The sequence below is a fragment of the Juglans microcarpa x Juglans regia genome, chromosome 3S, assembly GCF_004785595.1.
Source record: "Juglans microcarpa x Juglans regia isolate MS1-56 chromosome 3S, Jm3101_v1.0, whole genome shotgun sequence".
NCBI classification, from domain to species: domain Eukaryota; kingdom Viridiplantae; phylum Streptophyta; class Magnoliopsida; order Fagales; family Juglandaceae; genus Juglans; species Juglans microcarpa x Juglans regia.
This window is the reverse complement of record NC_054599.1, coordinates 3540870-3612958: the sequence shown is the minus strand read 5'-3', so window position 1 is coordinate 3612958 and position 72089 is coordinate 3540870. Positions and strand designations below refer to the sequence as shown.

General features: G+C 34.2%; 5 protein-coding genes, 1 long non-coding RNA gene and 1 pseudogene across 11 annotated transcripts; 5 read left to right on the top strand and 2 right to left on the bottom strand.

Annotated features, from left to right (window-relative positions):
- Nucleotides 1–14023: 14023 nt before the first annotated feature.
- LOC121257867 lies at nucleotides 14024–17077 on the bottom strand (annotated as a pseudogene).
- An 8386-nt stretch (nucleotides 17078–25463) lies between these two features.
- LOC121256890 lies at nucleotides 25464–54158 on the top strand. The gene is made up of 4 exons (XR_005939124.1): nucleotides 25464–25488; nucleotides 38019–38021; nucleotides 43007–43016; nucleotides 54009–54158. It is a non-coding gene; the product is annotated as an uncharacterized LOC121256890 (long non-coding RNA).
- Nucleotides 26054–28086, top strand: LOC121256888 (ethylene-responsive transcription factor RAP2-4-like). Its single transcript, XM_041157680.1, has one exon. The coding sequence runs from the start codon at nucleotides 26693–26695 to the stop codon at nucleotides 27734–27736; it is 1044 nt and encodes a 347-aa protein (XP_041013614.1). The 5' UTR covers nucleotides 26054–26692; the 3' UTR covers nucleotides 27737–28086.
- On the top strand, nucleotides 48201–53624 carry LOC121256886 (pentatricopeptide repeat-containing protein CRP1, chloroplastic-like). 6 transcript variants are annotated; one of them, XM_041157674.1, is made up of 8 exons: nucleotides 48210–48335; nucleotides 48412–48607; nucleotides 49045–49174; nucleotides 49503–50749; nucleotides 51908–52060; nucleotides 52191–52262; nucleotides 52488–52736; nucleotides 52916–53624. In XM_041157674.1, exons 3-7 carry the CDS (start codon nucleotides 49108–49110, stop codon nucleotides 52599–52601), a joined length of 1653 nt encoding a protein of 550 aa, XP_041013608.1. In that variant the 5' UTR covers nucleotides 48210–48335; nucleotides 48412–48607; nucleotides 49045–49107; the 3' UTR covers nucleotides 52602–52736; nucleotides 52916–53624. The 6 variants fall into 6 exon arrangements, with proteins under 6 accessions (XP_041013611.1, XP_041013610.1, XP_041013607.1 ...); XM_041157677.1 differs by having other exon boundaries at nucleotides 48201–48607; nucleotides 52191–52267; XM_041157676.1 differs by having other exon boundaries at nucleotides 48202–48607; nucleotides 53019–53624.
- Nucleotides 54014–56895, bottom strand: LOC121256889 (late embryogenesis abundant protein At5g17165-like). The gene is made up of 2 exons (XM_041157681.1): nucleotides 56657–56895; nucleotides 54014–54552 (listed from the first exon to the last, which is right to left on the bottom strand). The coding sequence occupies exons 1-2, from the start codon at nucleotides 56785–56787 to the stop codon at nucleotides 54276–54278; spliced, it is 408 nt and encodes a 135-aa protein (XP_041013615.1). The 5' UTR covers nucleotides 56788–56895; the 3' UTR covers nucleotides 54014–54275.
- Nucleotides 56896–62297: 5402 nt separating this feature from the next.
- Nucleotides 62298–65733, top strand: LOC121257965. The gene is made up of 6 exons (XM_041159266.1): nucleotides 62298–62596; nucleotides 62681–62893; nucleotides 63030–63196; nucleotides 64593–64674; nucleotides 64799–64867; nucleotides 65411–65733. The coding sequence occupies exons 1-6, from the start codon at nucleotides 62480–62482 to the stop codon at nucleotides 65579–65581; spliced, it is 819 nt and encodes a 272-aa protein (XP_041015200.1). The 5' UTR covers nucleotides 62298–62479; the 3' UTR covers nucleotides 65582–65733.
- Nucleotides 65734–66531: 798 nt separating this feature from the next.
- Nucleotides 66532–69910, top strand: LOC121257964 (B3 domain-containing transcription factor VRN1-like). Its single transcript, XM_041159265.1, has 3 exons — nucleotides 66532–66853; nucleotides 68802–69362; nucleotides 69491–69910. The coding sequence occupies exons 1-3, from the start codon at nucleotides 66737–66739 to the stop codon at nucleotides 69767–69769; spliced, it is 957 nt and encodes a 318-aa protein (XP_041015199.1). The 5' UTR covers nucleotides 66532–66736; the 3' UTR covers nucleotides 69770–69910.
- Nucleotides 69911–72089: the final 2179 nt, after the last annotated feature.

Sequence of the window (72089 nt, the reverse complement as noted above, 5' to 3'; positions counted from 1 at the left end):
AAGGTAACTAGGACTCAAATTAGCTTTTTGGATGCTGACAGTTTTGCTGACATGAGACTTTTTTTTTATAGGAATATGGTCAAAGGTATCTATATTAATGATAGATTCTATACCCATATTTGCATAGGAAACCTTACCTGCATAGATGTCAATATCCTGATGCTCAGACCCTTCCACTTGTGCATGTATTTCCTTCCCTAAAAAGTTACCATCGTGAATCACTTTATCATTTGGATAATCATTCCCCTTTGTGCTGCTTGTATTAAGGCATGGATTCTAATTGAGAGTTGACCCTGAGTAACTACCAAATATAACTAAATCTTTAGTTTCTTTATTAGACAGAAGGTCCTTTAATTGCACCATAGATTGTTGCATGGATGTGTCCTTTCCTTTTTTTGGTTCCTTGCTTCTCCCTGTACCGTAATTTTTCTATCCCCAGTTCTCCGATTGATCAACTTCTGGCATGTCTCCATATCTTTTGAAGCCATTGGATTGAGTTTTAGTAGGAGGTGCTCTAAGCCAAGGACCATACAGTGTTGGAGCTTCTGTTGACGATTGTCTGTCCTGTTTTAGCAATGAACAACCTTTCCCTTGATGTTTCAACACTCTACAATGGAAGCATAAATTCTGTAATCTCTCGTATTTGAATCCAACCCACTTATGATTCCCTCCTACATTCAGCCATCTCCCACGAGCAGCGGTTTTGTGATATCCAAAGCAATTCTAACTCTGAGAAATTTGCCCCACCCCAGGCATTCTTTGTCTACATCAACCATTACAACCTTGCCAATAGATGAGCAGATTTGATATCCCAACTCTCTTGTCATCCCTGCCAGCATTAAGTTATGGATTTGAACCTAGAAAATTTCTTAAGAGAAAGTAACTTCATTAGGAGAAGTAGAGCCTTCAAAATCATGTATGACGACTAATGATCTGTCAAAGAGCCAGGGTCTGCCTTCAATGATTCTCTCCTTGTCAGTTAACTCCTGGAATTCAATGATGAATTGGTTATCACCCGCCTCTTTATAATTGATCCATCCTTCTGGTTTCCATACTTGAAACATAGTTGATCGAAATGCTTCACGATTCACTCCTCTATCTGCTAGTATCTTAACCAAAATGCAATTCTTTCCTCTTGAGACTACCTCAGAAATGGCTTCCTTCGGGAGCTGTATTCCAAGACTTTCATCCTCTATAAAATTTAGGCCTTCCCAAAGAGTGGGAATGTCATTTTCTGCCATGCTATAAGGAACCTCTACAGACACAAGGTCCGAAAGACTGGAAATCTTTGCATGATGCGGCCCGGTTTGGATGACCAAAGCATCTCATCTGTATCTCATCTGAGTTGTACGGTTCTAAAGTTTTATCTATTCAAACATTGTATTTCATCTATAAGTTTTGAAAACATCCATTTAAATAAATAATGTAAAATTGACAGTGAACAATTCAAAATAGTAAATGAATAGTATAACTGAACAATGTAAAATCTCAAGAATTTGGATATTCTATAAATATTGTGGGACCTACACCTTTTTTAAATTTCAAAACGTTAAAACTATCTCATCTTAACTTACTAGCCAAACAGATAATTTTTTACAAAATATATCATCTCATTTTAACTCAAAAAATCTCACTACTATTTAAAATATATCATCTTATTTCATTCATTTAAACAGTCTAATCAGACCGGGCCGCACACCTCACTTTTCAGGGAAGAGAAGGACCTCGCTTCATAGCGTGTTTCCCATTTTTAAGCCTTGATTTTAACATAAAAGTCCCAAAGGTAATGCCTTCAGAAACGTAAAAAAAGAAAGAAAATATAATAACTATTTAGGAAAATGCTAATTTGTCTCACGATTTTTGCCTCTTATTTTGACTGTATTTTTTTTAAAATTTTTTTATTTAATAATTAAAAAGTAATTATTAATAAATTTGAATATTTGAAAAAAAAATATTTAAAAACAACATTACACTCATATATGCCCAACAGTAAACGTTGGACGGCCTATATGCCCTGTATATCAATTAAGGAGATATATATTTCCCAAAACCTCACATTTAAGTTGTGTTTAGACGTTGAACTGAGTTAAGTTGAGTTGAAATGAAAGTTAAAAGTTGAATAAAATATTGTTAGAATATTATTTTTTAATATTATTATTATTTTAAGATTTGAAATAATTGAATTGTTTATTATATTTTATATTAAAATTTGAAAAAATTATAATAATTAAATAAAATGAGTTAAGATAGATTGTGATGAATTTGAATACAAACTAACCCGAATTAATAATTATAACCTTCAAAACTTTCTTTATCACGAAGTGCCAATGATCTTTGTTTAATTACAAACTCATGCATGGCCCACCTACTGTACGTATTAATAATTTGGAAAATACTTTCAGTCCCAATGGATTTCGGTTTTTTTTTTTTAAATTTAATAATTAAGTAAGTATTTTTTAATAATATTATAATTTTTTAAAAATATTTAAAAAATTAAAAATATATATATAAAAAATAACATTGTCGGTGACTTGTCTCATGCTACACCCACCGGGTGTAGTAGTGTCCTACTAATTATACCTACTCTTTTCTTCTATTACACTCCATGTGGACTGCAGCGCTCTTTGTTCTCGATGCCCTAGCTCTTTGAGCATGAGCTATCAAAAATGGGGACCCATTATCTCGCGCGCACATAAAAGGTCCCTATATATAAAGTGTTTGTAACTTTGATATCACCGTTGTAGTTAACCTATTATTGGAGGGATGGTCGACATTAGATAGTTAGGGATAAAAATGTGTAAGGCTTAGATTAGAGGTATAATCAGTCCGGTTTGATCTAATTTTTGATAAGTTTTGGTACCGAACCGATATACACTTGTTTTACATTTTCAGAACCGATATCGCAATAGCTATCCTCCTAGACCGGTACTTCTAGTTTTACCGGTTCCAGTCTGGTTTTTAGATTTTAATCAAGTACCAATTTGTCATAAAAAAATTTGTTATAAAAAAACTATTATGAAAAAATTTGTTGGAAAAAAAATCTACTGTAAAAAAAATCTATTGTAAAAAAAAAATCTGCTATAAAAATAGAAAATGAAAATTTGTTGTAAGAAAACAAAAAATATGTTTTGACCGGTTTTAAAACAGGAGGAATGGGTCCAAAGTCGGACCGAACGAGCCGGTCCGTTCCTGTTCGGGCCGATTTTCTGGTTAATTTTTATAGCCCTAGCCTAGACTGAAGACCATCATCAATAGCTGAAGAGAAAAAAAGGAAAAGGCAAGACAAGATTGATCAAGCAAAGAAAGTAAAGTCAGACACGTAAAGAAGAAAGGTAAAAGAGACATAAAGTTGACATCTCACCAACTACACTTAGAAGGCTTCAATAAAATGAATTTTCCTACTAAAAATAAAAGGGCTCTAGAAATTCTTTTTCTACTTTCACCATGGACTCTGGAGATGATATCTTTTTCCTCTAGGCAAGAGGGTTATCGACCTTATCTACTGTGAAATATGAGAGATTATGAGGGACTATACAAATCATCTATTACACTAGATTTACCTTCTAAATACTCCATAAATGTAAATTTTATATGGAACTATATAAATTTGTATGTTATCACATATTTATATTTTATTTATTATTTACTGACGAATACCCACTATCGTGGGCCGAAAGATGGCTTCTCCTCCCTTTCCAGTCAGTTTAGAATTTGGCATCAACAAAGCTGTCCTCATGGTCATTGTAAAAGGGTTAGTCTAGCTGCCCAGCTAGCTAGGAAACTTACCAAGTTGGCAAAAAGAAAGCAGGAGGATCCTAATGTTTTACACGATATATACCTCCTTGCTCACAACTCCAAATATTCATCAAGGCACTGAAATTTTAGTATTATGCCATATCAGCTATATATATAGCGTGCATATATCGAAATATCACTCAAATATGTTGATAAATAATCTTACATTATCTGTATACAAATTTTTGGACATATTTATAAAGAATAAACAATCATCTCTTGTTGAACTAATTTTACGAGATGAGTTTGGCCCAACCCATAAATTTTTTCATGATATCAAAGCCTATCATTGGACAAATGGGAGCCCACATTACTTATCCCATGACAAGGATAAAAAAAAAATACTGACCAGCACGTGAGAGAGGGTGTTGAGAAATAATCTCATATTGCCTGAAGGTAAGGTCTTGAGCATGTTTATCAGGAATAAGCACTCATTTTTTGTAGAAACAGTTTTATGAAATGAATTAGACCCATAAATTTCTTCAAAATATAAATGTTTCAATTTATTTTTGGTATAAATGATAATTATTGAAAGAAAAGAAGCTTAGCTCGGTAAGTAGCTTTTTCAAATATAAAAACACTACTTAATTAGGTGCAACTATATATTTTAGAAGCATACTATTACATGTATTAATTTATAAAATCAAGCTGAAACATATATAGCTTGAACACAGTCCTAAGGATACGTACATATATAATGATAGAGAAGGGCTAAGAACAACATTATACGTTAACTATCAGTCTCATGTAGCATTATAGATTTATAAGACCCAAACCCATTCACCAAAGCTTGTAGGATTGATGAATTGTAATTAATACTTCACTTACCAATTTCGTAGTAATAGTATTTAAGAAGTCATGTAAGTTCTACACATATATTTTATACAAGATCAAAGCTTACCTAGTATGTAACATTTGTAATTCTGAGGGGTGTGATCACCAAACAGTGCACCTCTTGAAATGACACCCTTTAACATGGTGATGGTTTCCATAAGGGGTGCTGTTTAAGGAAGTGTTAAGAGACCCAACCTTTTGATTAAGTCAAAAGGTTGTGTGTGACTAGTGAAGTGTCAAGAGACCTAACTTTTTGATTTAGTCAAAATGTTGTATCACTTCTTAAAATTGTGATATTTGGGTTACCATTAAATTACCAATGATTATGCCATTTGCCAAACGGTGCATGATGACTTATAAATAGGGGTCATTGGTGCACAAATGAAAACACTCAATTCCCTTTATTCATCACCAATTTGTGGGATAAATACCCTCGTGAGAGTGTCACCACATTGCCAAAATTTCACTTCTATTTGTTCTTAATTATTTAGCAGTGGTATCAAGAGCACAAGTCATGTCAAAGGAAATTTTATCGCGCATTGTGAAGACGATAAATAGACAAGTGCTTGGTTTGACAACCACACTTGCATTACTCATCTTCATTTGCTTGAAAATTCGAGAGAGAAACTTTTTCAAATCATGATGGGGGGTCTAGAGTACAGTGGGAATCTTCAAAATCTTGTAAGTTGTTATTATTTTGAAGAAAATTATTGGCATTATTTTCTACAAAAGAATAGTGAATTATCTACTACATTTTCACATATTGTTACTATTTCGGCCAGTCGCCAGAGCCCTTCTCCTCTTCCGGACTTCCTAAACCTCGGCAGCACGTCGGAGTTTTTGTCGTTGGTCACCAACTGGTCGGACGGAAATAAAGACACAAGCTTCATAGTTTCTGGAAAGACCTAGTGCAAGGAAGAAGGCGACCCTGGACGAAACGGTACTGTTTCATCCAACGATCATCAAATTCAAACTCGGGAGGGACTAAACGACAGAGTCGTTCAGCCCATAGATCCAAACAACAAGGTTGTTTTGTCCAACGGTCTGGAGTTTCAAATTCCTTCTAGACTAAACTACATTGTCGTTCAGCCCAAGGAGAAAAACGACAGCGTCGTTTTCGGCACTAAAGAGACACAATGGTAACCTCCAAACGATAGTGTTTTGCCACCTTCAAGCCGAGCCGCAAGCCGATCCACGAGCCGAGCCACTGGTTTTTTCTAGAACCCGGTTTACTCGATTTTCTAAACCGGTTCGTGACCGATTTGTTCAATCAGATTGTTCGAGATCATTTTAAGCTTGATTTGGTCCATTCAAAAGTTGTTGTGCTCCAAATTTTGTGTCAAAACATTACAAAGCATCTATTGGTCGAAATTATCACCAGAAATTCTTTGAAAGAGTTGAACTATTGCATTTAAATAGTACACATTTATTATTTATATATTCTTCTTGTTGATTAATTTTTTAAGATTTTTTATTCATAGCACCAAAGAAAAGTGTTGATCCCTCGAGGATAGAAAAACTGAATGGAAGAAATTTTCAAGCCTGAAAAGGCATATAACTTTTCTTCTAACCTATAAAAATACATTATATACATTAATAACACCAAAGTCATGGGAAGAAATTGTAGAAAATGGTGCAAGTGAAAGTGGGAGCAGTGTTTCAAATAAAAATAAATGGGAAGAACACAATGCATGGGTAAAAGTTTTAATTTTGCATTGTATGAATGATCACATTATTCCTTTATTTGAAGACTATGAAACTGCTAACAAAATTATAGATGCAGTTGAAACAAAGTATGGTTTAAGGTCAGATACTTATATACAATTATTATTAGATAAGTATAATCGGACTTGTATGAAAGAAAATGATGATATTGGTGATCATGTACTTCAAATGAAGTTAATTGTAAAAGAATTACATGATATTGGTCATCCTCTCACTGATAAAATGCAAGCTACAACTATACTAAATAGTATTTCTTCATCTTAGGATCACATTCTTACTTCTTTAACACACATTGAAAATGAAGTAACAATGATATCGCTTCTAGTACTTTTAGTACTTAAAGGGGAAAGGATGAAGAGAATGAATAAAGATAGTGAATTATCCAATTTTCTGATAGCTCAGGACAAGCGTTCTACACAGAACAAGAAGAAGCCAAAACAATTTAAGAAAAAGAAATAGTTAAAAATGAAACAGAATAAACCATTTTATGGAAACTGTTTTTAAGTGTGGAAAGAATGGGCATTACAAATCACAATATCCTAATAAGGAAAAAACACAATAAAGCAAGAAAATTGTGATGACAGTCTCAAAAGTAATGCTAGTGAAACCAAAGTCAGATTCATGGTGGGTTGATTCTGTAGCAACAAGACATATATGCAAGAACAAAGATATGTTTGTCAAACTTGAAGATAAACAAACAGGAGAACACAAAGTGTATATGGGCAACAATACATACTGCAATGTCTTGGGACAAAGTACATAAAAATTCAAAGTGAATGGTTCCGTTATTTTACTTAGTAATGTTTTATATGTACCTAGTATTTGTAGGAATTTAGTATCAATGCCTGTACTAGATCAGAAAGGCTACACAATTGAGTTTAAGTCTGGAACCATTGTAAGAAGTAAGCGTAATATCTCAGTGAAAAACGTGAAAGATCACAATATGTATGTACTGAATGTTGATATTAATAAAGTATCTATTTCTGATTATTTAAATGTGTCTACAAATTATGCATATTTATGACATTTAAAATTAGGTCATATAAATAAAAATAAGATGACTAGAATGTGTAAAAGTGGATTAATACCACAAATAAATTTAAATAATTTTGATATATGTGAACTATGTATCAAAGGAAAAATGAGTAATAAATCTTTTTCAAAAAATTAGAAATCCACGGATTTACTAGAAATTATACATTCTGATGTTTGTGAACATTTTAAAACAAAAACCCATAGAGAAATGAAGTACTTTATTCCTTTCACTGATGATTATTTAAGATATGGGCATATCTACTTAGTCAAGCATATATCTGAGAGAATTGAGAAATTTAAAGAATTTAAATTAGAAATAGAAACCCAGTTGGATTGGCTCATTAAAAGTTTAAATAGTGATAGAAGAGCAGAATTTGAAACTTTAGATAATTTCTGCAAATTGAATAATATAAGATACATTTATACTATGTCATATAAACTTCAATAGAATGACATTGCAGAAAGGAGAAATAGAACTCTATTGCATATGGTGCGATTGATGATAGCATATACTGATCTACCAATACATTTTTGGGGTGAAGCATTATCGACTGCTATATATATATATTAAATAGAGTTGAAACTAAAGCAAAATTTCTTACACCTTACGAGTTATGGACAGGACATAAACCAGACTTAAAGCGAGCTCAAAGTGTGGGGTTGTAAGGCACAAGTGCTTATCCTAAGGCCACTAAGGGATAAATTAAAAAGTAAAACCTGAGAATGTAGGTTTATTGGGTATGTAGAAAACGAAAGTGACTACAAATTTTACCATTCTAAAAGTGGATTGATAGAAAGTAGGGATGTCGTTTTCTTGAAAAATACAAATCTTATTACTCTTGTTAATCAGATAAATTTATTAAATGATTTAGAGAATCAACAGATCTCCACAGAGTCTGACAATGAAAATTCTGATATTATTCAAATACAGAATAATAAAAACAAAAGAAAGTCATATGAAAATCAATCTTCAAGTATTGATGTTGAAGACAGTGGGAGTAAAAGATCCAAAAGACCATCAATATTATTTCAAGATCATTATGCACTAAATACTAGTTTGAAAAATTTAGATAATGATATTGAAAATTTTTCTGAGGCAGTCAATAATATTAATTCAAATAAATGGATTGAGACCATGAAAGATTAAATAGAATCAATAAACAAAAATAATATTTTGGAGTTAATAGATCTTCCAAAAGACAAAAAAGGAATTGGTTGTAAATAAGTTCTTAGAAGAAAATTTAAAGTTGATCGTAGTTTGGAAATGTATAAAGCAAAGTTAGTGGCCAAGAGATATACTCAACAACCAAGTGTAGACTTTGTGGATTCGTATTCACCTATGGCGAAGTTCACATCTATAAGGATCATTATATCCATTGTTGTCAAGATGAATTTGAAATTACATTAGTTAAATGTGAAACCAACTTTTTTCAATGGTGAATTAAAAGATGATATCTTTATGATTCAACCAGAAGGATTCCAAACTAAAGGACATGAAGAAAAAGTCTACAGGTTGAGGAAGTCAATGTATGGACTTAAAAATTCTTCAAGACAATGTACTTGAAATTTCACCAAGCTGTTTTGGAAATGGGATATGAAATGAATCCTCTAGATCATTGTGTATGCATATGAAAAAATGATAATATATTAACATTATTATCATTTTATGTTGATGATATATTACTGGCAGTTAATTGTCTAGATATGATGAATAAAACAAAAGAATTTTTGAAATCAAAATTTGAAATGAAAGACATAGGTGAACCCACCTATGTTCTTGGAATAAGAATTTCTAGATATAGAAATTCAAATTTATTGTATTTAGATCAAGAAAAATATTTAGAAAAAATGCTTAAAAGATTTGGTATGGAAAATGGTAAATCTTTAAGTATGAATGTTTGCAAAACTCATACTTTACATAAAAGTATGTGCCCAAAAGATGAGGAGGAAATAAGTGAAATGCTTAAAGTTCCCTATGCTCAAGCTGTGGGAAGTCTCATGTATGCAATGACAAGTACCAGTCCAGATATTTGTCATGCAGTAGGATTGGTAAGCAGATTTCAATCCAATTCAAGTAAAGAACGTTGACAAGCAGTAAAATGTATATTAAGAAATTTACAAGGTACTAAAAATTTGAAATTGTGCTCCGGGAACAGTGATATAGAATTAATCGACTATAGTGATGCAAATTTTGGAAGTGATGTAAATGATAGAAAATATATAACTGGATATATATTTCTATTTGGTTGAGCAACAGTTTCTTGATTAAGTAAGAAACATGGCTGTATTGCTAAGTCTACTATGGAAGCAGAGTATATTGCTTGTAATACTATAGTGAGTAATGCGGTGTGAATAAGTCGTTTTGTTGAAAGTTTGAATTTGGGTACATCCATAGAATCAATCAATGTGTTTTGTGATAATAATTCTGTCATTTCATTCATAAAAAGTGGAACACGGAGTTCTAAGGGAAAATACATTAATTTGCATTATCATTATTTTTAGATATAGTAGAAAGAGGTAAAGTTAAGGTTAATTTTATTTTCTCAACTGAGATAGTAACAGATCCGATAACTAAAAGTTTATCTCTGGAGAAATTTAGAGAACATGTGACTAGAATAGGATTGAGAGAAACCTAAGTGAAGCAATCTCATGGTCGACATGGATAGCTTAGCAAATTCTAGAGACGCCTAGAAAATTGAAGTTATGGTGATATCCAAATGAAAATTTTGGTCATTTGGAAAGTCACTGATAATGTAATCAAGAGAAACCTCAAGAATGGCCTTAAGGTAAGTACTTGACGAAATTTCAGTGCAAGTTGATTAACCAAGTAAAAGGTTGATCATGGTAAAGTCGCTGATAAGATGATTAAGGAAAGACTCAGGTGAGTAAGTATTTAATGAAAATTCAGTGCCATTCACTAAAGTTTTAGTGAAATGTGATTTGATTACCCAACTAATCAGTTAATCATTTGCAAAGTCCTTCATAAGGTGATTACGGAAAACCTCAAGAATAGCCTCTAGAGGAAGTACTTAATGAAAATTCAACTCAGGTCGATACGTGTGTTATATATTCGGCTAAAGTCATCAATTATGACATGGATATGGATAGTTGATTCAATCACGGGATATGCATTATTGATCCAGTCATGGAGAATTGATGTCGTTCACTAAATTTTTTTTAGTGAAATGAAGTCACTCCTAATATGTGATTAGTGGGAGCACATATGGTAAAAGGTACAGTCAAATAAGGTAATGACAAAAATGTGTGCACGTAAAGACTTGTCATGCTCTGACACCAATATGCAAGAGTAACAGATGAGAGTTGAGTAGTGGAAAGCTCATATTGGTATCAAGGTAAAATACTCAACTGAATCATCACCGTTTTGTGTAATCAAGTGAGAGATATAATTCTAAGGGGTGTGATCACCAAACAGTGTACCTCTTGGAATGACACCCTCTAACATGGTGATGGTTCCCATGAGAGGTGATGTTTAAGGAAGTGTCAAGAGATACAACCTTTTGATTAAGTCAAAAGGTTGTGTGTGACTAGTGAAGTGTCAAGAGACAACTTTTGATTAGTCAAAAAGTTGTATCATTTTTTAATGTTGTGACCTTTGGGTTACCATTGGATTACCAATGGTTGTACCCTTTGCCAACCGATGTATGATGGCCTATAAATAGGGGCCATTAGTTCACAAATGAAAACACTCAATTTCCTTAATTCATTACCAACTTGTAGAACAAATACCATCATGAGAGTATCATCTTGCCAAAATTTCGCTTCTATTTGTTCTTCATTATTCAACAACATCAGCTTCATCTCGCTTAATTATGTGGCTTTAGGAATAATCTCAAACTAGTTTGGCGTTGAGAAAGTAATAGAAAGATCATAAAGTGTGTATTTATAAATGGAAGCAGAAGGCGCTACTAATCATGCAATGAATGAGTTTAGGGAAATCAGAGATAGTCCATTATAACTTCGGTTAGAAAGCAAATGCTATTTGATTTGGGTCTGGTCCTCATTTTCTCCTGCTTCACTTTCCTTTACACCGGACAACAGGCCGTGGCAGTTGTAGTGGGGTTGATTCAGCTTTTATGAGAACTCTGAGGTTGTTTGGATGTTGAGATGAGTTGAGATGAGTTAAATTTTTTTACGAATAGTAGTGAGTTGAGATTGTTAAATGAGTTTGGTAGGATTCACTTAAGATGAGTTTAGATATATTTATGGGAAGTTGTAAAAGAAATGAGTCACACCATTATTTTATATTGTTCACCTTACAGTAAAAACGGAAATGATTTCCTCATCTGGCGCCAAATGAAGCAAAGGAAAAAAAAGAAAAGATTTGGCATTGTAGCTAGGCGCGCCAACGAGAACATGCAAAATGGAAATAAGTTTGGATGCCATCGGGTTTTTTTTTTTTTTTTTGAATTTTCATAATAGTATTCACTATTCACAATTCTGTACTTTTTGAAGTTGTTATTTTTTCAGAAATGAGTTTACGGATGAAACTCGGCTGTTTAGGTGAAAGTGGGTTTGTCAGTTGTGAGGCACAACCAATGGGTTCATACTTGAACTGCTCTCATTTGACGACCCACATGTGTTTGGATGAGGAAAGCAACCTAAAAGTGAAGTGAACTCAACTGCTCTATGCATCCAAACGAAGCCTGAAACTTTCACGAGAGAGTTCCATTACGCTGGATGCATGGCAGGCCATGGGTGAAATTCTTTTTTTAACATTGGATTATCGTTTATCAGGGGAGTTAATTGGTGGGAAGAATTTATGGTCGTGTTTATGTAATCAGCATGTTTTTGTAATGAATCTCTTTGGAAAATTTCCCTTCCAGTTAGGTGGTAAGCTTAGAGCCTGATCATGTCCAACGCACTCTCCTATATATGGTTTAGTAACAAGAACTAAGCTATTTCATTGATCATTGTTAGCTCTAAAAAAACTCTCAAGTTCTTGTAGATTAGGATGGTGGGAAGTGATTTTCCATTATAGAAATGAACGTAAACAACCGTACCTATATGAAATGATTTACATTAATTTCATATCATTGCTCATTTTTTCAGAGAAGTAGTGATATTGAGACATGCGTTTGACATTAATTAGTGTCCTTTCACTTGGTTCTGTTAGAAATAAATACATAATATTCATTATTCAAGCATGTAGGTGATATATATATATATATATATAACTTATTCTCTACTTTATTTAGTTTATCTTGTTCTATTTTATTTTTATTTTCTACGTTTCAAGCGCTTATGCAACTAGAAGTTCTCTTTAATTACTTTGTTCTGAATTTTATCTCCAGGGGGCTTGTGGGGATTTGGCATACAAGTTATCGCACACTCTCCCACCAAATGTTACCGAACACATTTTTCAGGCTCTTAATTTTCAGACAAAGGTAACTACAGCTGTTTTAATTTTAAGAAATGATAGTTGTATTTATAAGTGTACAAACGTCACGCAATCACTTAAAATAAATAAATAAATAAATGTGAGATTTACATGAAAAAAATTAATTTTTAATAATAGACTCTATTATTTTTTAAAACGACTATACAATATTTATATACTCTATAATTATATATAGTATTACTCTTTAATCTTATGTTTATGCCCTTAATTCATGAGCCGGGTATTTGCGAACTCCCATTTTTTCTTACATCGGTTTGTTAAAGAAAATGATAAACTTACTAGTCTATAATTATTTTACGATTCTATTTAAAATGAAGGATAAACCTATATTCAGTACCATGCCTACCACTTGCCCCTAACGTGGGGCAATTGTCCATCCATTAACACACGTCTGGAGTTGGTAATTATTATTAGTTGAGTTTTATTATGTACAAATAAATTTACGTATTAATCTATGTATTAATATTGTTACCTTTATATTTTAAATTCAAATTAGCATTGTTTTCAATGAAATCTATTTTTTGACCAATTATATTAAATTTGTGTACGTATTAGTACACAAAATCGCTTACAATCAGATTTTTCCTTATTAGTTCCTTTCGCACTTCCAACTCAGTGTAGATTTGGTTTGATCTCACCAACCTTTTAATCTATTTCGTCTCAAATTCTTAAACTTTCAATTTTTTAATTTAATTATTACAAATTTTTTAAATTTTTAAATAAAGTAAAAAAATAATTTAACTTTTTCAAATATCAAAATAAAAATTATATTAAAAAATTATATTTCAACTCTCTTTTAACTTTAAAATTTTTTTATTCAATTTTTTTTTCTCTTTTTTCAAAATCTCATAAAAATCTTAATTTAAACTATTTTACTATTATTTACAGATGTTTCATCTCGTCTCATTTTATCTGTGTAACCAAACGATGTGTTAGTGTTAATTTAAGCCTTATTTGGTTATACAAATAATATGAGATGAGATAAAAATTAAAAATTAAATAAAATATTATTAGAATATAATTTTTTAATAGTATTTTTATTTTGAAATTTGAAAAAATTAAATTATTTATTATATTTTGTTTAAATATTTGAGAAAGTTATAATAATTATATAAGATGAAATGATTTTGTTTATATAACCAAACCAGTCCTAATAGAAAAACTTGGTCCAATTGGAGTGTAATTGGTTTGGTTAGATATGTTCGCAATCTGTCATTAGGGGTATTTTTGGTCCAGTCCCATAATCAAAACCACATAACTCACCCCCTCGGCTATTTTTACTGCTTCTTCTATTGCAGCTGAAGAACAGTTCACTGCATTGCAACCCGGGTGGTGGATTACGTTTTTGACATATCTCTGCAATCCTTCCAGCCGGGTAACCGATTTGCATGGAGGGCCTGCATAGTTTCCCAGAAGTGTTTTGGAAGAATTGGCATTAGGGCCTTTTACAGCAAGGGACAAGGTTGTTGCTAGTGATAGTGGGAGCAGTCCGTCAGAGTTCTTTAACAGGACAATGCCATTTCGAGCGGCTTGGGCTAGATCCTGGTGCTCTATGCTACAAACTTTATCTGGACCGATGTTGCCAAAAAGCTGCTGAACTGGATTGCCATCAAACAATCCTAGCCTCATTCTGACAGAGAAAAGGTTGTGAAGCGCTCTGTCTATTTCAGATACAGCTAATTTTGTCTGCCCTACAGCTTTCTGAGGGTACTTCTGCAAGTAGGATCCACATCCATACCGGAAAATAATGTTCACGGTACAGATAAGCAAACGTTCAAAACTGACTACTTAACAAAGTCGTGTCAATCCAGAAGTCTGTGGAATAAGTTTTTTGAGAAATACTTAATATATATATATATATATATACACTTACAAATTAGTACCGTGGGTTAACCTGATATTTCAAATCTATTTTAAAATAAAAATATCAAAATTTGTTAATATATCATATTACATTAAGTCACGTAAAAAAAATGTAATCATACTTAAAAAAATTTGTTAAAAATAATTGCAGCAGAAAACGAAAAAAAGAAAAGAAAAAAGTCCATCTAAAATAATAGAATAATAAAGTTTTTTTTTTTTAATTATATGCAAATTATATAAAAATTGTGCCTATCATCACTCAAACTATATAGTCCATCCAAGATGGAGTAAGAGTACTGCATGAGGGCCAAAGCTTGATGATTATTGACTCTAGAATCCAAGGAAACTAAACAGGAAGAACAATATATATAAATGCAGGGGTTCCCACACAGTACCAGCTTTGAGGACATCTGCAACTGCATCTTCTGATGTTTTAGTATATCCTTGTTTTTCATAGATGATAGAGACGGCACCACAATCTGAGGCGATATATCTGATCATTTCCGACAGAAAAAAAGAAGAAGAAGCAATTTTTTAAGTCCGAAAAAAGAAAGCATGTCCTTTTACAAGAAAGTTGTAATGATTTATGCATAATTTTATTTTTTTATTTTTAACCATTGAAACCCCATTGTCCTCTAGCAGTTTTGGTTAAAAGATTATAATCTGCACAGTTTGGGACACCATTGACACGGTTGTAAGCACACTTTATCCCACTGGCTCGACCTTCTTGTATGCAACTCTCAAATGGTGGCTGATATGTGTCTGCTAAGTCTTGCTGTGTCACCTGAAAGGAAATGAAAAGAAAAGTTATATTTCCAAGAAATAAAGCACCTATTCTCTAAGATGCTGGCTGAAATCACAGAATTTATTTTTGTAAAATTACTTTTTTTTACAAATTAAATTCTAATATCGATTTGCAAGTAAAATAACTGGTAGCATATACAAGATTTTTGTACGTAGGATCCACTCTTTAAAGTGTCTTGAACCGTAAGAAAAAGGGGGAGTCGGGGAGTAGTACTGCTTTGTGGGAATATTTAAATTCCTTTCAATAAATATATTTTGAAGACGACAGTCACAAATTATACTTACAAATATTTATAATCCTTATTCTTCATATATTTATACATCTAATATATGACCAGTGGTATGAAAGCTTCAGCTACGTATGCTTAAAAACGATTGGTGTTTTAAGTTTTTAAAAATTATAATGAATTACACTATATATGGGTAGGGTGTTAAGACGCTGACTTGTACGTTAGTAACACTTATATTTATTAGGTCCCAAATAGACCAAAAGAAACCATAAACAAAAACAATATTCGTTCCTGCCAATTAAATTAAGGAAAAGTTTTTTTACAAGTGAGTTTGCACACTAAACCGCACACCGATATTGACATATAAGGTATCTGTTTGATAAAATGATACGAATTGAAGATGAAAATAATTTTTATAAGACAGAAGATTTTCTTTCTTCTCTCAAAATTTTTATTCTTTTATTTTTTTTAATAAAAAAAGTCATGTCAACATGGTACCCACTAAACCACTTGTACCTAGCAAAGCTTTTAAATTAAATATTAGCAAAAGGGACTTTGAAGTTGGAGACTTACATGAGCATCAAAAACAAACCGGTTTACGCCATTCCAATTTTCCAAATCGTAAGCTGTAAAATGCTAGCAGCAAGCCGAAGCTTGAAAATGATGCCCGTCCTCGTGCTTCCCACCTTCGTAGGAATCTCCCCGAACGCCTCTCACATACGCCACTGCATATTTTCCTGTAACTACAGGATCCTCTCCTCGTGTTTCTTGGCCTCTCCCCCATCTAGGGTCCCTGAATATATTTATGTTTGGAGCCCAAAACGTCATGCCCTTTGCTTGACCAGCATTGTACACTGCTCTGGCTTCTGTCCCAATCGCCATAGATTCCAAATATCCACAGATAATGATCAAGAAACATTGTGCATAATTAATTGTATATAAGTGCATGAGAACTCAGACTCACCTGGCCGATGCGATACCAGAGATTGGCATCGAAGGAAGCGACAGTAAGAATGACCTGAGGGAAGCTAGTGGCGGCCGGCATTGTGCCATCGAGAATGATGCCCAGTCCGCCGTTGGAGAGGCCGTGTAAAGCCTCGGACCACCACTGGTAGGCGGGGATGCCGAGCCGGGGGATCGGATCCGCTGAGTTACCGAGCTGAGAGATTTTCTCGTCCAGTGTGAGGCGGGAGACCAGGTCCCCGACTCTTTCTGTGATGGGTAGTGAGGTGTTGCAGAAAGTGTAGGACTTCGTTGATGAGTTGGACGAGTCACAGGAAAACGGAGGCTGAATTGACTCTCCAACGTGAACGAGGAGTAGAAGAAGGAAGAAAGGGGTTATGAAGGGTATCAGGCTTTGAAGGAACCCCATTCTGTACGTGTTGGTTGGTTGTTGAGATGAAGAAACGAATGCAGAAGAGGGACCGAAAGTAATAGCGGCAAAGGTCAGTGAGAAAGTAGATCAGTGAGGCTGATCAGCAAGGTTTAGACCGAGACTCCGAGCGACAAAGTTGTCCTATTGCCTTTTATTGTACATGATGTTATATGCTCTGCGACAAAGCTGTCTGAAATATAGAAAACTTGACCTGAGGAACATTCAGAAGCATGCATGGATTCGTGTTTTGAAACCCTCGGGCCAAGGCACAATATATATATATATATATATATATGTATATATATATTGTTTTTAATGAAAGGAAGACGCCACCTCCAAACTTTATTGAATCAAATCTTCACTTGTGACGAAAAATACTCCATTACAAGAAAATTGTTTATTTGCGATCAGTTAATTCCAGCGAAATGACTATTTACAACTATAATTGGTTGCGAATAATCTTTTATTCGCAATAAATTGGTCACAAAAGTATGTTTTTCTTGTAGTGCTCCCGCAATTAACAATATAGCTAATAAACTATAACATCTAAGCAAAGACATGAATCCAAAAACAAAATTTTATGGCTCGTTTGTTTTTAGAAATAAAATGAAATGAGTTGAAATTAAAGTTAAAAGGTTAAATAAAATATTGTTATAATATATTTTTTAATATTATTTTTGTTTTAGGATTTGAAAAATTTGAATTGTTTATTTTATTTTGTATTAGAAGTTGAGAAAGTTGTAATGATTAGATGAGATGAGATGAGATATTTTCTGAAAATAAACGAGACCTTAATGTCTAAAATTAAGCAAATCAAGATAATCCAATCTAAGCAAACCTCTCAAATGGAAGGACAAATTAATCATCAATACCCACGTATGTACAATCGTGTGTGTATATATTTATATAAACTACTGAATTGCATGTATTTATGCTTTGAAAACAGATTACCCAAGTCCAGACAATATTATCTATAATTAGCTCTTAATTAAAAAATCTAGACAGCCGGCAATAAATCCTCTAAATTAAATTTTATGTATCATTTAAAGAAAATGATAACACAGTTCTTTTTATAACCATTTACGTGACCATGTTTTAAATGAAAGATATTTACTACAAGAAAAATGGGCTTTTGTGATCAGTTAATTCCAGCGAAATGATTATTTGTAACTAAAATTGGTTGCGAATAGTCTTTTGGTTGCAATAAATTGATCACAAAAGTCCGTTTTTCTTGTAGTGAATTTTGGTAAAATAATTTATGAAAATAACACTATTTTATTAAAATATCTTGATAACACACGCGTACGTGTATCATTACTCATGTATTAATGCTCTTTTACTTGAGATTTTTAAATTATTTGATCTTGATCCGTCTGTTAATACTCCCGAGTCATGAATTTTAGAAAATAAGAGAATGCATGTCTAATGTTTTGAAAGCAACAGATAATGCAATTGCTCAACACCAGTTAGAAAAGTCATTATTTCTATATAAAAAATGAAAAAATTTCAAAAGAAAAAACTAACAAATAAATTTTATTCAATTCGAAAGTTGAGTACTTGTATAAAATGCTAAACTATCATTTTATTAAACACTATGCACCTGATCTCTCTTTTGCCATTATCAATATATCATTTGCTTAGAGGAAAACGAAAACAAAACCAAAAACAGCTAGCAGTACTCATGATTTCCTTTATTGTATATATATATATATATATATATATATATCATGTATATATATGTGTGTGTTAATATATAAACACATGCACATGACGAAATTCGAAAATATAATAATTAATCTTCATGATTCGGAAAGATAAACTATTAATTATCCAGTGCACCTGGAAATTAAAAGGAAAATTCAAAGGGTAATACGCACCTTGCCAAATGTTGAGGACTCTTCCAGCCAATCCTTTATTGCTGATCCGGTGGAGAAGAATCGAAAGACAAGTGCAATTAACCTATTATTGGAGGGATGGTCCGACATTAGATCGAGTTCTTGTCCTCATTCAGGTCATTGTAAAAGCGACAGTCTAGCTGAAACGAAAGTAGTAGGATCCTAATGTTTTACACAATACCTTGTTCACGACTCCAAAAATTCATCAAGCTAGCAGTGAAAATTTAGTATTATGCCATTTGAGCTATATAGCCTGCAGAAATAACTTACCCTTTTGAACGTACGTACATGAATATTGCATGTCAAAGACTGCATGCATTCATCTTCATAATGTGTGTATATTATATTATATATATATATATTACATTGGCCGTGACAGTAGAGTTTGGACTAAGACTATTAATTAAGGAACCCATTAATTCATGTCCATGTCGGCAGTAATTTCCAACACGACCAAAAAAAAAAAATTAATTTCCAAGTGTCGGCAGTTTGCTGAATATACAGACCACGAAAATCTTAATTATTAGCCTATGTCGGTTTTTTCATTTCTCTTTAATTTGGTGATCTTTTTGTACGTCTCTTTCAAATTTCAGACAAAAGAAGGGCTATAGAGATACCAAAAAAATTGCATAAAAATAAATTTATAAATTGATATAGTTTTATGTGATCTACTCAATTAAAATAACAGTAATTTTATAATCTGATATACTTATATACCACATCAAATTATATCAACTTGTGAATTTAAATTTGTGTGATCATTTTGTAGTTAAAATATTTCCCTTCAGACAAATGGGCGCAATATTACAATCTTCACGCAATTATTATCACAAATTAATCATAGCATGAAACAATATGTGATCATCCATCCAAGCGTATCTATCCAAATACCAAAGACTCATTCGACCTAGAATAATTAAGGAATAAAAATTATATTATCAAGCCAGTTTATAGAACAAATATAGTCAAGTACATGCTTACATGACATAATTTAATTTGGAATATCATTCTTAAAATTTAAATTTTACAAATCAAATCTTACGTGTGGATGGTACTGTACACCATTCACATGATCATGTATAGAGCACATGTACTTTACACATCTGCTTGAGAATATAATAACTCATTAAGAAATAAGTAACATTAATATTCTCAGCTGGTAGCCTGGTATATAACATCCTTGGAAATAGTACTTTTGGACACATTGAGAATATTTTCTTGGAGGACACGATCACCGGATTCATAATAATAATAATATTTTTTTTTATACATCCAGTAGGTAGTAATAGTGTATGATCGAGTGATCAAAATTTAGATGAAGTTTGAGGTAGAAAAAAAAAAGGGAAAAACAAAAACAAAAACAAAAAAGATAATCAGAAACTTTATCGGATGCTCACATTTACCCAACATTCCAACTTAGGCCCTTATAATATTATTTTTTTTAAAGATTAGAGATTATAGCTGGTAACGGCCATCGCAATTAGAAATTTGAAGTACCCCGCTCCTCCCCGGCAAGAACAACAAAAAGAAACGTCTTAGAGTGGGAAAATATGCTGTATATCGGCCGGGAGTCATGTGAAAATGTCGTCAAAAGGTTAACCAAGAGATCACCCCAAATCACTCCAAAAATCTTCAACAATAATGGATCGACATGATCAGGCAGCAGGAACTTCTCTGAAAATGACAAAACATTATATAGTAATGTTTCTTTGCTTCTTGTCTCAGATTTCCTCGCTCTATCTTTTAAAACTTTAAATTGTGAAATTACTATTAATTTGTCTCAAAAGTTTAAATTGATAAAAAAGATGTAAATTTTATTAGTTATTTTATATCTTAACATTCTTTTTTAAATGTGATAGAATATAGAGTCAGAATTCAAATTCATGATTTTTGTTCTGATACTACATAAAATCACCATTAATTATCTAAAAAACTTAAATCAAATATTAGAAAGAATAGATTTTATTATTTATTTTATATCTTAAAAAAAAAACCACCATCCATCGTGATCGAGCCATCATCATGTCATGCATGCATGCATATATGCCTTTCTAACTTTCCAGCTACTTTCAGGATTAATGAAATTGGGAATTAACAAGAGATGGGCCGATATTTATTCATGTTTGCAGGTTGTAAGAGCATGATGTCCCTGTAATTACGTCGCTACGATTAGGCTTAAGCAGAGATCGATATATTTTTATTACGTAAAGAATTCATGAATATATTGATCATGATCAATTACGTCATGGTCCTATCAATCGATAAATATCGAAATATGTGATTGAATATGACATTCGAAAGAAAATTATACTGATAACTTTGACCCGTTAGGTTTCGGACAAATCAATCATCCTTGGTGCACATGATCTGCTTGATTGTGGGTTCAGGTGGCTGCCGGCCAAAATATTGCACCCTCATATATAATTTCCATGATCAGCTAGCATGCATGCGTGCATGTTTTGATGAATATGGTCAAGAAATTTTGGCCAAACTTTCCCGTCTGAAATTTTCAGGCTGATCTGTGCCCTAGCTCGATTCTTATGAATTCATGAACAATCGACATGAGGTGTGATAACAAAAAATATACGAGAATTATGTAACTTTTCTTTTCAATTTAGTTTTCTTACGGTTTACATGCATGTACGTAGCATTAATGCTAGCATGAATATTTAATATTGGTCGGAGATTTCTTATCTAATAAAAATTATTCTGAAGGTTCTGTTAATTATGAGTTCTTTATATTTTTTGGCTTAGCAAAAAATACATGTAATTGTCAAAAAATTACAAAGAATATTGTGATGAAACGGAAGGGATCAATAATTAATATTTTTCAAACTTGGTTGATAACTTTATGGGTCTTGATCTTTTATCTTCCTTTTGTAGAATGGCATTTTCTTTTTAATAATGCTAGATACAGCTATAAATTGTGCAAACGCCGTACACTGTTTTTTAAAAAGAATAAAATTTATTATTAAAAAATTAATTTTCTCTTATAAATCTCTCATTTATTCATTTTTTTTTTTAAGAATAGTACGCGACACTTATATATTGTATGATTACAAATATCATTTCGTTTTTGCTATTTGAGTGGACCCAATGAACTTGATCACCTTCACCTTGGGACCCTAACTTACCCTTTACCTTTTGTTAAAGTGATCTTGTTACTTTTTTTTTTAATTTCTTTTTTGCATGTTGCGGAATTTCTTGGTGAAAGCATATTTTCATCCATGTTTTTAACTCAATGGTGAAATTCTTTTCTACCTCACTCTTTTTAGTTCAAGCAAGTGTTATTCTACGCATTGAATTTAGCATTTTTAATCACATCGTTATATAATATGCTTTAAATATCTTTTTCTTTAAATAATTGATATTAAAATATGTTGTATCAATCAATATAATTAAGAATAATAAAATGTTTTATTACATAGCTACCGCTTCACTAAAATATATATGTTTCGATAATATAAAATGAATCTTATAATATTTTAAAATTTTAATATTGTTTAATATACTCACACAAGTAACAATAAATACTATAAAATTCATTTATCACAACGATCTCTTATATTATTTTAATTGATTTTACCCTCCATCTTATTCTTTTTATCCACAGTTGATTTTGTGTATTTTTAGTAGATTGATATGTCAATTCTTTAAGAAAAAATCACTTGAAATATTTCTTCTAAAAGCAAGATTATGACTAAAAATAATAAAATGTAAGATAAAAAGTAATATATGTGGTTTTTTTTTTTTTTTTTTTTGAACAATAAAATATATGGTTTTAGACATTAGAGTCGGATACAAAAATCAGAAACCAAACCATAACGGGAATTTTGCGCCACAATTCAAGCAAAGTAGTGGATGGTGACCATCGCTGTCGTAACGGGTCACTATAAGGACACGTGGCGGAATTCCATCGTTTGCCGGAATGAAAGAAAAACGGCCGCGTGAGAGAGGAGAGAGTGACCGAAACCGCGTGAAAACTAAAAAAAAATATGCTTTTTTCATCTTCTGATGGGGATGGGTCCCATCAAACATTCCGGGCAGCCACCTCTTTTGTTTGGTCAATACCGATTCTATTTTTTTTTTTTTTTGACATTTTTTATCTAATGTTATATACTTTCTGCAAATTTTGCGAAATTTTTTAAAATAAAATCTATTATTAAAAAATATATTTTTTTAAGGTAGGTTTTAGATTTGTTCATATTTATTTTTAGAAAATATATACAGATTATATATAACATTGCTCGAACTAATAAAACATTCTTTCATTTGTATATTTGAAATCATAATGATATTTTTATAACAATTATACTAAAATAAGTCTCATGAGATTTGACAAAATAAATAAATTAAGAAACTAGTCTTTTAAATAGAAGTTAAAAATAACAAAAATATATTTATTATTTCTATACAATGCTTCGTAATAATAATAAGAAAAATTTTATTTACCATCTTTTATATCATATACTAATATACTAATATTTAATTTTTATTTTTTTATTTTTTTACTTTAATATACATATAATTATGTGTAAAATACATATATTTAAATGAAAAATAAAAATAAAATTATAATTTAAATATGATAGTAGCATTTTCCTAACAATAATAACGACTTATTTATTTTTGTAAATGAGATGAGATGAGTTGATATTAAAGTTAAAAAGTTGAATAAAGTATTGTTAGAATATATTTTTTAATATTATTTTTATTTTAAAATTTGAAAATAATTTTATATTAATAATTAAAAAAATTATAATGATTAAATAAGATGAAATGAGATTAAATGAGACGAAATATATATTTTCTGAAAATAAATTAAGCCTAAAAGACTCGAGTTTGTAATAGTGTGGAGTCCGTAGTCATAAGAATGACACGTGTTAGTCTGGAGTCCGTAGTCAATGTGCAGACGAATGGCATTTAGCTCGTGGGCACTGACATTGACTTTGAAAGGGTCATTCGTAGAGTCTAAGGTGAAGAGATCAATGGCCATGGAGTGGGGAGCATCAGGCGCCGCAATACTAGATCCCCAGTCCCACACACCCACGTGTCCACCACTTCACTCGGCTCTGTTTCTGCTACGGTGCTACCTACCTTACGCCGTAAACCCCGCCGGAACCCAACTAGAGTTGACTTAATCTAATCATGGTTATTTCTTTCGAGATTTCTTCAACTGTCATCCACACCTTCCCTAGGGGTTCTTTGCCAGCTATATCTTACGTGATAGGGACCATCTCCGACGTTTGATCTATGAAGGTGACGTCATATATTGGTTGTAGGTGGACCTCTTCTCCATCCTACGGCTGCTATTTCCCTTGGCCTTGTGTAGGATGTTTTTTTTCTTTCCTATTTTTGGTCCATACCATATTGCCATTAATTATGACCCTACCTAATTAATTATATATATATATAGTTAAAATTTGGTGATCGATCACAAGACTATATGACTTTGTTCAATTATTAAACATTAACCAATTGACTTGTGAATTAAGTATTGTTCTATCTTTTGAATGATGTGTTTAGATCATGGAGAGGTTATTATATATCGTGGCTGTCACTGATATCATACACCTTGATTGTAATTATCAATTTCATTTTTGTTTGAAGAATTATGATATTTATTCCCCACTTGGTTATTTTTAATTTTGAAAATGTGTTATATCAATGAATAATACTAGTCTTCTCGTTAGAGACTCTCGTTGAAATTTTATTTTTATTACTTTATAATTAAGAAAGTATTTTTTAATAATATTAGAAGCTCTCAGTACATCGGTGACTGTATTTTGGCATTGTTCATTACTATTTATATGAACATCATTATATTATTTGAAAACATAAATTATTTTTTATCTCCAATAGTTTGTATCATTATGTGCATTACCCGTAGCTATTAGATTCACGATTTATACCTCTCTTTTTTATGTCTACAAAGAAAGAACTATTCTATTAACTTACGACCTCACCCTCCCATTTTATTACTACAAAGAAAAAACATACTAGTTAAATTAAAAGTCAACTGATAACATATTTTGAATATTGAAAATAGAAACAATAATGCTAAGAATAAGCTAGAGAAAATAATAACATAACAAAAGATATTGAAAAATGAAGTGCCTTGATTACGTTTTTTCCCCCCACCTTTGGAGACTTCGTTATGGAGCCGTCTTTGTCACTTCAACTTGGCTCATAAGCTAGAAAACTTTTGACAGAAACGGATTAATTCTATGTGCCACATTGTTATTTTATTTTTGTTCTTTTTTATAAATGTGATATTTTAAAAAAAAATAAAGAAAAATTATCAATTTTATCGGAGTGAGATAAAAGTAGAATGACAGTACAATAAATAGAATTTCTCTAAGAAAATATTATTGTGATTATGATAATTTAATAAATTGTATTCATTGGTCAAATGATTTTAAGTTTATATGAATGGGGTGGATGACGCCAATCAAAACTGATAAAACTCTATTAATATATACTTTAAAAGAAAAAAAAGAGGAGAGAGAGAGAGTGGACAACCTATTCATCGATCACAAGCCGTCCATCAACTTTTTATTCACCACCTCATCGTGCGGATAAGATTTTATATTATATTTAAAAAAATTTATTAATTAATGATTTTTTTATTATTTTATAATATGATATTGAATGATTAGAAATTATTTATTAAATTTTATTTTAAAATTTATTATTTAACATTATATAATAAGTTAAAGAAGAGAATGGTAAGCATTGAAATGAATACCGTCATTTCTAACCAGACAATTTGTATTTTATAGAAGGGCGTGTGAACGCACCCACAAAATGTAGTCAAACAAGCTCAGGATACAAAGAAAACAGTTAATTTACGGACATCTGGCAGTTACCTTAGGACAGGTGTCAGTTAGTGATGTATGTATTTATTGGCGATGGGAGAGCGTTGATCAAAAGATGCTCACGTCATAAATACAAGCTGGCTCCTGGAAAGAGGCGTTACAATTAAAAGAAAGTAAATTGAGATTAGAGTGAGATAATTAAAGATTAGATGTGTGGATAAGCGAGAGAATCAAGGCCCCAGAGCTCTTATATAATGGGGGTAGGAGAAGAGAGTTCGGGGGACAAAACAAAGTGAGCCTCTTACACATAGATATTCACAAAAAGTTCTAAGAAAAAAGCGAGTGAGAGCGTCTGCTGTACTCTGATTGTTCATCTTCTTCTCTGAATCCCTTTTCCCCCCTCCCCCTCCCCCACTGTAACTCCCCGCTTCTCTGAATCCCTTTCTGTTAATCATCTGTCTTTCAAGTTCTGATTTTTGGGTTTGTTTTAAAATGTACAAGAAGCAAACTTAGACGGATTTTCCGGAAGCCAGGTGTTTTCAGAATCGAGATCCAGGTTTTTTTGTTTTTTTGAAAACAAAAACCTTTTTTTTTTATTTTTCCTTTTATTTCTAGTAGATTTTAGTCGTTTTCTTTTCATTTTTCTTTGGATCGGCTTGGAGGGTTATTTTTGATCCCTCAAGGTTGGTTTTTTATGCTTTTGGATTAGAAGAGGTTGTCTATTTTAAACCTCTTTGATCTTTCTCTGAAGATAATATTTTTATTCCTAATTATCTTGTTTTTTGCTTGTCTTTAGAACCGAAACCTGTTCTTTAGTTTTGTTAAGAACCAGGTTCTTACTTCTTCTCCTTTGGTTTGAAAAATCTGTAACTTTTAAGTGGAGTGTTTTTAAGGCATATATGGCAGCTACGATGGATTTTTATAGTAGCAGACAACTTGAGTCAGCCGCCTATGGCTACGGGGGTGAGCTAATGGAAGCACTTGAACCTTTTATGAAAAGTGCTTCATCAGTCAGCTCCCCCTCAACAACCCCGTATCCATCTTCAACCTCTTCTCCTTCTAATTTCGATAATTACCACCTTTCTTTCTCTCCCTCCATCCAAACCCAGCCGGGTTTCTACCCTGATGGTTGCTCAACCTCGAGCTCGACGACCACGCTGGTGTTTTCAGACGGTTTCTCGAGTCAAAACCCAGTTGGTTTTGAGCAACTGGGGTCACTTGGCCTGAACCAGCTGACACCATCTCAGATCCACCACATCCAAGCACAGATCCAGCCCCAAAACCAGCACTTTTACCATCAATCACCATCAGCACATGGTGGCAGTACCCTTAGCTTTTTGTGTCCTAAACCTATCCCAATGAAGCATGTTGGGTCTCCTCCAAAGCCCACCAAGCTTTACAGAGGAGTCAGGCAGCGACATTGGGGAAAATGGGTCGCTGAGATCCGGCTTCCGAAGAACCGTACGCGGCTCTGGCTCGGCACCTTTGACACTGCCGAAGAAGCTGCCTTGGCCTACGACAGGGCTGCCTACAAGCTCCGCGGAGACTTCGCCAGGCTCAATTTCCCCAATCTCCGCGACCACAGCAATTACCAGCCTCTGCATTCCTCGGTGGACGCGAAGCTGCATGCCATTTGCGAAAGCTTGGCCAACTCTCAGAAACAAGGCAAAGCAGAGAAGCCGGTCCGTTCGAGCAGGAAATCGAAGCAAGCCATGTCGACTGTTGTTGGCGAGGCGGAGTCGAAGAGTTCGGAGAACTGTCATAAGGCGGAAACATCCTCGTCGCCGGTGATGACCGAGAGCGACGTGTCAGCAGGGTCTTCCCCTTTGTCGGATCTTACGTTCCCCGACTCAGATGAGGCACAGTGGGATGTTGCTTCGGAGAATTTCAAGTTGCAAACGTACCCTTCGTACGAGATTGACTGGGAATCTATTCTTTCTTGATTTCCATCTCCATTTGTATATGGGTGCTCTAATTGTAATTTTTTTTTCTTGGTTAATTAGTATGTTTTGTCCATGGTAGTGGGTTAGATAGTTGTGTCTCGGGTGGCTGCTGCAATGGAGTTTTTGGCAGTTGCAGGGCTACTCTTAAGATTTGTAATATTTTTAGGTGTTCTAAATATTTCAATTTGTAAATCTCCGCCATGTTCAGCTGGTCGTTTTCTTTTCCTTGCTTGACCGGGGAGAGTACTTAGATTTGTGTCTGTCTCTACATGAGTAGCTGTGTTAGTTGCAATTCAGTCCTGTAATTGAATATTTTATAAATACGAACAGGTGTGTTTGGTTTTTCTGTAGATAGAACTTGTGTTTTTGGAATCAAGATCCCAGCAGCTTCGAACTCCCTGAGCTAAATTGCGGTTAACATTTTTTTAAATTTTTATATAAAATATAATAAATAATTTAATTTTTTTTTAAAATTTAAAAATAATAATAATATTAAAAAATAAATTATATTTCGTGGGTTAAACTGTTGGTGAAGCTTGGACATGGCAGAAAAAAGCATGAATAATTTTTGAATAGTTTACACCACCTAGTTTATCATGTGGAGTACTACTTGATCATGATTATGCTTCAAACACTAATGATGGGTCTCAGTCGCAGGGATCTTTAGAATTATACGGACGGTGCTGTTCATGAAGATCAATAAGCTACCTTTTCGGCTTTTTGGCTTTCAACATGGAGGGAAAAAATGGAGAGCCATGGACCCCATTGTGGAAGCTTTTCTCTGTTTTTCACGTATAAAATTGGCCTCATTTTCTCTATTATCTTGACGAACACGAATCGCTAGCTTTTTTTAATCACTCTCATACTTAATTTCTTGTATTCGTCGGACTTTTCAAGCTCGATCGGTTTCATAAAAAAAAAAAAAAACTAGGAAGATGCGTGGTGCTTGGGAATGATGACATAACTTTGAAAAGTTAAATTGCAGGCATGTTCAATGGATCTGCGAGTGAATACAGAAACAGTCGAAGACAATATTCTCGAGAGAAATTAAGGTCTGTGAAGAAGAAGAAGAAGAAGAAGAAGGGGGGGGGGGGGGGGGGGGGGGGGGGGGGGGGTGGTTGGGGAATCCATATCAAAGTACTTGGACTGTGGGCATGCACGAACGCACGCACGCGTGGGAGAGGTTCAGATCTGAATTCTTTCGACGTTTCCATTGCTACTTCACGTGCATGCGCGCACAAGCAGCCTTTACACCAAAGTTATGATCCTTATGTATGGGATTGAGAAAGAAAAAGGTGCACAGTTTTACGTATCTACTAGTCTCACAAGATCAAATACGTACGTACAGATCAATATATCTATAAAATTCTTAATTTCAAAAATATTTTTCACAAATTATTGATTTTTTCTTTTCACTTATCAAACATCTTTATTCCCAAAGAGGAATAAATCAATATCGGTGGCCGGTCTTTTAATAGATTCGGATGATCACAGCGTACTGGATCGATATCATCCATGAAGATAGATGAGAATGATTTTTTCGATCTTAATGGGATCTATATATATATATATATATATAGATATATTCCATGACTCTAAATCTCTAATTATATATATTGTCATATCATAGACGTTAATGAGATAAGATTTCTGATGAGGCCATGCATGCAGCTCGCTCTTTATTCTTATTCTATATTCCTATAAAACAAAGGCAAGTTCACACGTCGAACACAACCATGATGAGAAAGAAAGAACCAAGAAATTCCTAACTCGGCCAGCCATAAGAAGTTTTTGGTATCTTGCAAAAGCTCGGGGAAGCTGCCTTTTGCTGATTTTGCATGGAGGACAGGAAAGAAACAAATTGATGGGAACCAAGGTGGGCCTAGTCTTAAAGATCATTTGTAAATTCTAGATGGGTCAATTACAAGATCAAGGAACAAGAAGATCAAGGAAGCAATGCACGGATTGGTGCAATCCACTTGGGATGAAACTAGCAAGAGCCCAACACTCAAGATGGGCTTGAAAGAAGGAGAACCAGCTTTGATCCACTTGATTCAAGCTGTGGAAGACATGGCTTAGTGATAGGGCCTATTGTTATTTGAGACTTCAAATTTGGTTAAATGATTTATTTTATTAGTTTAGAATAAGTGGGATTGAAGATGTCTGGCCCACACGTCTTATTTTCAATGAACTAGAGTTTTCAAGAAGGCCTTGTATTTTGGCCAAGGGCTTATTTGGAAAATTACATTTTAGGAACTAGGGTTTCATCAATTTATTGTTGGGGTTACTGTAGCCGCGGGTACTGTAGCCGGTACTGTTCATCAAGGGCAATTTTGGGAAAAAGGGGCTTTATTTTGGCTAGGGTTTTGATTAGGTTTGGGTTTAAAAACTCTTTGTAGCCTCATTTGAGAGGGCAGACAATATTGAATTTTATTTGTGAGTTGAGTTTTCTCCTCTTGTTCTTGATTGAACTCTTGAACTTATCAAAGGTAAATCACAACCTTTGTGGCGTTCCTCCTTTGTAATCTGGGTTCTTGAGACGGGTTTTTCATCGGGTCTAGATTTTAATATAATCTAGGTTCTTGAAACGGGTTCTCATCGGGTCTAGATTCTCCATCCTTGACTTGATTTTTGGCTTTCTTGGGGTGTTTTCAAATTGATTGTGGGTTCAAGGGAATTCATTCCCGCGGGTTCATATCATTTGGTATCAGAGCAAGGTTTCCAATCAGGTCTGATTCTATCTTTTGATATCTTGCATCCTTAAATTTAATTCTAGGGCTACATTGTTCTAGAGTTGCCAAAAAAAAAAAAAAAAAAAAAATTGCAGAGACGAAAAGTATGCTGCCAAAATTCTAAGGGTTTTGGGTTTGGCTGAAATTTGCATCACCTAGGGTTTCAAAATTCTAGGGTTTAATGCATATATGAGTTTGCCAATTGCTTGGAATGTCGTTCCCTTGATTCTCTTCTATTTCGTTGTCAATTCTTGTGTGCTAATTGCTTGATTTTTACAATTGAGTATTTCTGTTTGTGATTGAATTAGAAAAAAAGAAAAGAAAAGAAAAGAAAGGAAAGGAGAAGAAAAGAAGAGAAAAGAAAAGAAAAGAAAAGAAAGGAAAGGAAAGGAAAGGAAAAGAAAAGAAAAGAAAATTCGGAAAAAAAAAAAAAAAAAAAAAGAAAAAAAAAAAAAGAAGAAGAAGAAGAAGGAGAAGAAGATAAGGAGAGGTAGCATATTTAAAGGTTGCTACATAGTTACAACAAAGACAAAGAAAAACATTTGTTGATTGAGTTTTATGCTCAAAGGGGCTGAATACATATTTGTAGTTGGTATCTTCTTCTATAATTACTCTTTCCCTCATATAAATTCCTTGAGTCCCGTGTCGTTTTATTCCTTCCTTGTTTCTTGTTTCTTGGATCTATATTACTAGTTAGAATAATACAAGGTTGTATTGTCTTGATTTAGTTCAACTAGTTCTTAAAGAACTTGAGCGGGAAAACTATTGAGGTAAAAGGCAAGAGAGTGTGAGACTATTATCGGGGAAAAGCCAATTAGGAGTGAAACACGAGTGGAATGCCATTATTCGAGCGTAAACACGAAAGGGAGTGTGTGAGGTTTTTCCACTAACATTCATTTGTGCAGCACTTTACAATGTCTCATCGGAGTGGCTCTTCACCAAAGGGGATGGTTGATAACTCATCATTTGTGTTGCAATCCATGCAACAACAGTTTGAGCGGTTGAACTTGGTGTTAGGTGAAGTGAGGGATAGGATGGATCATCAAGAAGTGGTAATTAGAAATTTACAAGGCAGGAGAGATAGGAGGAGGAGTGAACCTTGTATTGAACATAACTGTAAGAATGAAGAGTATGGTGAGTCTCTTGTTGCCAGGCATGCTCTCAATATACAAATTAAGATGGATGATACAGAGAAGCAGAGCGAGAACATTTTTCATACTAGATGCCACATCAACAACAAGGTATGTAGTATGATCATTGATTTGCGGAGTTGTATTAATTTGGCTAGCACTACTTTAGTTGAGAAATTGAATTTGCCTACCTTAAAACACCCTAGACCATACATGTTGCAGTGGTCAAGTGATTGTGGGGAGGTTAGGGTCAATAAGCAAGTGCTGGTTATTTTTTCAATTGGAAAATACCAGGATATGGTCCTTTGTGATGTAGTGCCTATGCATGCTGGTCATATTTTGTTGGGGAAGCCATGGGAGTATGATAGAAAGGTGATCCATGATGGGTTAAGGAACATGTACAGTTTTGAAAAGGATGGAAAAACAATCAAACTTGCTCCTTTAACTCCAACACAAGTCCATGGGGACCATTTGAAACTGAAAAGTGAGGTTACTCAAAAAAGAAAGAGTGAAAATGAGTGTGATCAAAAAAGAAAAAGTGAAAAGGAGATTGAGCTAAAAAGCAAGAGTGAAAGTGAGATTGAGAAAAAAAGAAATGGTGAGGCCGAAAACGAGAGAGAGAGTAAAATGAGAGAGATAAAAGAAGAGGGTGAGGTTGAAACCTCAAGAGAAAGAGATAATGAGTTGAAAAACAGTTGTCAGGTCGAGAGTTCAAAAAGAGATGAAGGAAAGGAGAGTGACAGAAAAAAAGAGAGTGAAAAGCAAAAAGAGAGTGAAAAAGAAAAGAATTGTGGAAAGAAAAGAGAGAGTGAAGAAAGTGAGAGAAAAACAAAAAGAAATGTGAGTTTTTATGCTAAGGCGAGTCTTAATACTAACGAACTTGACGTGTCTTTGCCTAGTGTTATTGTCTTTTTGTTGCAGGGATATGAGGTCTTGTTTCCTAGAGGTGTGTTTAGTGGATTGCCACATATTAGGGAGATAGAGTACTACATTGATTTTGTGCCAGGTGCGACAATTCCTAACCAACCTTCCTTTGAAGAACATGAGTCTTTTTCACACTTGAAGGGACAAGGTAAGTCGTTGACTATAATGCATGCTAAGCGAGAGGACTGTGTTGAGACTTTTTCTCATGTATTCAAATACACACAAGGTATGGAAAATTTTGTGGTTGATGCTTTAGCAAGAAGGTACGTCCTTATCTTCATTTTAGATGCAAAATTGTTGAGAGTTGAATATAATAAGGAATTGCATGCTAATGATGATGACTTTGCTAGTGTGTATGGAACATGTGAAAAAGCATCGTTTGGTAAGTTCTATAAATTAGATTGGTACTTATTTAGAGAGAATAGATTTTGTGTGCCAACTAGTTTTATGCTTAAGTTGCTTGTGTGTGATAGACATGGTGGTTTGTTGGGTAACTTTGGTGTAAGGAAGACTTTCAATATGTTGCATGAACGTTTGTGGGAGTATCATTTTCCATTCACTTATGTATTGCATGAACGTTTGTGGAAGTATCATTTGTCATTCATTAACGTGTTGCATGAACATTTGTGGAAGTATTATTTGCCATTCATTGAGTTTGCATATAATTGGAGTGGTGTAAGAAAAACTTCAGGTGTGTTTCATGAACGTTTGTGGGAGTATCATTTGCCATTCATTGAATTGCTACATGGACATTTGCGGGAGTATCATTTGCCCTTATTAGAGTGTGCATATAAAACCTTGCATACTACTATTTCTTATTCTCCTTTTGAGGTTGTTTATGGTTTTAATCCACTTACTACTTTACCTTTGATGGCTTTGCTTGTTGATGATATGAGTAGCTTGGATGAACATTTTCAATTTCTTGAGAAAATTCATGAAAATACACATGAAGTAGATCTTTCAAGTAAGTATCAAGTTTTTGCTATTTTCAATGTTACGAACATTTTTCCTTTTGACCCAGGTGGAGATTCGAGGTCGAATCCTTTTGAGGAGAGGGGGAATGATGGGAACCAAGGTGGGCCTAGTCTTAAAGATCATTTGTAAATTCTAGATGGGTCAATTACAAGATCAAGGAACAAGAAGATCAAGGAAGCAATGCACGGATTGGTGCAATCCACTTGGGATGAAGCTAGCAAGAGCCCAACACTCAAGATGGGCTTGAAAGAAGGAGAACCAGCTTTGATCCACTTGATTCAAGCTGTGGAAGACATGGCTTAGTGATAGGGCCTATTGTTATTTGAGACTTCAAATTTGGTTAAATGATTTATTTTATTAGTTTAGAATAAGTGGGATTGAAGATGTCTGGCCCACACGTCTTATTTTCAATGAACTAGAGTTTTCAAGAAGGCCTTGTATTTTGGCCAAGGGCTTATTTAGAAAATTACATTTTAGGAACTAGGGTTTCATCAATTTATTGTTGGGGTTACTGTAGCCGCGGGTACTGTAGCCGGTACTGTTCATCAAGGGTAATTTTGGGAAAAATGGGCTTTATTTTGGCTAGGGTTTTGATTAGGTTTGGGTTTAAAAACTCTTTGTAGCCTCATTTGAGAGGGCAGACAATATTGAATTTTATTTGTGAGTTGAGTTTTCTCCTCTTGTTCTTGATTGAACTCTTGAACTTATCAAAGGTAAATCACAACCTTTGTGGCGTTCCTCCTTTGTAATCTGGGTTCTTGAGACGGGTTCTTCATCGGGTCTAGATTTTAATATAATCTAGGTTCTTGAAACGGGTTCTCATCGGGTCTAGATTCTCCATCCTTGACTTGATTTTTGGCTTTTTTAGAGTATTTTCAAATTGATTGTGGGTTCAAGGGAATTCATTCCCACGGGTTCATATCACAAATCATGATCACTCAATCAATCTATATATATTTCGTATCGCTAACTTTCTTACATTAGGAAAGCATACCTATCGTCTATGGGCTCTTATCTCGACAATAGAATTAATAATTCTTATCAATGCTTATTCCAAAAGCTAAAGCATGTATAATATATGCATATATATCACATCCATTTTAATTATAAAAATGGGTGATTGTGATGTACACTAAAGACCTGAGTACCCAATGAGAAGATGGAGATCAGAATCCAATTCTTATTGATCGGAGAGCTAGCTAGCTAGCTAGCATGGCTTTCTATGCATCTGCTGCATGTGGCCGGTGAGAATTTAATTGCCTTAGCTGCAAGTTGTAAGTTGATCATGACTAATGAATTGTCTAGTGCCCACTGCATTAAACCGCGTCGACATGTGATTAGTACTAATTTGACTGAAAGGGGATATATATGTACATAAGCCAGAAGCAGGATTACTCAAGAAAAGGATATACCTTATCCTCCCAAGAAGCAGACTCCTCTTGGTCTTGGCAATTGTCGCATTTATGTTTCGGATAGTGATTGTTTTTGTGCAGCAATAATACTACTCATGATCCTCATCTTCTATTTTATCCTTCTTAATCATTAATTAATGCGCGATATATTAAGTAGTTTCATTAAGAAGTATTAAAGATAAAAATAATATTTAAGATGAGAAATAATATGTAAATGCAACTTTTTTACTAATTCATTTTAAAGAAAACTCTACCCATCAGTATACTCATGTCGAAGCTTAGGAACAAAAAAATTTAAGAAAGGATATTTGTAATCGTAAAGTACATAAGCGTTGCGTACTCATTTAAAAAAAAAAAAAATCTATTATTATTTAAAAAAAAAAAATAAATACACGATACTTACATATATTAGCATTACTCCAACAAATTAGAAGGCTGACGTAGCATAGTGCATGCGCCTTCTTTAAACCGTAAACAGCAGAAGTACTTGGAGATCAAGAGAATCCCATGGCTGTTTTATTTCTTTAATTTGGGCCGACAAGTTGATCGGCAGTCCTAGTGTTGTTGTATGCTTGTATTCGGATTAATTTAGGCTCTTTTGGATTTAAAACTCATCATATCTTATCGTTATAATTTTTTTAAAACTTTTAGTCAAAATTTGGTAAACAATATTTCAACTTTTTCAAATCTCAAAATAATAATAATATTAAAAATAATATTTAAATAATATTTTATTCAACTGATCTAAGACCAACTCAACTCATCTCTGAATTCAAATGAGACCTAATTTGTCAACTTCTTTACTTGAGACACGTCGCACAATTGATGATTACATTATATATATGGTATATTAGTTTGGTTATTTCTCATACATGCATGAATTAATCGTACGACGTTTATAGATTAGAGGTTGAAGTTTTCGCATCCTTGATCAAACATGGCTAAAAGAGATCATTACTTATTCTTCTCAAAGAATATAAAGCGAAATAATGATCACATACAATATCTACCCAATTGTATAAATTCAAAGAGTCATATATCTGAGATTCTGATCATTAGCTAGCCACAACAATATTGCTGCCATGCCAGTAGTCAATTAATTTTTGGGTCCAAAAAAGCTCTACAGAAAAAGATTTCTCATATATAACTGCATAATCATGTGCACTTGCGTTGATTTTCAATTTGTGTTTATGAGATTTTCAAATATGAATGAATACATAGTTTATGTTTGTGTCTAATGAAATACATGATAGGATAATAGGGTGTTCGTACGTCTTCCTATTTGACTCCTCCAAACAAGAAGTTATAATCTTATGATCTCTACCTAACTACGCCGATTCTATTAAAGCATCTAAAATTGGTAATCTAAACTAAAAAATTATTACAAATACCGATTATTTGCAATGCCAATTATTCCTACAAATAGCTTTCATTTTCAAATACTGATTTTGAGTTATTTTATTATCAAGTCGGTGCGTAGAATACATTATCCATATAACTTTAAAAGTAAGATTAGATTTGTAAGATTCAAATTTTAAAATTTATCTTTTAAATTAAATTATGACATTTAAATATTTTGTAAGATATACTCAATACCAATTCGAAAATACAATTTTCCTTTATCTTAATCTTCGGCGAGGTTCTTGGACTTTATGGTTGAACGAGGCTTCTTGGGGTCTTTGTGCTCCAATTTGGATAAAGCCCACTTCCATGGCGAGCCCCTATATAAATGGCATGTTTCGAAGGGTTGTAAGATAAAATAAATTCAATAATCGTGAAGCTATAACTAGAAGCAGTATGGTTTGCTCGACGGTGGACGCTCGCCATGATATGATGATATTAAATATCCGTCCGACGGCTTTATTAGGCCTTTCCATTCCGCCCACACTTCCTTAGCCGTGCCTTCACCATTTCCTATTAATGAGTTTAATCTTCTAATCATTCTCTTTCATTCACTCATTTTTTCCTTCTTGTTTTATTTTGTGCTTCGGTTTGAGTAGAAACTTTTTCAAAGTTTTGAGAAGACAAATGGTAGGGAGCAGTCCTAGTTTAACACACCGTGTGAGATGAAGTGCATTTTCTTTTGACCAAATAAAACGGAATGTAAAAGGACTTTATTTCTCTTCCCCTCACTGACCTCCCACAGTACTTCCAGCTTCCACCATCCACAATACTTCGAAGTGGAATTCAAAAGTTTTCCTCTTTCAAACGCATGATAAGGAGCTTTTTCCAAGGTTATTGCTTGCCCTTTTGATTTTTTTTTTTCATTATCTCAAATAGCTGCGCACATCCTACTACCATTTTTCACTGGTCACTTTGATCCATCCCAATTACTTCTCAATTCTTCCTAAGTTCCCTTTGCACCTCTACACCTCCACTCACAACCATAACAGCTTTTTCCCCTCGAAGACTTTACCCACAAGGCTAGCATATTGAAATCGTAGTTGCTCTATAGGGACCCAAGATGAGTCTTCCTTAGGAGCCCCATGCCACTTAACTAGTAACTCAATGAAAGGTTGATTGTTACAAGCTGTTATTCTTATTTGCAAAATGGACTCATGTTCAATTCTCATATACCCATGAGAATATGTCAAAGGTCCTAATGGTGAGATGTTAACATCTAACCCCACATGTTTCTTCAACTTCGATACATGAAAAACTGGATGCATAGAAGAATTAGGTGGCAGCTCCAATCTATAGGCCACTTTTACAATATGCTCAAACACCTTAAATGGACCACAATATCTTGCTACCAGATTAGGATTACAACTAGTGGAGATACTCTCTTGCTTGTACTTTTGTAACTTCAAATATATAAAATCACCCACCTCAATTGCCTTATAGTGTGCCTCTCATCATAATTTTGCTTCATTGCTAATTGAGCAACCAAGAGATTCTTATTCAACAATGCCAAAATCTCCTCCCTTGATCTCAAATTAGAACCCACAACATAATTCTATGTAGTACCTGACATATATACTATGAAAAAAGGAGGTGAATCGAAATGTGTAATTCTTGTTGAGGAATGTGTGGAAGTATTATACCACCGTTCTGCCCATGGTAAGTAGAACCCATTGCTTTAGCCTCTCACTAACAAAACACCTCAAAGACAGTTGAACACTCTTGTTGACTATTTAGGTTTGACCATCTGATTAAGGATGGTAAGACGAATTGAAGTTCAATCATGTTCCATATAGTCAAACCATCTTTTTCCAAAAAACTACTGGTGAAAACTACATCTCGATCTACGACAACAGTTGCCGGCATGCCTTGTAACTTGAAGATCTGAGAAAGGAACAACATAGCTACTATTGTTGTAGTATATGAGTGAGACAATGGCAAGAAGTGGGCATACTTAGTAAATCTGTCAATCACTACAAAAATTACATAAAACCCTTATGATAAAGGCAATGCTTCAATGGAATCCATGCCATGATTTTGTTGGATTGGTAAGGGCTGCAATAGCCCAACTGGTTGTAAATTCTCAACCTTGCATTTTTTACATTCTGAGCAATCTTTAAGAAAATTCTTTGTCTTTCCTCATACCAGCCCAAATGAAATTATTTTTTACATACTTAGAAAATCCAAGGGCTTCCCTTCATGCATCAACACTGCCCTAACACCCCTTCCAAATGGATCACATTTTACCAAGAAAGGCCTTGAGAAATTAGGCAAAGCTAACATAGGTGGACGTGTGATAGTGATGGGAACCAAGGTGGGCCCCGTCTTAAAGATCTTTTGCAAGTTTCAGATGGGCCAATTACAAGATTAAGAGCTAAGAAGATCAATGAAGCAATGCAAGGATTAGTGCAATCTACTTGGGATGAGTCTAGCAAGAGCTGAATATTCAAGATGCTTGAGAGAATGAGATCCAATGATTATCCACGTGATACAAGCTATGGAAGAGTGCAACATAAATTAGGGCCTATTATTATGATTATGTGATTGAAGGCCTTGGACTTGTATATTTTATTAAATGGGCTTATTTTATTAGTTATAGAAATTATTCTAGAATAACTAGGCTTGAGGATGTTTGGCCCACATATGTTTTATTTCTTATGAACTAGGATTTTTTGGGAAGGCCTTGTATTTTAGCCAAAGGCTAATTTGGAAAGTTACATTTTAGGAACTAGGGTTTCAAAAAGTTACTGTAGCCTTACTGTAGCCGTGACACTGTTCATCCAGGGGCTTTTTAGGTAAAATGTGCTTTATTTTGGTTAGGGTTTTAATTCGGTTATAGTTTAAATACTTTTTGTTGCCTCATGTTATGAAATTTATGAAATTTGATAAATTTATTCATTGTGAGTTGAGTTTTATTCCTGTTGTTCTTGATTAAAATTTTGAACTTATAAAAGGTAAATCACAACCTTTGTGGCGTTCCTCCTTATAATCTGGGTTCTTGAGACTGGTTCTTCAACGGGTTGAGATTTTAATATAATCTAAGTTCTTGAAACGAGTTCTTATCGGGTCTAGATTCTCCATCTATTGACTTGATTTTGGCTTTCTTGGGTGAGTCTTCAAATTGATTGTGGGTTCAAGGGATTTCATTCCTAAGGGTTCATATTATTTGGTATTCAGAGCAAAGTTTCCAATCAGGTCTGATTCTATCTTTTAATTCTTACAACTTTAATTTTGATTCTAGAGTTTCATTGTTCTAGAGTTGCAAAAAAAAAAAAAAAATAGAAACAAAAAGTAGGCTGCCGAAATTCTTAGGGTTTTTGGTTTGGCTGAAATTTGCATCACTTAGGATTTCAAAATTCTAGGGTTTCTTGCATCTCTAAGTTTGTCAATTGCATAGAGTACCATTCCATTGATTCCCTTCTATTTCATTGTCAACTTGTGTGCTTGAATTCAATTGCTTGATTTTCACAATTGAGTATTGCTGTTTGTGATTTAATTAGGGAAAATAAAAGAAAGGAAAGGAAAGGAAAAGAAAACAAAAGAAAAGAAAATTCAAAAAGAAGAAGGAGAAGAAGAAAAAGAAGTAGAAGAAAAAGAAGAAGATAAGAAAATGTAGCATATTCAAATGTTGCTACGTAGTTACAACAAAGAGAATGAAATACATTTATTGATTGAGTTTTATCATCAAAGGGGCTGAATGCATCTTTATAGTTGGTATCTTGTTTTATAATTACTCTTTCTCTCGTATAAATTCCTTGAGTCTCGTGTCATTTTATTTCTTCATTGTTTCTTGTTCTTGTTTCTTGGATCTATATTACTGGTTGGAATAATACAAGGTTGTATTGTCTTGATTTTAATTCAATTAGTTCTTAAAGAACGTGAGCGGCAAAACTATTGAGGTAAAATGTAAGAGAGTGTGAGACTATTATCAGGAAAAAATCAATTAAGAGTGAAACACGAGTGGAGTGCCATTATTCGAGTGTAAACATGTAAGGGAGTTTGTGAGGTTTTCCACTAACATTCTTTTTGTACAGCACATTACGATGTCTCATAGGAGTGACTCATCACCAAAAAGGATGGCAGATAACTCATCATTTGTATTGTAAGCCATGCAACAACAATTTGAGTGGTTAAACTTGGTGTTGGGTGAAATGAGGGATAGAATGGATCATTAAGATGTGGTAATTAAAAATCTACAGGATATGAGAGATAGGAGGCGACGTGAGTTTAGTGTTAAAAATGGATATGAGAAATAAGAGTATGATGATTCTCTTGTTACTAGGCGTGCACTCAATACACAAATTAAGATGGATGATAAATAGCATCAAAGCGAGAACATTTTTCATACTAAATGCCACATCAACAACAATGTATGTAGTATGATCATTGATTTGAGGAGTTGTATTAATTTGGCTAGCACTACTTTAGTTGAGAAATTAAATTTATCTACCTTGAAACATCCTATACCATACATGTTGCAGTGGTTGAGTGATTGTGGGGAGGTTTGGGTAAATAAGCAAGTGCTAGTTTCTTTTTCAATTGAGAAATACCAGGATATGGTCTTTTGTGATGTAGTACCTATGCATGCTAGCCATATTTTGTTGGAAAACCGTGGCAGTATGATAGGAAGGTGATCCATGATGTGTTAAGGAACATATACAATTTTGAAAATGATGAAAAAATAATCAAACTTACACATTTAACTCCAACATAAGTCCATGGGGACCAATTGAAACTAAAAAGTAAGGTTGCTAAAAAAAGCAAGAGTGAAAATGAGAGTGATAAAAAAAGAAAGAGTGAAAGTGAGTGATCAAAACAGAAAAAGTGAAAAAGAGATTGAGCTAAAAAGTAAGAGTGAAAGTGAGATTGAGCTAAAAAGTAAGAGTGAATGTGAGATTGAGAAAAAAAAATAGTGAGGTTGAAAAGGAGAAAGAGAGAGAAATGAGAGAGAAAAAAGATGAGGGTGAACCTGAAACCTCAAGAAAAAGAGAGAATGAATTGAAAAACAATTGTGAGGCCGAGAGTTCAAAAAAAGATGAGAGTGAAAGAAAAAAAGAGAGTGAAAGAGAAAAAGAGAATGAGGCCGAAACATCAAGAGAAAGAGAGAGTGAAAAAAAATAGAGAGGTGGCAGAGAGTAAAAAAAAAAGAGTGGAGCCTTGAGAGGAAAAAGAAAGAGAGATTGCAGAGAGAAACAAAAAGATAAAAGTGAGTTTTTATGCTGAGGCAAGCTTTTGTACTAACGAATGTAACGACTCTTTGCCTAGTGTTGTTGTTTCTTTGTTGCAGAGATATGAGGTCATAATTCCTAGCAGTGTGTTTAGTGGATTGCCACCTATTAGGGAGATAGAGCACTGCATTGATTTTGTGTCATATGCGACAATTCTTACCCGACCTTTCTTTGAAGAACATGAGTCATTGAAACACTTGAAAGGACAAGGTAAGTTGTTGACTAGAATGCATGCTAAGTGGAAAAACTGTATAGATACTTGTCCTCATGTAATAAAAAACACACATTGTGAGAAAAATTTTGTGATTAATGCATTAGCAAAAAGGTATGTCCTTGTCATAATTTTAGATGCAAAGTTATTGAGACTTGAATATGATAAAAAATTGCATGCTTATGACGATGACTTTGCTAGTGTGTATGGAGCATGTGAGAAAGTATTGTTTAGTAAGTTCTATAAACTAGATTGGTACTTGTTTAGAGAGAATAGATTTTGTATGCCTACTAATTTTATGCGTAAGTTGTTTGTGTGTTAGATTTGGTGGTTTGTTTGGTAACTTTGGTGTAAGGAATACTTTTGATGTGTTAAATGAACGTTTATGGGAATATCATTTGCCATTCATTGACGTTGCATGAACGTTTGTGAAAGTATCATTTGTCATTCATTGAATTGTTACATGGACGACGTTTGCAGAAGTATCATTTGCTTTTACTAAAGTGTGTATATAATAAAATCTTGCTTACTATTATTTCTTATTCTCCATTTGAAATTGTTTAGGTTTTAATCCACTTACTCCTTTAGCCTTGGTGCTTTTGCTTGTTGATGACAGGAGTAGCTTGGTTGAATATTTTCAAATTTTTCAAATTTTTGAAAAAATTAATGACAATGCATATAAAGTAGATCTTCCAGATAAGTATCATGTTTCTGCTATTTTCAATGTTACTAACCTTTTCCCTTTGATGCAAGTGGAGATTCGAAGTCGAATCCATTTGAAGAAAGGGGGAATGATGGGAGCCAAGGTGGGCCCCGTCTTAAAGATCATTTGCAAGTTTCAAATAGAGCCAATTACAAAATCAAGAGTTAAGAAGACTAATGAAGTAATGCAAGGATTGGTGTAATCCACTTAGGACGAGTGTAGCAAGAGCTGAATATTCAAGATGCTTAAGAGAAGGAGATCTAATGATTATCCACGTGATACAAGCTATGGAAGAGTGCAACATAAATTATAGCCTATTATTATGATTATGTGATTGAAGGCCTTGGACTTATTTATTTTATTAAAGGGACTTATTTTATTAGTTATAAGAATTAGTCTAGAATAATTGGGCTTGAGGATGCTTGGCCCACATATGTTTTATTTCTTATGAACTATGGTTTTTTGGGAAGGCCTTGTATTTTGGCCAATGGCTAATTTGGAAAGTTACATTTTAGGAACTATGGTTTTAAGAGGTTACTGTAGCAATACTGTAGCCACGACACTGTTAATCTATGAGCATTTTAGGTAAAAATAGCTTTATTTTGGCTAGGATTTTAATTAGGTTATAGTTTAAATAATCTTTATTGCCTCATATTATGAAGTTTATGAAATTTGATGAATTTATTCATTGTGAGTTGAGTTTTACTCCTCTTGTTCTTGATTGAACTTTTGAACTTATCAAAGGCAAATCACAACATTTGTGGCGTTCCTCCTTGTAATCTGGGTTCTTAAGATGGGTTCTTCAACGGGTCTAGATTTTAATATAATCTAGGTTCTTGAAACGAATTCTCATCAGGTATAGATTTTTCATCCATTGACTTGATTTTGGCTTTCTTGGGTGAGCCTTCAAATTGATTGTAGGTTCGAGAGATTTCATTCCTATTGGTTCATATCAGATAGCCTACTTCAAAGCCTAAAATTCTTTGGAAGCTTCAGGTCCCCATACAAATGAGTTTTTCCTCAACAGATCAATGAGTGGAGCAGCAATCAGCCTATAACCTTTCACAAATTTCCTATAGTACCCAGTTAAACTAAGGAACCCCCTAAAAGACTTAATGGACTTAGGCAAGGATCAATCAACCATGGATTTTATTTTTGATGGATATGCATTTATCCCATTTGCATAAACTAAATGACCCATATAATATATTTCCACAGCCAAATCTACACTTACTCCTCTTAGCAAACAGTGTATTTTCTACTAAGGTATCTAACACCATTGACAAATGTTGTAAATGCTCCTCTCTGGTTTTTCTATAGACTAATATATCCTAAGAAAAGAAACAACAACAAACTTACGAAGGAAAAGTTTAAATACCTCATTCATCAAGTTTTGAAGATTTGCTACAACATTGATTAAGCCAAAAGGCATAACCAAAAACTTATAATGCCCTTGATGTGTTCTGAATGCAATCTTCTTAATGTCTTCCTCCCTCACACTTATTTGATAATAACTTGATTTCACATTCAACTTAGAGAAAATGGTGGTACCAAATAACTCATCTAACAGCTCATCTATAACAGTTATTGGAAACTTATCCTTCATAGTTTTCTTGTTGAGAGCCCTATAGTCAATGCACATGTGCTAAGTAACATGATTTTCTTACCAATAGCATGGGTGAAGAAAAAGAGGTTGATTGTTTTGAATTACCCTAGTATCTAACAACTCATAGACAATCTTTTCAATTTCAGATATTTGGTAGAAAGGATATATGTATGACCATAGGGCATTGTTCTTTCCTTGAGATTGATCTGATGGTCCTTACTTCTCTTGTGTGGCAACCCTTTAGGCTTCTCAAATACTCTTGCGTATTCCATCAACACATACTCTATACTTGGATCCACCTTTAGCATCGGGTTTTTTTTTTTTTTTTTTTTTTTTTTCCGGTTCTTTTGGCATACTATGCAGAAGCATCACTTTGCTCTATATTGTAGTAAGTCGACAAATCTGGACATCTTCCACCAATTCTGATTTATTAAGGATTAAACCCTTCAAAACTACATACTTCTTTTTATTTTCAAACAATATGGTGAGACTATTAAAATCCCATAATACATGGCCAAAAGTCCTTAGCCACTGCATTCCCACTACAATATCACATCCTCCTAATGAAAACAAAAAGAATCAGTCACAAAGTTGTTGCCTTGCATCTAGAATTCAGCCCCTTCCACCATGCCTTCACTTATGATCCTCTCTCCATTAGCCACCCTCACTTCAATATGCTCATTGTTATTGACTTCCATTCCCATTTGTCTAGCCACCATTGGGTTAAGAAAATTATAGGTGCTCCCTGCATCCACCACCACTGAAAATCCTTGAACTCGAACCTTGATTGTAACGCCCGTCCTTGTGGTGGGACTTTTTATAAAATATTTTGATAAAGGACGACGAGAATTACTGTCCGATTTAAAACTTTTTACTTGCATACCCAGGGTGCAAGACTCTACGTTTATATCATAAAATGTGTTTTTAGAATAAAAGAAGTTTACAGTGGAAAGCATCAATTCTTACAATAAAAGGGTCTTTCGTACGATTAAAACTCGTGCCTAGACTTCCGTGCTCTTTCCTATCGACCGTGTCCGTCCTGATCGTTCAGTTCCTGTGAGGGGGAGGGACATGTATAAAAACTAAAATGAGTCAAAGACTCGTAAGCATTACTTCATACAGTTAAAATATAACAACATAGGTTTTCATTCATGCATTCATCATTCATACATACTATACATGCATGCTTACAAACATACGTGCGTTCTTTTGAAAACGTCACTGGACGGGATTTTCCTTTGAAAATGGACTTTCTTTTTGTAAAGCGTTTCCCCCGTCACTGCCGTCATTTCTGCAAGAATGCGATGCATTCTTGTATAAGTGCGTTCATTCGAAAAATCACTGGACGGAGTTTTCTTTCAGTAAAACGTTTCCCCCGTCAGTGCCTTCATTTCTTAAAAGTTCGTGCGTTCGTGCGTTACGTGCATACGTGCATACATACATACATCCATTCATTCTTATCACTTTCATAGGCCAGTACACACTGTTACGTCCCATGTGTTGGGGTTAGTGGTCTTCATTTTGACTCGGACTCTGCCCGTGGCCACGGGTTGGGAATCCCTTTTCAGTCAGGGGCAGCACTGGGTACACTACCAGTACTACTTACCAGGCATTGCAATATGTCCATTCATTGGTACCCTTTCATTCATTCATATGGTCGTTACGTGTCTTCATACATTTCATGCTTTCATGGCTTTTCATTCGTTCATTCATTCATGTCAGCTCTAAAGAGCTGAAACTTTCATTCAGTTCTTTCTTTCCTTTAACAGTCCTTTCATGAGAAAACATTCATTTTCATGAGAAAACATTTCTTTTCATGAGAAAACATCGTTTGGGGCGTAAGCCCAAAAATCGTCTTTCCTCTTTCAGTTCATTTCAGTCACATCCTTCATTTAACAGTTCGTTCGTGGAAAAACATCATTTAAAAACATGCATGGCTTAAACGTTAGCTTTCGTGGCATCCACAAGCATCACCTTGAACGTCGTCTTTCAGGGCACCCATGAGCATCACCTCATGGCGCACATGAAGGCGTCGGTTCGTAGGATCCATAAAAGCATCAGTTTCATGCTTTTCGTGCATTTTCATCAGTTCGTGGATTTTCTTTGAAAATACATACAATAGATACATCGTATAGTCATCCATTCACATGTGTACAATTAATACTTTCGTTGCGTAAAAAGGGGCTGCCAAGGAGGGGCTGTACATACTTATACCATTGAACATTTAGCATTTTCTTTCGTGAAACGTCTTCGTGTCTTTTCGTAAGGCATCGTGAGGAAAAATGTTTCTTTATATATTTTTTAAAGACTCTAGAAGAGTATGAACGTAATACTTACCTGGACTCCATGCTACTTGCATATCATGCAGTCTATTCATGGGCGTGTCAGATGGCAACCTACATGCATACAAATAACCTTAACGTCATTCTCTATCTAATGCATAATCAACTTAAACTATAACTAAAACTATGCTTTACTTAGAACACTCTCCTTCTATCTCGTGCACTTACGTGCCTTTCACTATGCTAAACCCTTCAGGGACCATTACGGTTACCACATCTTCCAACTCAAGGTCTTGCCTCGAGTGCTCATCCACTAAAGTGAACCCATGATTCACCTTAGGATTAAGACACTAAGACCTTAGTCTTACTCTTCTTACTAACCACATTCGACGCATGATTCTGACCGATGGAATCACGCATCTCAATCCTGACAATACACCCGTCACTACCTTCATGCACTTTAGCCCATACTAAATCCTCATTCCCATCCATATAAGCTACACGGCTTTAAGCCAATTCTGAGGCTTAAGCACTGTGTAACTGTGTCAATGACAGATTACCTATTACATATGGTGAATCCGTCTGGCACGTGTCTAACCAGATTACACATGTACCTTACCCCCTTTATCACCTAAAACCAACATATAACATGTTGATCACCTGCTCGTAAGGACAAGGACCATACTCCGATACCAATCTTCTCTTAACCTGGCTTGCATGACTCTTTACGCTACCCGTCCCTTTTGACAGTTCATCCCAGCACTTAACATAACAAGGCTCCATTCACTATCACGCCTTATGTCACGTCATATAGCTCGAGACTACACCCGAGCTATACCATGACCTTGTCATGTCACCTGATAATCTCGCTATGTCATTCTTATATCAACTCCTTAACTCATCACGAGTATGGTTCCTCACGTACTCATGTCACATCGTGACATTGATCCTCATGGTTGTTGGACTCAAAGAATCAGCAATAGCATGTAAATAAATTTTTGGCATTTCACACTCAAGGTTGAAATCACCAGAATTTTCAGTACCTTCCAATTCTTCATCATTATCCACTCACAACCATGATCAAACATGGCTAAATGTATTAGTTATTCTTCTCAAAGAATGTAAAGCAAAATAAGGACATAAAATATCTACCCATAGAATAACTGCTGCCAGTAGTCAATTAATTTTTGGGTCCAGAAAAGCTCTTCAGAAAAAGATTTCTCATAACTGCATAACGTGCATGTGCGTTGATTTTCAACTTGTGTTTATGAGATTTTCAACTTGTGTTTATGAGATTTTCAAATTGGATTGAATACATAGTTTATTTTGTGTCTAATGAAATACATGATAGGATAATAGGGTGTTCGTACGTCTTCCTATTTGACGACTCCACACAAGAAGTTCTAATGTTATGATCTCTAACTATGCTGATTCTATTAAAGTATCTAAAATTGGTAATCTAAATTAAAAAGTTATTGCAAATACTGATTATTTGCAACGCCAATTATTCCCACAGATAACTTTCGTTTTCAAATATTTATTTTGAGTTATTCTATTTTTAAGTTGGTATATAGAATATATCATTTATATTACTTGAACCGTAAAACTTAATATATAAAATTTAAATTTTAAAATTTATCTTTTAAATTATATTGTAACATATAAACAATTTGCTGGAAATACTCAATAATGATTCGAGAATAGAATTTTCTTTATCTTGATCTTCGGTGAGGTTTTTGGTTGAACGGGGCTTATTGGGTCTTTGTGCTCCAATCTCGACATAACCCAATTTCATGGCGGACCCTTTTATGAATGGCATGTTTTGAAGGGTTGTAAGATAAAATAAATAAATTCGATAATCGTGAAGCTAGATCTAAAAGGCTCGACGGTGGAGACTCGCCTGATAGATGATATCAAATATCCGTCCGGTGGCTTTTTTAGGCCTTTGAATTCCACCCACAATTCCCGTAGTCGTACCTTCACCATTTTCTATCAGTGAGTTTAATCTTCTAGTCCTTCTCTTTCATTCACTAATTTTTCCTTCTTGTTTTATTTTATATTTTGCTTTTAGTAGAAATTTTCTCAAAGTTTTGAGAAGATAAGTGATAGGGAGCAGCCCTAGTTTAACACACTGCCTCGGATGAAGTGGATTGTCCTTTGACCAAATAAAATGGAATGTGAAAGGACTTTATTTCTCTTCCCTTGACCGACCTCCTACCGTACTTCCAGCTTCCACCATCCACAGTATTGCCGCCGACGAAGACTGGGTATTTTTTTTTCAGCTTCAGTGTTAATTTTATCAATTTTGTTTCCGATTGTATTTTCTTGAAGAAAAAATATAGAGAGAGAGAGAGAGAGTAACGTTTTTGTCTTCATTGGATAGTTTGAGTACTTCGAATGGGAATTCAAAAGTTTTCGTCGCATGATACAGAGCTTTTTCCTAGGTTATTGCTTGCCCTTTTGAATTTGTTTTCATTATCTCAAACAGCTGCGCACATCCCACTACCATTTTTCATTGCTCACTAGGGTATTATTTAGATAGTGAGTTGTGATATATCAAAATTGAAATTTGAATAAAATATTATTAAAATATTATTTTTTTAATATTATTATTATTTTAAAATTTAAAAAATTTAAATTATTTATTATATTTTGTGTTAAAATTTAAAAAAATTATACTAGTGCAATAAGACAGCTGAAACAGTTCTCGCATCCAAATCGGGGCTACCTGAAAGGAAAAGGAAGAGACTTCGGCTATTCAAGCTCTATGTCGCCCAACCCCATCAGCAACCCAACCACTGAGCAGAGGTCCAACAAAGGCACCACCAAGAAAGGTACTCACAGCCAGACCTTCACTTAAAATAATTGACAAAACCTCTTTAATAAGAGAGCTAGATGCAGAAAAATCAAACAACAGATTAGATCAAGGAAGAGCAACAGAGATGAAGCAAAATTAGGTCACAGGAAGGGGGAATTAGGAGGTCATGGGAAGCAGAGTTTCCTTTCATTTCTCTTTCTTGGTCTTTTACTATACTGCCAATGTGGCAGCATGTGGCCGGTGTGTTAAAAAGAGGGCTTGAGAATAGAATTTTCGCAGGTTGAGAAACCTCCTGGTTCAGATCTCTGATCTGATTCTTATCTTAAGTGATTTATTTGTTGCAGAAGTAAAAAGACGTAATATGGGTATCCAGATGCAATCCATCTTCTGTCCAAAGTTACTTTCTCTATCATCCGTTCTTGTTGTCAATTCTTTCCTCTTGTGTCCAAATTGTCTCACCGGCCATTTGAAATACAAGTTCTTTAGTTCCTCAAATTATTTGATGAGAAATAAGGTTGTCAAAGAAGTTAGTTTAAGAGCACTTGACAATAAGAGATTGATTACCGAGTGTCCAAATGGTCCTGAAAATGGAAAGGAGCTATCTGGTGAGCTATACAACCAGATAATATGTGCCTGTTGCAGAGCAGGAGATATTGATAGGGCTATGGCTCTTCTTTCTCAAATGGAGGCTCTGGGCTTTCATCCAAACTTGATATCCTACACTCGTTTAATTGAAGCTCTTGGAAGTATTGGTCGGACTTCAGAAGCTGAAGCAGTCTTTCAAGAAATTGTATGTTATGGGTTTAAACCAAGAGTGAAAATGTACAATGTTTTGCTTAGAATTTTCTTAAAGAAAGGCCTCCTAGGAGTTGCTGTTAAGGTCTTAGACAAAATGGACAATTTGGGTATTGAAAGGAATCAAGAAACATATGAGGTTCTTGTGGCTTACTATGTAAATGCTGGGCGGTTGGAAGATACCTGGGCAATAATCAATGAAATGAAGCGCAGGAGGTTTCAACTGAGCTCATTTGTGTATAGCAAGGTTATTGGTCTTTACAGGGATAATGGGATGTGGAAGAAAGCAGTGGGCATTATGGAAGAGATTAGGGAGATGGGGATGTCATTAGATAAGCAGATATGTAATAGCATTATAGATACCTTTGGGAAATATGGTGAATTAGATGAAGCGTTGAAAGTTTTTGAGAAAATGCAACAAGAAGGTGTAAGACCTGATATAACAACATGGAACTCTTTAATTCGTTGGCATTGTAAGGCTGGGGATCTACCTAAGGCCCTTGAGTTTTTCACTGAAATGCAAGAACAGGGGCTATATCCTGACCCAAAGGTCTTCCTTAGGATTATTAGCTGTTTGGGAGAGCAGGGAAAGTGGGATGTGATGAAGAAGATTTTTGAGACAATGAAATACAGAGGACACAAAAAAAGTGGTGCCATTTATGCAGTTTTAGTTGATATTTATGGGCAATATGGGAGATTTCAAGAAGCTGAGCAGTGCATATCTGCTCTGAAGTCGGAAGGTGTTCAACTTTCTGCAAGCATGTTTTGTATCTTAGCAAATGCTTATGCTCAGCAGGTTGGCTGTTCCACTCACCCTTTGTTTCTTGCTTCCTTTCATTTTAATGTCTCATTGTATAATTATTTTTTCTTCATTTATTTTTTTGAGCTGGCCAGGGGTATTTTTGGGGGGGCAGGGAGTGCTCCATTTCTATAGCTTTTTTGGGGGGTGGGGATCGGGGGGCCTGAAAATGTATATAGTTTGAGATGATACTATTCTTTCTATATTATCTGCATCCACCAGATCAGATGCCATAAGATATGTCATGATAGTATAGCATCAGGCCTGGCAGTTTCTGCAATTTTTGGAGTTATATTTTTGTTTTCCATGGACCATTATATGTAGCAAGTCTTGAACTAGGTCTCTTTTAGTTGGAGCCCTGAAGACACCCACAGTGACAGAGGAGCATTGCTGGAATATTCATTTGTTTACTCTAACCACTACACTTGTGCTTTATTCACTGCTTTGGTTTGCTATAACGAGCTTGCCATTTTCAGGCATTTGTAGTGCTTCACAGTGTGATGTTCATGTCCTAATGAAAAGTATTCCATCTGAAATGTTTAATCTCTTTGCTTTAGAATTCCTTGGTTGATATTTTTTATAACATTTAGGGGTAATGGCTAGCAAATACGTTGGAATCTATTTAACTGAGATGATAATGAAACCCAGATTGAGGTTTAGAATTTTGCAACTTGTTTACGGTAGAGAGAATGAGGAAGCAAAGTGACCTGAAGACAACCTACAATGCTATTTGCTACCTCATAAAATGGAAAACCCTTAATGTTTATTTCCATTTATGTGGTGATTGTTATTTCTCAAAGCTTGTAAGCTTCTGAGGGCGACTCATTTACTTCTAGAATAATATCTGTGTCTCTATGTTATTGGCTTCTATCCTTTGCAAAAATGGGTCATATATTCAAGTTTCTTGGAGGGATCTGAGAAAAGTAAAGTCAATTATAGAATGTATTTTATGCCAAGGGAGAAAAGAAAACTAGGCATGGACTTCTTACTCATTCGTATTCAATAAAATATAGCAACGTTAACAATATCTTAAAACTTGATGTGTACAATACGAGTGAAGTTTTGCAACTTTTTCAAGATCATTTCATGGTATTTTCTTAAAGATAAACACATTAAAAATTTTTCCACATCAATTATAACTTTTGCTTTTGGCAGGGATTATGTGAACAGACACTAAAGGTGCTTGAAGTCATGGAAGCAGAGGGAATTGAGCCAAATATTATAATGCTGAATGTGTTGATCAATGCATTTGGTGTTGCTGGGAGACACATGGAGGCATTATCCATTTATGATTATATGAGAGAAAGTGTAAGCCTTATTCTTTTGCATTACATTTTATGGTTAGACATGATGTACTCTGGGGACTATTGTACTTTGTTTGTCCACTGCATCCCTTCTTATTTGGCTTTTAATGATTAAATTCATATTGTTTCTGAAGGGTATTAATCCTGATGTCATTACTTATAGTACGCTTATGAAGGCATGTATTAGAGCAAGGAAATTTGATGAGGTAAGGACTCTTCATCATTCAGTCAGTTCCAACTAATCTTCTTATCCATGTCACATATAAATGGCAGCTGCACGTTGCCTAAGGCTATACTTGTTCTCAATCTTCTAGTTAAGTGCAAATTTGAGTGGGATATCCTCGAGCCCAGTTTGATAATCCAAATGCATGTTCCTTCTCTTTCTTTTTCTAAATATTTGTACCCAATTCACGTGATAATTTGTTGGCCAGGTTCCTGAAATATACAAGGAAATGGAATATGCTGGATGTACTCCGGATAGGAAGGCTAGAGAGATGTTACAAGCTGCTCTAATGGTCCTTGAACAGAGACATTACACGTACTAGATCAGTCTGGAATTTAGAGTGGTTCATTGTGCTGATGTTTGGGAAGTTGTGGATAACTATGATAATCGAGATGGCAAGGGATACTCCTTTAATCGTAGTCCTTGTGCGAAAGGAATAAATATTGCCTGAGCTGAGGTAAGCTCTTCTCTTATCCCTCTTATTTTAGAGATTGCATGTCATAGATATACTATTCGTTCATGATATGTTTGGCTTTTCTATTATGGGTTTTGACTTCCAGTTATTGTGACTTTCTGTACCCGCATGGCCCTGCTTTTACATTTTAAAACCCCTCAAACTTCATTATAATTCTTCAGATGGACTGGGGGGGTTTCGACGCTTGGTACAGTAAACTTCAAATATTGACTCTGGGATATCAAGGCTTTTTGCACAGTTGGGCCTGTTTTGAATCTTTCTTAGTAGCGGAAGCAACTGGCAAAGGATGCTCCAGGCAGCAGCAGGAATTTTTGAGGCGGAGGGTCTTCGGATGAATTGTTCCATCTCTGGAGTTATCATATTTGCCGGCGGTCACCAAGGGTTCTAGGGGCCTTCTTTCGACCATCCATGTATCACCTTGCAATTTTTAGTCAGAAACCTTGGGCCTTAACCCAACACAATTGGTTTTTTTTTTTAGGTCCCTGCAGAACTAGTACGTGAACTATTATGATGCATGGTCATATATGTTTTGTCTGCGATTATCTGGGGCAAATTTGCAGACACTGCAGATTGAAATGTTAGATGGTCTAGATTGATTATTTCAAAAACAGAGAATTGGAAGTGTCCAAAAGATCAGATTGAGTAGGTGAGTTATAGACTAGCGCATGCTCAAATAAATCTACATGTTTATTTCAACAAGATTTTCAGCTTATTCCTGCATCAGCTTTTTAAATCAGTGGGCTTAGAGAAACCCGAAAGCATGGGCAATGGATGTGCTGATTAGTCTCTCTTCAGAGCAGTTTTTGTTAAATCAATGGAAATTATATAGAGTTGTCTTATACCCCATATAAACTTCTATAGCTTTTTTTTTTTTTTTTTTTTTTTTTTGTCATTATTTTTATAGTAGTTTTTCTTTCTTCACAATGATAACATTCTCATTAATCTATTCATCTAAATCTCTTTAGTAACCTTTAGAAAATTAGAAGTGCCAAATCGACACCAATGGATTGATAAATTAATAAAATGTGGGAATTATCTGTGTTTTCAATTGAAGAGCTTAATAAATAATGTTGGATATGATCCATAGGAAACTGGAGAAATAATGTTCTTCATCCTCAATGAAGTTAGAAAAAGCTTATGCTCATCACAATTTAAGTATTTCATTTAAAATGTGTAATATCATCCGATGTAACTGAAAATAGTAAGATTCAAAATGAAAGGTATCATTACTCATAAAACAGAGAAACAAAAGAGCATACATAACCAAGCCTTTGACAACACGCAAGTATGGTGCATACATAAGCTGCCACAACCACATCGATATCGATATCGAGATTCAGAAGTACCATTCCCTTATGTAATATGTATCACTACCAACTCCACTACTTGCCATGCTATGAAAATGAAAACCAGTCTTGTTTGTTACACCAAAATACTGCATAATAGGCTACAGGCGCCTCATCTATACCATACTTATTCAGTTATTTATATAAATCGGCTCCCCCTCAACGTTGCGGGTTGTTAGAGTGCATGAGGCTTCTCCAAGTCCTCGACACCGGTATGGTGGAACCAAGCCTTCTCCTCAAGCACAGATCCCTCACCACCATTCACAAACGAAGAGTGGAAGCCACGCTCTCCAACTACAGTCGAGGTTTGTTCAGTAGAGGGTCCGAATACTCCAGTTTGAGGGTGTGGAGCCCAGTAAGTTTCAGATTGAGGTGAGATTATATAGTCTGGAACCACATTCGGAGTGTGGTCTTCGGGATTCTTGTCATACACTGAGGTGTGTTCAGCCCTCCTGTCATCATGGTTTTAGCATGCAGTTGGTATTTTGAAGGTATTTATAAAGAACTAATGAATTGAGTAATGGTGGATAAGTACGCAGCCTGTTTGGCACGTAGGAAAGAAGAAAGAAACTTATACACACACAAAAAAGGAATTAAAACTAAAATACACGTTAAAAAATAATGATGGAGATGGAAATAGGGACTGTTGCCCGTTGACCTTTGCTGTTTTGCATTGTTCATGTTAACCTTCAACTTCCGTGGCTTTCCCAACTACCCTACAAAAAAATATTATAAATGTTCACTTCTAAAGACTTTAAGCTTATCTAATTCCAAAACGACTGAAGACTGAACCTCCGGCCTTCACACTCATCTACCATTCATGCACATTGCTCCGTCAAAATAGCATCATAATCACGTGACCGGCACATGACCTTAAAAGATAGAGACTACCCCAACCGACCCAGCTCCCAACTACTTTTTGGCATTTAAAATATTGCTTTCCCTCATTCCGTACACATTTTGTCTCCCTTTTGTTTATTTATAGTTTTTTAACTATTTTTGTTATCTTAACTTGTTATCAAATAATTAAAAAAAGAGATGACCAGTCCAAGATCCATGGGGGAGAAGCACTGAACATGACCAGCCCATTTAATATTTTAGCACAGAAAAACACAACACTTTACACAATACTTTTCACAATACATATTATAAAATAAGAATATTTTTGTAAAATAATATTAGTTTTATAAGATATTTTATAAAAATACCTATCCTTTTAAAATATTATCATATAAAGTGTTGTGTATTTATCATTTTTCTATATATATATAATGGTATCTTCAAATAATTCCATTAGCATATTCCATCATAGTGCTGTAATTTTGTTGCTTATTTAATCCAAATTAAAGCAAAGGACAATACCTTCTTTGTGTTGTTGCTAGGGTTAGATGATTGTTTTTATTTTCATGAAATCAACTTAGGCCTTGTGAACCATCTTTTATTATTCTCAAACTTCACTCTAACACAAATTCTTTTTAATTTCAAATATTTGATTTTTTCATCTAATCATTACAACTTTTTCAAATTTTAAACAATAAACAATTCAATTTTTTTAAATTAAAAAAAATATTCTAACAACATTTTAACTTTATAATATTTTTATTCAATTTTTTTTCTCTCATTCTCCAAAACTTAATAAAACATCTTAACTCAATCTACTTCATTACTATTCACAAACTATTTCATTACTATTAACAAATTTTTCATTTCATCTTACTTTCCAAACGACTATAGTCTTAATAATAAAGGACACTTATTAAGAACTACTTAGAAACCGAACTCAAAGCTAATATTTATTTTACTCGAAACTAATAAAATTCCATACACAATCAAATAAGTTGAGATTTTATTAACTTACCATAAGTAAATAAAGAAAGAAATTGATCATTTCCCAATATTTATATGGGAAATATTTTAGACAGAATTACACAAAAATAAACTCACAAACTGATGTAATTTAATGTGGTACGTCAAATTGTAAAGTTACTTTTATTATAAAATAGATCTAACGGATCCTACAAAACCACATCATTTTATAGGTTTATTTTGTATAATTTTTTTGTGTATGTAGCAGTTCTCTATTTATATTAGTCTCTTTATGCAAATTATAAATTTCTAAGGATAACTTCTTAATTAAAAGCTTAGAAAAAAGACTTCTTAAAAACCGCCTTCCATATGGCCGCCACCGATCGAATACCGCCTAAATGGCTAGGGAACGGAACTAATCTAATAATCAAATTAATTACTTCTCCCCACCAACAAGACGATCAAAGAGACGAATAAATAATCCAGAAAGAAAGTTGAAGGATTCCGCACTAAAAGGTTATGTATATACCCACTAAAAAGTTATTGGCAAAGATTCTAAAATGATTCCTATGTATGTCCACCTCGTACGTACATGAAACTCAGCTTCCATAACAACTTAATTTCTGATCATCTTGGAAGATCAGCATACATACATACATATTATATATGTATGTATGTAAGTCGGAAATTTTCACAAGAAAAGCTCAACGCTTGCAGATGAGAGAGAGAGAGAGAGAAGTGAAAAAGAACCTGAGAGTGATAGTAGAGAGAGGAGAGGGGAGAGAGGGATGGCGGGGGTTGGAGGCCGCCCAGATGAGGTTGAAGAAACGCTTGCCGAAGCTCAGAGCAACCACGACCGGGGTCTTGGTATTGGCTGCCATACAATGATGCACCGTACACGTACAGCTAGCTGATGAAGAAGAAAGAAAAGCAGTACCTAGTAGTTATCGAAGAGCTTTGTGTATGAGGGAAATGGCCCCAACCCAACCTCCTATTTATACTTAGTTATATATGGACACTCAGATTCAGCAAAATGGCTCTTGTTTACTGCCCAACAGCACCAACAACTCAAAGGTTTTAAGTTTCAATTAATTAATTAGAGGAAAGATAGTTAGTGCAAGTTTTTTAATATTTATTATTATTTGTATAAATATTTTGTGATAACGAGTAAAAATCTCTTGATATATTTATCTCCTCTCTTTAAAATCTTAAAGAGAAACGTTATCGTCACAAAAAAATTTTATACAAAAAAATTCATATAAATTTATGTGATATTTAAAATTTATTTTATAATAAAAATAATTTTATAATTTAATATATCATATAAATTTATTTTATAAAATTTTGATAAATTAAATATTTCCCAATTTGAGAAATATCTTTTCCCGCATTAGTCAGCAGTCCGCACCCAAACTCGGAAAATTTAGATTTCGTCTCGTCACTGTCTGCGCGCTTCTTTATTTCTTTATATTTTTACACATTATATACACTCTACTAGCTCGCATACAATCCTATAATATATATTACTACTATCTTTTTTTTTTTCAAAAAAAAAAAAAAAAATCATTCATCACTTGATATTGGTTAAGTTTAAAAATTTTACTATATATATATATATTATATATTTGTATGTGTATGTGTATATATGCAAGATAATTATATTCAATCCATCACAAATGATTGACGACCGTATATAACTTCATATGATATATTAGATTTATTTTATAATAAAAATAATTTTATAATTTAATGTATTACATAAATTAACTACGTCAATTTGTATATATATGTTTACAGAATCTCTACGTGGCTAAAACATTTCTCATTATTTCCTTTTGTTATTAATTTACTTTTTTTTAAATGTGATGTGAGTTTATTAGTATTTAAGTGTCTTCACTCGCATCAATTTATATAAACTTACGAACAAAAAGCAGGTATGGCCTTTGTACTTTGTAGTAAAATAGCTAGATAGCTGCATGCACGTATATATAGTATGATTAATTATTTACTTTCCCATATGCTGAAATTTATTGTTTCTTATATATTGAGAAATTAGTACTACTTATTTTAAAAGTTTAAATTGATGAAAAGTAGTAGATTTTTATTATTTAATTTATATCTTAACACTTACCTAATTTACATATGGACCAAATCTCTATCAATAAGTAGTCTCAACAAGTAGAATATTTAATTAAATAAAATAAAGTATAGAGTCAAAATTCGAATCTAGAATCTCTATTTTAATATCATGAAAAATCATCACTTATTCATTCCAAAAGGTTAAACAGATGAAAAGAATTATATTTTTATTATTTAATTTATATATTAACAAATGAGCGCACATATATATATATATATATATATATATAGATATAAACACACACTAATTTAATTTCATTGGAATCTAGTAAAATAATTCTAAGATAGTAGGGAGCGAGGGAGTAACAGAGTAATTAGCCCGGCGGCTTCATATTCTATGTACGCGATCGCGAGACACGTAAGAATGCAATACGGCCATCATGACCATTTACCCAACTCCGATCTTATATATGAAAGGATCGAATATACTCGTGAGAAAGAAAAAAGAAAATATAAACATTTTTTTCGTCTCATTTCATGCCGGTTTTCATAGATTTTTCCTACAAAATTAGCTCCCCATGCCATGGAAATGACCATAATATTTACAAGTATTTTTTTATATGGACCTTTACTACTTTAATATATATATATATATATATATATATATATATATATATATATAATATTGTAGAATGCATGCACAAAAGTTACTTTCTACCCACGGTTCATGCATGCATGGTTTTGAATTTCCTGCACAGATCGATAATTAATTAGTATATTATTTCAAGTCAAATTAAGACCATATATATATATAATATATATTATTATATTGAGTCCTGCGGACTGTTAATTTCGTAGTATATTAATTAAGTTTTAGTTTAATTGTTTAGTACGTACTTAACCTAGATATATATATATATATATATGTATAAATAGATAGATAAAATCATAGGTTTGTTTAATAATTTTAATATTGAATTCAATCTTAAAGGTAGACTCAACCTAACTGGTTTTGTAAATAGATTTAGGCTACGTTTGGGTATCAAGAATACTTCAAGTACTCTCACTACTATTCTTTATTTTATTATTACTTTTCACTTACTTTTTTACTATTCATTACTTTTTACCTACTATTCATTATTCTATTATTACTTTTTTACTATTTTTTTATTACTATTCACAAACATTCTCAACAATTCTCAAATATTCTCACTGCCTAAATGTAATCTTAATATATACGTACGTACGTAGGTACGTAATGAGTTTTAAGCAACTATCTCTCTCTCTCTGGTTTGACTAGAAGTGAATTCTAGCGTGTTTTAATATAATTACGTACAAATTAATTATATATATGCAATCGGACTTTAACGTATATACTTACAACTTATAATTAATTAGGTCATTTAATTAAATTAAAGTGAAGATAATTAGTGGGCTTGCACCATAGCTACCTACCTAGCTAGTTAGCTATATCATCTTAACATAATTAGCCATTTGCTTAAAATTAGGTCCCGTTTGGTTGTTAAAATTTATCTGAATTCAACTCAATTCAATCTAATTTTAAATTAAGTCTAACATTCAAACACATAACTCTCAAATTATTAAACTCATATCAACTCAAAACTTCTTTACATGTGAGACCCATAACTTTTTTCAATTTAAAATTTCTTTACACGTGGTACCCAAAACATTTTTAATTTCATATAAATACATCTAAACTCATATTAACATTCAAACATATTTAAATTCATTTTAAGTAGACCTCACAAATCTCACTCTACCATCTCAACTCATTACTATTAATAAAAAACTAAACTCAACTTAACATCCAAATGCAGCCTAACTCACAACATTAATATAATTAATTTATTACTGTTGCCGGATTTTTCTTTTTTTCAAAATATATCTTGAAAGACACTCCTGATCATATCATCATTCTTTGATAAATAACTGTATAATTTCGTAGAATCTCTTTTCTTTTCTTTTCTGTTTCTCGATAAGTTCATGTAATTGATCACTTTAATAATTCTTTTCCCCTTTTTCATAAAAGTAGTGGCCATTATCAAACCCCTCAGGAAAATCTATCTACTTGAGATCGCTTGATGTTTCCAGTGCAGTATTGCCATGACCAAGTTTATTAATAAAATTCAAAATTATTTAGAAGAACATAATCCATTAACTTGCGGATGATTTCAAGAAAAATATTTATTGGTGATCATATATTTATTATGAAAATGATTATTTACGACAAGAATGATAAATACATCATGAAGGGTATGTAAACTTCTTCTATAGTCATTTTTGTCACCAAAGGATATCCAATCGGTCATTTTTGTTACAAATATCTAGTCACAAGAAGGCTAAAAAAAAAATAATAATAAAATAAAAAGGGCATGCAAACTGCTTTTTTTTTTTCCCCCTTATTTTAAAGAAGTTTTTATTTATTTTTCTATGGATTTTTCACTACGTTAATTGGCAAGAAACATGGCATAAATCTTTAATAATATCACGCTCATCATCGTCCACATCATTATATTTTTTTAATATTCATCTATACTGATTAATCTCGTTTTTCAGTATTAGCATCTGTTCGTACGACTGGACTACTTTCACTTTGTGAAGTTACAAATTCTAGTCTTTGTGGTTGACTTTTTTTTTTGGTTTTATCTCCAGTAAGTTTAATTTTTTTTAACTATATCACAGTGATATAGTTAAAAAAAAGACAAATACTGAATACATGATCATGATGAAGGGTAGATCAGTTTCCCAACAAATTAATACCCTAAAATGATATATACACTTACACAGAAAATAAAACAAAAATGATATCAAATAATTGATTTAGTCCAATACATTAGATGGTTAGACTTATTGGTACGTAGGATTTTTTTTTTTTTTTAAAGAAAAAATTTATTCATTATTCTAATTCCCATCGTTCCATGATGTGGCATTAAATGATAAGTTCACAAGTAAAATGTAATAAATAATTTTAATCACCTAATGCTATATCATGAAAGGATGATGGAAGTTAGAATGATGAGTATCATTATTCTTTTTAAAATGTCAATTTCAAGTAGACTTTTCAACAAACGGAGGCATATATGCTAATTAGTTTGACGGTGTCGGGCAGTAGTTAGAGATCTCTAATCCTGAATCCCGCATTTCTTTGTATTCTCACATAAGATTAATTAGTTAGAGACATGCTTGAGATAACGAGGGAACTAAAGACAATTAATACGGGTGTTTGTGAAAATGTCTCACACATCGTAAGAGCATTTGAGATAACCCATATATAGTTGATCATGAGACACACACACACACACAAAAGGTGTTTACAGAATGAATATATAGAGTTCATGTACAAGTACAACGTTACAAAGGAGAGAATTGGCGTACGTGATTTGGAATTCAATGAGTTGCAGTCGGACATCGTTGGCGCTAGTTGTATGGTTTCCTTAGTTGCTTATGCAGCCTTTTGTGTCCATTTGTAGTTTTTTATGTTGCCTTATCATGTGTAGCGGTACATGTTAGTGTGACTCGATTCCCTTCTTTGCTGCAGATCAACTATCGTCAATATATAGGCCGGACAAGGGGACAAGGGGATGGTTACGGAGGTGCGTGGTAGCCTACTGTGTATGGGGCACACATTGCTGATAATTGTTCGGCAAGGAGTGGGTGTTGCGGAGGACAAGGAGGAGTCGAGGTTGGAGTATGGAGGGTGGTGGCGCAAGAGAGCAGTAGATTTGGTGGACGAAAATTACCCTCTAAAGGCATGACAAAAAACAACTTGAAAATAAAGAGAGAGCAACCAAATGGCTTTTTTTTAAATGGTTTTTTTTTGTTAATGTTACGTATAATTGTGAAATGTATAAATATTGTACAGTCGTTTTGAAAAGAGTCAAATCTATTATTAAAAAATTATTATTTTTTATATAAATCTTATATTTATTTATTTTTTTAAAAATAATTACACGATATTTACGTACTTACGACTCGAGCAAACATCATTTCTCTTTTTACTTTCGCTTTAAGGTGATTAATATATGGCTTTGGCCCAAATATCAATAATAAAAGGGTACCACTTACCAGTACTTGTACGGGAAACAATAGGCCGCCCAGTTCACATGGACTTCATCGGCGTGAGAATGTATTGATTCAAAAAAGAAAAGGCCCAAAATGAGGGGAAGAAAAGCAAAACGAAAAAGAAAAAGAAAAAGAAAAAGAAAAAGAGAGAGGTACAGATTGGAGAATGGTAAAATCTACTTCAAAGTGGCTGTCATAATTTGTGGCTGGATAGTAAGGAAGGAGGGCGTGTGGCTCTCTTCGTCTGTTTTATCTTCCACTGCCTATCTAGTGTTATCTACTCAACTACTTCTATCCTCAACAACGACAACCAAATTCAAAACTGCCTGTTTAATTCTCTCCCCCTACCCTTCTGTCTCTCTCTCTCTCAACTCACACACAGAAACACTGTTAAATTTACTGCTAGCAAATATGTCAACAGCTGTGGTTGCAGGCTCTTCCTCTTGCACTGCCACCTTCCCCAGAAACAACTCCATCACTACTTCTTCAATACCACCAACAAAGCCTTTCCTACAATCTAAATTCCAGGTATTACTTCTTGAAAACCAAATTTCATCACTACCAGATTTCTTTTACTGAATACAGCTAGTCTTTATGTTTGTTTCTCACTAGAAAACCACCTTCCAAGGCCTCTCAATTCAAGAAGCCAAAAGGGGTATCTCGAATTCCTTCGTATCTGAGAGTAGAAGCAGTTTCGCTAATGTAAGAAGAGGGTTTCATATCACAGCAAAAACTGCTGGGGCTACAAAGACCTTTGAGGCCGAGGTTGATAAGCCACTAGGCCTCACTTTGGGTCAAAAGCCTGGTGGTGGTGTTGTCATTACTGTGAGTTTTCCTATTCCTATGTTATCTATCTTCAAATGCCGAATTCCTTATGCATAAAAAAGTAGAATGAAGTTGGTTTGTATGTATTTTTCCTTAATTGATGAGGTTGTTCTTGGCACCTGGTTTTGTGATTTAGGCTGTGGATGGGGGTGGGAATGCAGCAAGAGCAGGGCTAAAGTCAGGTGACCAGGTACTCTACACTAGCAGTTTCTTTGGTGATGAGCTATGGCCAGCTGATAAGCTGGGATTTACAAAAACTGCCATCCAAGCAAAGCCAGACTCTGTCTACTTCGTTGTCAACAGGTTATCTTTCCTTTCCTTCGTTTTTATTCTCTTGCTTTTCAATTTATATTATTTTTACAATGTCATTGGGAATTGCAAGAAAAATACAAATATGAAGAAAGTCGAGGAAAATAGATTCAATAGCTTTGTCAATTACATGGTGTCAGTAGTTTAGGAGACGATATTAAAAGGTAGGCCAAGGTGCCTAGGTTATGAGCAATGAGGACCAATCACCATGGAGTATTGATATAGATACAACCCCTTTATGACATTTTTAAAACTCTGTTTTAAAGGGGGCATTTTTATAAAATAATAATACTCCTAATACTATTTTGCAACTCATTTTACAAAAATGCTTATTATTAAAAAAGTGATGAAAAGTGTTGTAAAAAGGTTGCATCTTAATCATTTTCTATCGCTATAGCCAGCAGGGAAGATGGATAAAAGTGCGAAAAGGTGCCATTCAGAGAGTACATATGGAATCAGAACTGTGTGCCCAAGCATGAGAGCAAATAACCAAAGAAGGTTTATAAGGGCAACCGAATAGTACAATGGATGAGGCTGCATTCAACTGACTTGAATAAATGAATTTCTTACTTTATGAGAGAAACATCATATCCCAAATTGTTGCAGCATTATCTTTTGTTGGAATTTAGCCACTTTATGAATCTACTTTTGGTAGATGGTTCAGTTTGTGATGATTTTGATACCAAATGCAGGGGACCAATTAATATCCTACCCTCAATTAACTCAAGGACAATTGAATTCAATAGACCAGCATTTGGTGATTCAATGCAATAGGTTTCGAATATGATAAAGAATTTCCAAAGTGATTAAAACAACTAAAGGAAGTTATTAGTATCAGTGTGATAGTAGAGTACTTCCATATTCGATCCCATAAGGATGATAAATCCTCTACCTGTAAATTCAATATTCCATGGGATGATTACATCTCGATGGTATCACATTGGAGCAATATCACGAATAACAACATTCGAGCTATCAAATCGATAATTCAAGAGAGTAACATAGGGAGATCTTTTATCCATACCCCCCATGAGTTCAACATGATCAAATTTAAATGCTTGATATCTGCTTCTGTAGGACTGGACATGCATATTCTCTATATATTTACTTTATATATATTACAGTACGGTCAAACATAATATAAAGGGAAAAACCATAGAGTAAAATGTAGCTACACTGTTGAATCTATATACGTACTGGAATTTGTTTCAGTTCATCTGTATTATTTTCAGTTCCAGCTGTTACATTCATATTTGTAAGCAAATAGTCCATGTAAAAAGAAAAAAATCCACAAGAGAACTGATGGCGCTGAGTTTTTCGTGGTATTCTTTAACTCTTTTTTAGGAAATCTGTGACTTGATTAGTGTCCATTTATACATCTGTGATACAGAGGTGCTGAGGTAGATGTTAAGCGACTACCAAAGCGACCAGCTCCTCCCCGCTTTGGAAGGAAATTAACTGAGGCTCAAAAGGCAAGCGACACCTTAGCATAATGAGCTTCAATCTGCTATTAATTTTCTTTTAATCTTCTGGATTCAAGACAGTATCTAAATGGCTCTTTGATACCCAATTATTAAAAGAGGCACCTTCTTGCAGGTTAGAGCTACTCACATATGCCTTGATTGTGGATTCATATACTTTCTACAGAAACCTTTTGATGAGCAGGTAAGCTTAGTTCCTGAATTGCATCTACTTAAATCTTTCCCTTTAGAGTAATGCTACCATTCACCCTGGATTTTATCATTTTTACTCATACCAGTTGAAATGGCTCAATTTTTGTGGTTTTATAAGTCAACTATTTAAATGGAAAGCCGCTCAAAATGTGACACGTCGACCACTGTAATTGAGGTTGTTCCCATTAATTAGATCAGGGAATGAACTGCTCTCAGCTTAAGCATTACGTAACATCACGAGTTCATTAACATGGCAGCAATTACTTTCTCTTGTTCTTTTTTCCCTTTTTCTGTCTTCTATTGATAGCAAAGAACTTAACTCAAGACTTCTACGATCCTCCTTGATGCCTTCAGTTCTGCATTATCGCAGCATTGGCAACAATGTTGCCATGCCATTTAAGCCACTGTTTTACAAAATAGAGTTCATTTTCCCAAAGCATTGTCTTGTGATTCTTTTGGTAAATCATCAATATCTTCTTAGCAGGTGACTGCTTATTGAGAAACATGGACTTTTTTTTGTCTCCCTGTTCTGCAGCCGGATTCATACACATGCCCTCAATGTAGAGCACCAAAGAAGAGGTTTGCAGAGTATGATGTGAGCACTGGGAAAGTAGTAGGTGGAGGGTTGCCTCCAATTGGGGTCATCATTGGACTGCTGGCTGGTATTGGAGGAGTTGGAGCGCTGCTTGTTTATGGTCTTCAATGATTCTTTTCTCTATATACATTGCATTCAGATAATGGATCATATATAGTTCTTCTCCTCAATTAAATCATGACCCTACATACTTAACAGGCCTAAGGCGAATTGGATCTTCACTATTCAGTATCGCAAAGTTCCACTCTTGGGAGCTTTTCTTATATGTGTTGTGAAATGGTGTAAATCTAAAAACGATGTGCTTGGAATTAAGAGAGGCCAACAGTAATTCTTTGGAGTACTCGTAGATTTTAATCAAGATCCACTATAGTTATTATCCCAACCGATTAAGTAGAAAAGAGATAGGCACATGAAGTGAGCCTACAATATTTATTGAGCAATAGTAAATATTAAATAAAAAATAATATTTATAGTGCAAACGCGCACTTTTTAAAAAAAAAGAGTAAATATGAAAATCACATGAAAATTAATTTTTTAATAATTGATCTTATTCCTTTTTTAAAAAAATACACGACGCTTACACAATTTATAATTGTATCTAGTATTACTCATTTTAAATATTGTAATATTTACTTATTTATATGTATATCTATTTCTCAGTTGAGACACAAATTTTTACGGGAATTTGAAGATATCTTTTGGCCAATTGAAGAACCCTATTCTTTGAAAGGTAAGTAATTCTCAAGTGGGCACATATAAGCTTGTCTCAGTTTCATGAATGCGATATTCAGACGATAAGTTGCGTGTGAAATTATATGCAAAAGTAGGCAAAATATATTTATAATTGTGAATTATGTATTGGTTGTGTAAATATTTTGAAAAAAAAAAAATGTGTAAATATTTTGAAAAAAAAAAAATATAAGATTTACATAAAAAAAATTAATCTTTTAATAATAAATCTTTTATTTTTTTAAAAAATTTTATAATCTTTAAATATTTTATGATTGTACGTAAAATTACACGTAAAGATATTACGGTAATAATAATGAATGCATCGTCTTTATTTTCAAAACCATGTCCTATTTCGTCTTTTCCTTGAATGAATTCGGGGTGAGTGAATGCTAGACATTTCTAGGGCTGCCATTGGCAGATTGGAAGGAGCTGGGCGTCGTAAGGGTCATACATATATAATATCGATCGGTTAGGTTTTTGTACTCATGTGCATGGCAGCAGCTGGTTAATATATCAAAGAATCGCCGGAGCGGAATGTTTCCTAACTGGAAATATGATCATCACCGGCGGCCGTCGAGTTCTGTGGCAGGTAGGAGACCGGCGCACTTCTTCAAGATAATGCTCCCCTCTGCCATGGCCCAAAAAAAACTGGTAATGCTATGCACCCATATTAATTGTAAATATGGGTAATGATCTAGTAGTACCTCACCGATGTACATACATTGCGAGCTAGCTAGGGCTTGCTTGTTTAACACTACAGGAAAATTTGCTGCCAGTTATTTTCTGTCGCTCTATTCTTAGTCATTTTATTCTTGGTCCGTGGCATATTAATGCAACATTAATATATATAGCAGGGAAAACACTAGTAATTTCACAGCCGAATTCCTCTACCGAAATTTATTTGTATTTTTTTTTTTTTTTTACTTAGTAGGTATTTTTAAATAAATATATGATTTTTTTTTTAAAAAATATCTTAATAGTTTAAAAAAATGGTAAAAAAAAAAGTAAAAAAAAAAAAAAAAAGATTTAAACTGATCGGCAGAAATCCTCTGTGGACGTAGCAACGTCCATATAGCAATGGCCGGCCGATTGCTTGGCTTATTACAAGAATATTGACATTTTTCAGCAATTAAAATCATCGGAAATAATAGGTAAAGTTGTTAGAAATAATTTTTTCCGGCTATATTTTCTCGTCTTGGAGTGGTCGATCGCTTTTGTCGCATTGACATTTTCATTGGAAATAATAAATGACGATTGTAAAAAATCGCCAAAAAAGTATATCATCCAATTTTTTGACCAATTCTGAGACTAATTAAGGCAGTAATTGAAACCTGCGCGCAATAGCTAATATTTGAACGTTTTGATCAATTAGCTGTCAGCAATAAACAACGACTGCGCACATGAGCCCGGCCCACGAGGCCTTGATGGGTCTAAGGACAGCCTGGTAAGACAAAATTGGTATGAGAGAATAGGATGGGTCGGGCCAGGCCACGAAGGGCGAGGACAGCCCAAGAAGCCCATAAAGAAGCAGCGAGGTAGCACGTGCGGGGCATGGGACTGAATCAGAAGGTCTGACACTTTTACTAGCCGACAATCTGCACCCACTGGGTCAGGGACAATCTTGACCCTTGGGCGCAGACAGTTGGACAAACTTGGAAGATGGGCATGCCTGATCAAGGACACACCGTATTTAATGAAGGACGGAAGCGGACACGCCACGATTAGGCTACACACTTTCATTTGAAACTCCCTTAAATCACAAACCCAGAATCCAAACTAACTTAGGTATCGGAGGAATCCCCTACCACCTCGAGCCCTCATTTCCTATATTTGTAGGAATAGATCGACCCAATACGCAGAGTTGCTCAAGCTGCAAAACACGACATCAACAATGTTGATTACGTAAGATAAATTAATGGGATCGATATCAGTTACAATATTTTCATCAACATAATTTGAGCACAATAAAGTTTATATCATGAACCTTTAAACTAAACTTATACCTTAAATTAATTTCTTCTCCTAATTACGAGATGGGCATTGAAATATATATTTCTGTAGTGCAATAGCCAGTCCAACGTAATATCATTCATTTCGTAAAAAGTGCTCTTGTTTATTTTGGCATATATATAGCTCTAAAATTACCAGGAGTAGTATGCATGGCATCTTAATTAATTCCAGCTCTTCTGTTTTTTTTTTTTATAATTTCTGTTGGATTTTTTTAAATTAAAGTATTTAGTTCTTTATAATACTTTAGTTGATCATGTTGCATGACGTTGATTGATGATCATGATATTTTTTTAATTTATAAAATTTGACAGTACTGTATGCTATTCTAGAATATATTTGGTCATGATCATGATCATGATCTCATATATATTTTTTTGTCTAAATTTTAGCCGAGAATGGACAGTATAGGATCGGAGTAATTTATTCTATGATATGCTTTGTACGGCCACAAGATCAGTAGGTTTGTCGAATTTTTCACCGCTTGCATGGACCAATTTGAAATTCGTTAATGATCAAAACTCCAAAGACCAATATATATATATAGGAACAAATGTACGTTAATTGCTTATTGTTTTTTGTTTTTGTGCAGAGGATCCCCGTAAAGTTTGTAAGATTATTTGGGGATGAATTGTCAACCGTTGTAACACTCATTCTTCCTAATGGCTGTAGTTGGCAAGTGGGATTGGAGAGATCAGCTACTGAGAAGGAGATGTGGTTTCATGAGGGTTGGCATGATTTTGTAGAATGTCATTCTATAGATTCTGGCTACTTTTTAGTCTTCAGATACCAAGGAAATTCAAATTTCCATACTCTTATATTTGACAAGACTGCTACTGAGATCCAGTATTCATCTAAAAACTTGGACGATGATCAAGGAGTGGACATGCAGCAGGTATCAGATGATGATGTAGAAAAATCAAGCCATGACAAGTCGAAAGAAACTCATGAAATTATATTGTCTAAACATGAAGATGGAGAAACATCTGATCATGATAGGGAAAGACCAGTAGTACTTTCTGGCACATCCATGAAAGAAAGACGTCTCAGGATGTCCAGAGGAAGAGAGAGAGCAATCCAAGCAGCCATAACTTTCAAGCCTAAAAATCCTTCGTTCATGCGTGTCATGCTGTCACCTGCATCTTATCATATGGTACTGAGCCTTTTTACATGCATGATATATGTGTAATCACAAGTTCTTTAAATTGAAATATATCATATGGCTCTCATGATCATGATGAGTTGCATGCATTACTACTAGATTGTTCTTTGCTGTTGCAGTATGTGCCTAGTAGATTTGCTACCAGCTATCTTTCTCTGAATCAAAGTGTCAAACTTCAGACTTCCGATGTGGATGATGGACAACATGAATGGGATGTCATATGCCGGCGTTGCCATTATGACAGGCACCCGAGTTCGTCACTTAAACTAGGAAGTGGGTGGAAAGTCTTTGCAAGGGACAATAATTTGAAAAAAGGAGATGCCTTTGTCTTTGAGCTCATCCAGAGGAAGCCTACTGTGCTTAAAGTCTCCATATTTCGCGTAGTTGACCATGTCTGAACTTTCTGTACTTACTCTAATAAGTTAACTTGTCTATATGATATAGTACTGATCAGGCCAATGTTCATGTTAATTTGATGCAGTCTGTCTTTTCTTTGTTTTGTTTTCTTGAAGAAGGATACTTTTAAAGATTATTAAGTACTAGCTTTTGTTTTGGTTCCTTCAACTTTGGCCGGATCTGATGCCAGAGAAATGGTATTCATCCAGTTTTTATAAGGCACTAGATTGAATCTAGTTTCGGTTGAAATTGGACTCGTTGGATGAGATGATGATGTTGTCCATCAACTTTTTATTTATTATTTTTTCTTTTTAAATAGAAAAAAACAAGATACCAGTAGAATTTGTAATATTATCCTGAAACGGAGACTAAACCAAGTGGCTTAAATTTATATTTCCTAACGATTAATTTGTTATTGTATATGTTAGTGTTAGTGTATGTGTTTTGTGAGTCCTACGTTGATTGGATAAGGCTCTTGTCTAGCCTTTTACCTCCTATATATATAGACCACTTTGTATAGCACAATGATATATATAGAACTGATTAATGCAATTCTAACATAGAATCAGAGATACTAGTCTGATCTTTAAAGTACTAGTAGTTTTCATCATTCTTAATATTCTTTTGCTGCCTCTTTCTTCTACGGTTGAGCCATTCAAGTGTTACTCACTGCCGTCAGACAGTTGCAATCCCTATAAGGACTACTAAAAAATTTCAGAAGCATTATGCTGGAAGTTCTATTTTGATCATGCGGCATATCGTTGGAAAAATCTCATTGAGATTGACTCAATGCCATCAAAATCAGTCATATCGGAGCTTGCACGTGCCTCAACGTGCCTTCCAAAGTTTTTGTTGTGCTGCCCACACGTCGCACGTGCTTTGAAGCTTCACATCCATGCACCAAATGCGCACTTCTGACGTCAGCCCTACTCTTGTTAGCAGCCACGTCACCACTGTTGATCGTTGACTTTGACCAATGCATTGATTTTTTCGTTCCAAGGGTTTTCTGCATATTTTCGCATGTTGATCTTATTTTTGTAGTCTATTTTTGCATATTTGATCTCATAATGGCTCAAAACAATGAGATTCTTCATCCTATTCATATGATATTAGATAGTACAAAATATTTGGTGTGGTCTCAGTCTTTTCGTAACTTTCTTAAGGGTTGTGAACTTTGGATCTATTGCATGGATGATTGGACAAAGTCAGTGCAAAAGGAGATGAACAAACTGAACAATTTCAACAGTGTCTTCTCAAATGGGATAGCCATAATCACCAGATCCTTATTTGGATGCACAACACCTCCATTTTGACTATCTCTAACCTACTTGGTAGCTATGATGATGCTTTATCTACTTGGATCATGTTAGCCAGATGTTATGCTACTCATCATGGGTCCTAAGAGTACCAACTTATGGTCGAGTTGTATTAGCTTAGACAGGAGCCTGACCAATCCATCAATGACTTGTTGGACGGTCTTTGTCACATTTGGAATCAGATTGATCTCTCTAACCCACTAGTGTTGACATGTATGCCATTTGTCGTGATCATCATTGTCTCTATCAGTTTCTCATGGCCCTACAGGATGACTTTGAGTCGATCCGTGGTCAACTGCTTAATCAAACTTCTATTCCTTCCCTAGATATTGCTATCAATGATTTGATCCGTGAGGAAACTCGTTTGCAGACATTAAAGACTCAAAACAAGCTCAGTGTCTTGGCTACCACTCCATCAGTTTCCTCTTCTAACCAACCTCAACAGTCTTGTTTTGGAAAGCATGGTCCTAGCAACTGCTGCTCCAATAGGTTGTTTTGTCATTATTGTAAACGTCTTGGCCATGTCATCGAGACATGTTACCATTGTAACAAGAAAGGAACTCCTGCTGCTGTTGTTGCTATTTCAGACACTCCTCAAGTCTCTGAAACCATTAGAGATGCGTCTCAGTCCTATGGATCCACCGTCACTCTCTCCACGGTTGACTTGGAGAACCTCCTCAATCAGGTCCTAATCCGATCTAGTAATGCATCATCCTCTGCTATTTATGTCTGGCCTAGTAAGTCTCTCTCTTTGCTTATGGATTCTGCTTGTCACAATCATATGCTACATTTCTCATTCTTGTTCGCTAAAATGCATTCTGCATATCCACTACTTGCTATACACACTGCCAATGGGTCAATTATGCTTGCTCTTAGTATAGGTTCTATCTCTACATCCAACATTTCCATTTTTGAAGTGCTTTGTGTTCCTAAACTCTCTAATAACTTAGTGTTTGTGGGGGGCAATTGGCTCAACTTGGCTATCGCGTTAGTTTTTACTACTCTG

What these genes read in the sequence shown, in the direction of transcription:
- LOC121256889 (XM_041157681.1), bottom strand. Translation starts at nt 56,787, where the DNA reads ATGGCAGCCAATACCAAGACCCCGGTCGTGGTTGCTCTGAGCTTCGGC. An exon ending in CTCTCTACTATCACTCTCAG is followed by an intron (nt 54,553 to 56,656) that starts GTTCTTTTTCAC and finishes CCATGATGACAG; the next exon opens with GAGGGCTGAACACACCTCAG.
- LOC121257965 (XM_041159266.1), top strand. Translation starts at nt 62,480, where the DNA reads ATGTCAACAGCTGTGGTTGCAGGCTCTTCCTCTTGCACTGCCACCTTC. An exon ending in TCCTACAATCTAAATTCCAG is followed by an intron (nt 62,597 to 62,680) that starts GTATTACTTCTT and finishes GTTTCTCACTAG; the next exon opens with AAAACCACCTTCCAAGGCCT. An exon ending in AGAAACCTTTTGATGAGCAG is followed by an intron (nt 64,868 to 65,410) that starts GTAAGCTTAGTT and finishes CCTGTTCTGCAG; the next exon opens with CCGGATTCATACACATGCCC.
- LOC121256888 (XM_041157680.1), top strand. Translation starts at nt 26,693, where the DNA reads ATGGCAGCTACGATGGATTTTTATAGTAGCAGACAACTTGAGTCAGCC.
- LOC121257964 (XM_041159265.1), top strand. Translation starts at nt 66,737, where the DNA reads ATGTTTCCTAACTGGAAATATGATCATCACCGGCGGCCGTCGAGTTCT. An exon ending in CCATGGCCCAAAAAAAACTG is followed by an intron (nt 66,854 to 68,801) that starts GTAATGCTATGC and finishes GTTTTTGTGCAG; the next exon opens with AGGATCCCCGTAAAGTTTGT. An exon ending in CACCTGCATCTTATCATATG is followed by an intron (nt 69,363 to 69,490) that starts GTACTGAGCCTT and finishes TTGCTGTTGCAG; the next exon opens with TATGTGCCTAGTAGATTTGC.
- LOC121256886 (XM_041157676.1), top strand. Translation starts at nt 49,108, where the DNA reads ATGTCGCCCAACCCCATCAGCAACCCAACCACTGAGCAGAGGTCCAAC. An exon ending in CAAAGGCACCACCAAGAAAG is followed by an intron (nt 49,175 to 49,502) that starts GTACTCACAGCC and finishes TATTTGTTGCAG; the next exon opens with AAGTAAAAAGACGTAATATG. An exon ending in GAGCAAGGAAATTTGATGAG is followed by an intron (nt 52,263 to 52,487) that starts GTAAGGACTCTT and finishes TTTGTTGGCCAG; the next exon opens with GTTCCTGAAATATACAAGGA.